Source organism: Hyperolius riggenbachi, chromosome 8 (genome assembly GCF_040937935.1).
Source record: "Hyperolius riggenbachi isolate aHypRig1 chromosome 8, aHypRig1.pri, whole genome shotgun sequence".
NCBI lineage: Eukaryota > Metazoa > Chordata > Amphibia > Anura > Hyperoliidae > Hyperolius > Hyperolius riggenbachi.
The window spans coordinates 30,218,529-30,290,617 of record NC_090653.1 but is presented as its reverse complement, the minus strand read 5'-3'; the positions used below and the strand labels follow the sequence as shown (position 1 = coordinate 30,290,617).

Genomic DNA, 72,089 nt, shown 5'->3' with positions numbered 1-72,089 from the left:
CCCCCCCCCCTGATATGGACAAAACGGACAAAACAGGTAGAGGCAGAGCTAGAGGCAGACCCAGAGGAAGGCCACCCGGCAGGTCTGTGCGAGGTCGTGCTGATGTGATTTCATGCGGCCCTGGACCAAAGTACAGTGCTCAGAAGTAGACACATCCCATCAACTCCCAAGATTGTCAGGACGTGGTTGACTATTTAACACAGAACACCTCATCTTCCGCAGCCACCAGCGCTACACCAAGTACCACATCCACTACATTTGACAGTTCGCAGGAGTTATTTGGTCGAGGAAATCACTGATGCACACCCATTATTGTTACAACCAGATGAAGGCGCTAAGTTAGTTACACCACCTCATATGTCTGAGTTAGGCGACACTATAGACGTAACGTGTGAGGAGGAGGAGGATGAAGTACCTGCTGTTGGTGCAGTTTTGGAGGTGTCTGAGGCAAGCGAAGCTGGGCAGGATGATTATGATGATGACTATGATACGGATGCCACGTGGGTTCCCAATAGAGGAGATGAACCATGGGCCAGTTCAGAGGGGGAGTCAGAGACGAGTTCCTGAAAGAAGCAGGGGGAGCTCGTCATCAGAAACAGCTGGTGGCAGTGTCCGGTGCCATGTATCGCCACCAATGGACAGCCAGCCAACATGCCCTTCAACGTCAGCTGCTGATGACACCATAGTGCCATCACCCAAGGGGGGCTCAGCAGTTTGGAAATTTTTTAGTGTGTCTGCCTTAGATCAGAGCAATGCCATCTGTTCACTCTGCCTCCAAAAATTGAGCCGTGGAAAGGCCAACACCCGCATAGGGACAACTGCCTTACGAAGGCACATGCAGAAAAGGCACAAACTGCAATGGGAAGAGCACTAGAGGAAAAGCAGCACACAAAAGAAAAGCCACCCTCCTTCTCCTCTTCCTCCTTCAGGTGCATCATCTTCAGCCGCTTTCTCCCTTGCACCTTCACAGCCACCCTCCTCCACTCTGCCTCTCACCTTGAGCGGTTCCTGCTCCTCTGCCCACAGCAGCAGTCAGGTGTTCGTGAGGGAAAACTTTGAGCAGAAGAAGCCAATTTCTGCCAGTCACCCCCTTGCCTGGCGTCTGACAGCTGGCATGGCGGAACTGTTAGCTCGCCAGCTGTTACCATACCAGCTGGTGGACTCTGAGGCCTTCCATAAATTTGTGGCCATTGGGACAACGCAGTGGAAGATACCAGGCCACAATTATTTCTCTAAAAAGGCAATACCCAAACTGTACCATGTAGTTGAGAGGCAAGTGCTGTCATCTCTGGCACACAGTGTTGGGTCAAGGGTCCATCTGACCACGGATGTCTGGTCTGCCAAGCATGGTCAGGGCAGGTACATTACTTACACAGCCCATTGGGTCAACCTGGTGACCACTGACAAGCAAGGAATACGTGGCTGTGCAGCTGACCTACTTGTGACACCTCCATGGCTTGCACTCAGGCCTGCTGCCACCTCCTCTCCTCCTGCTACATCCTCTTCGCTGTCGTCGTCCTCCTCCTCCTAGGCTGAGTAGCAGCGCAACTCTACTGGTGCTGCAATCTCCTCTCCAGCTACACAGCCCCAGCTCCCCAGGGCCTGTGCTGCATGCCAGGTACGACGGTGTCACGCCATCTTAGACATGTCTTGCCTCAAAGTGGAGAGTCACACTGGAGCAGCTCTCCTGGCTGCTCTGAACAAACAGGTGGATCAGTGGCTGACCCCGCACCAACTGGAGATCGGCAACGTGGTGTGTGACATCAGCAGCAAACTCATTTTGGCTTTGAATTTGGGAAAGTTGACACATGTACCCTGCATGGCACATGTGCTCAATCTCGTAATTCAGAGATTTGTGTCTAAGTACCCAGGCTTACAGGACGCCCTAAAGCAGTCCAGGAAGGTGTGTTGGCATTTCAGGCAGTCTTACACAGCCATGGCAGGCTTTGCCAATATTCAGTGGAGAAACAACTTGCCGGTGAGACGCTTAATTTGCGATAGCCCGACTCGCTGGAATTCGACTCTCCTGATGTTCGACCGCCTGCTACAACAGCAGAAAGCCGTCAAACAGTATCTCTACAACTACAGTCAAAGGACACAGTCTGGGGAGATGGGGATGTTCTCGCCTCTGGGGAGGTGGGGATGTTCTGGCCGAAGTACTGGACACTGATGCGAAATGCCTGCAGGCTCATGCGGCCATTTGAGGAGGTGATAAACCTGGTGAGTCGCAGTGAAGGCGCCATTAGCGACTTGATCCCATATGCCTTCTTTCTGGAGCGTGCTGTGCATAGAGTGGTGGTTCAAGCTGTGGAGGAGCGCGAACAGGAACAGGAACGGGAGGAATAGTTGTGGGATCAATTCTCAGCAGAAACAGATGATTCCTCAACACCTGCGGCAGCACAGAGGGGGGAGGAGGAGGAGGAGGAGGTAGAGTCATTTTGGGAAGAGGAGTCAGATGATGAGGAAGGTGTTGTTTTGGAGGAGGAGGATGTGGAGGTGGAAGAACAACCGCAGCAGGTGTCTTAGGGGGCTTGTGCTGCACAACTTTCCCGTAAGAATTGTTCGTGGCTGGGGGGAGGATGAGAACTTAGCTGACATCACCGAGGAAGAGCAAGAGGAGATGGATAGTACGTCTGCATCCAACTTTGTGCAGATGGTGTTTTTCATGCTGTCCAGCCTGTTGAGGGACCCCTGTATAAAAAACTCAAGGGGAATGAGCTGTACTGGGTGGCCATGCTACTAGACCCTCGGTATAGGCACAAAGTGGCGGACATGTTACCAACTCACCAGAAGGCAGAAAGGATGCAGCACATGCAGAACAAGCTGTCAACTATGCCTCACCTTAGCTTCCGGATCCACCCTCCACCAACGCCTCGACCGGCAGGTAGCTGACTACCTGGCCTTAAAGAGGAGCTGTTAGGTATAGGGTCTCAGAGAAAATAAACACATATATCAGTAGCTAAAGATTGGCTGTACTTACATTACATATGCATTTCACTGTCCACGTTTGGATTTCACAGAATTTGTATATAGTATATGCAGAGATAGATGCTCCTGACAGCTCATGGCAGGCTCCATGTTTGTGAAGCCAAATGTGTCGTCATGTCCTGCCTGCTTCTGATCACAGATACACTCGTTCTTGAACAACACGGTGTGCAGTGAATATTAATGAGCCATGTGGCTAGGAACAATAGCTGACTCCTGCAGAGTAGTCTGCCCGAGATTTATCAGTGCTTTGCGCGCTGGACTGATTAGAAGCTCCTGTACCGTCTCATTAGCAGCCGAGGGGAGGGCCCCAGAATGCTTTGCAGTTTAGCTGCGGCTTGCGGCTTTATGGGTCTATAACAGAGGTTAAGATAAGCACACATCAAAGGTAACTGAAATGTTTATCTTCACTAATGGCTTTTGAGCTTCCTTCTAAACTGTTTAACACAGGAGAATAGAGGTTTAAATTAGCTTCTGCAGCCTGACAGTTACTCTTTAAGTGTGGATGTAGACACTGTAAACAGTGATGAACCCTTGGACCAGTGGCGTCCCTACCATGGGGCGGCCAGGAGCGCTCCGCTCCGGGTGTCAGCTCCAGGGGGGGTGTCATCAAGGCCTCCCCAGAAGCCTTGATGACACAGGAGAGGAAGCAGCGCTGAAGGAGGGGTGGCAGCGTCGGCGGGGAGGGGGGAAATACCCCCCCACATCTCCCTCACCTGGGTCCCCTCCTTCGGCGCTTCCCCTCCAAGGGCAGAACGGGCACTCTCAGTTTACCCGAGCAGGGCTACGGGAAGATGGCCGCCGAAGCCCGCACTGGAGACAAAAATAGACGGCAAGATGGCCGCCGACGCCATCTTGCCGTCTATTTTTGTCTCCAGTGCGGGCTTCGGTGGCCATCTTCCCGTAGCCCTGCACTGATGACGCAGCAGGAGACGGCGCGGGACATTCAAGAGGAGCTGCGGAGGCTGCCTGGGATTCGGAAGAGAGGTTTCATCTGCAGGTAAGTGAATGGATTTTTTTTCTTTTACAGGTGCACCGGCCCGGCCACCCACCGCTGCTGCCCACCTACCCACCGCTGCTGCCCACCACCTACCCACCACTGCTGCCCACCTACCCACCAGGCTACCCACCGCTGCTGCCCACCTACCCACCGCTGCTGCCCACCTACCCACCACTGCTGCCCACCTACCCACCAGGCTACCCACCGCTGCTGCCCACCTACCCACCAGGCTACCCAGCAGGCTACCCACCGCTGCTGCCCACCTACCCACCACTGCTGCCCACCTACCCACCACTGCTGCCCACCTACCCACCAGGCTACCCAGCAGGCTACCCACCACTGCTGCCCACCTACCCACCACTGCTGCCCACCTACCCACCACTGCTGCCCACCTACCCACCAGGCTACCCAGCAGGCTGCCCATCTACCCACCACTGCTGCCTACCTACCCACCAGGCTACCCAGCAGGCTACCCACCACTGCTGCCCACCTACCCACCACTGCTGCCCACCTACCCACCACTGCTGCCCACCTATCCACCACTGCTGCCCACCTACCCACCACTGCTGCCCACCTACCCACCAGGCTACCCACCACTGCTGCCCACCTACCCACCACTGCTGCCCACCTACTCGTGGCTGGATGGTGTACTGGTTAAGGGTTCTGCCTCTGACACAGGAGACCTGGGTTCGAATCTCGGCTCTGCCTGTTCAGTAAGCCAGTAATTCAGTAAGGAGTTCTTTGGGCAAGACTCCCTAACACTGCTACTGCCTACTGAGTGCGCTATAGTGGCTGCCTCGCAAGCGCTTTGAGTCGGACAGGAGAAAGGCGCTATACAAATACTGCCATTATTACCCACCAGGCTACCCAGCAGGCTGCCCACCTACCCACCAGGCTACCCACCGCTGCTGCCCACCTACCCACCGCTGCTGCCCACCTACCCACCGCTGCAGCCCACCTACCCACCACTGCTGCCCTCCTACCCACCAGGCTACCCAGCAGGCTGCCCATCTACCCACCAGGCTACCCACCACTGCTGCCCACCTACCCACCACTGCTGCCCACCTACGCACCACTGCTGCCCACCTACCCACCACTGCTGCCCACCTACCCACCACTGCTGCCCACCTACCCACCAGGCTACCCACCTACCCACCAGGCTACCCAGCAGGCTGCCCACCTACCCACCACTGCTGCCCACCTACCCACCACTGCTACCCAGCAGGCTGCCCACCTACCCACCAGGCTACCCAGCAGGCTGCCCACCTACCCACCACTGCTGCCCACCTACCCACCACTGCTACCCAGCAGGCTGCCCACCTACCCACCACTGCTACCCAGCAGGCTGCCCACCTACCCACCACTGCTGCCCCCCTACCCACCAGGCTACCCACCATGCTACCCACCTACCCACCACTGCTGCCCACCTACCCACCAGGCTACTCAGCAGGCTGCCCACCTACCCACCACTGCTGCCGCCCTACCCACCACTGCTACCCAGCAGGCTGCCAGGGCCGGATTTCTGGCAAGCCCACCTAGGCCGTGGCCTAGGGCGCCATATAACTGACCCTTGTTTAGGGCGGCTGGGGGGCATTTTATTACTTGATTTAAAAGCAAACATACTTTCAAAGCGCCCGCCACCCGCCCGCGCTATCATTCGTTCTGGCCGCCGGATCCACTCTCCTCCACCATTACACATGCAGCCAGCACTGTAACATGACATGAGGCAGCCAGACCCAGTCCGTCCGCAGCCGCCCTCTGCAAACTCTGATGCAGGGCGGCTGGCCGCGGACAGAGCGGGTCTGACTGCCTCATGTCATGCTGGCTGCTTGTGTAATGGTGGAGGTGAGAGTAACCGGCGAGCTGAATGAATGAAGGATAGGGCGGGCAGCGGGTGCTTTGAAAGTACGTTTGAACAGTGCAGCAAGGCTGGATGGTCGGGGCTGAAGTCTGCAGACACACGTGGAGGAAGATCCTGTGTGCAGAAGCAGCAAACATACAGCTGCAGGCAACTTAAGTGAGCCTGCAGTTCAGCCTGGCCTGCCCGGGAGAAGAACGTCCACTTCCTGCAGAAATGAAGAGACGCAGGGCAGCTGTTTGTTCCTCTCCCCTCCCGTACGCGTACATTTGAAATCGGCGCCGGTAGACTTGGGCGCAGGATACAGCGGTATATAGCTGATCCTGCTTCTGCACAAGTCCGGGCCGATTTAATTACTATTCCCCCTCCAGGCCGACATGGATAGTGGGGGAATGAAATAATTCGGCTTCCAGCGATTGCTGGAGGCCGAATTATTATGTTTTTAAGCAACTTCGGCTCTGTCTTCTGACGGAGCCGATGTTACTCACTGAGCGCTTCAATAGGAATGATTCCTATTGAAGTCTATGGAGGCGCCGGCTGCGCCCAAATATAGCAGCGCTGAAAAGCACTGCTCCGTCCCGTACAGTCAGACACATCAAAGCACGGGGGAAGGTGAGACTGCTCAGCTGAACGGAATTCAGCTCACATGGGAGAAGCAGGATTCTTGTGCAGCCTTCACTGGCTGCAGGAAGCTGAAAGATCCTGATGTGTCTGTGTCCCTGATGCTGTTTCTGGCCTGCATGCATGTGAGTACCTGTCCTACTCCTGAGTCCTGACACCTTCTTCCCCACCCCACAGCGTTAGGTGGCCTATTTGACCCCTTGCTCTCTATTGAGGTACCACTTCTCCCAGCAAATCCACCCCATTTATATAGGTACTACAGCTATCAGCCTGTCCCTCCTCCTCAGAGCTCCCAGCAAGCACTCCAACCCCCCCTCCTTTGTAGAGGCACTACAGCTGCCAGCATGCTCCATGGAGGCACCAAAGATCCCAGCATTCTCCACCCCCCTTCCATAGAGGCACCACAGATCCCAGCATGCACCTCCTCCATATACAGTAGTACTGTATTGTGATTTCCCTCAGGGCCCCAGTGCTATCTGGTGACCCTCCCTCTTGTCTCTCCCAAAGTGAAATATGGTCCCCTGGAGCTTCTGTGTATTTGCACAAAAGCACACAGACACCCGGCCAGCATGCTCCTCTGCATGTTTTTCCGTCTTGAGTATGCACATGTCCACTGGAGTATGTACACGCCATTAGGTTACAGAGATGAGGTGCCCACAAGGATAAAGCACACAGAAGAGCAAGCGGGCCAGACAGGTGAGTGTGATCCACTAAAAATGTTCTGCATGGGCTTCGGGGGCCCAGCAGCCGTCTTTGAGGCCCTAGGGGACAATCCAATACTATATGGGAGCTGTGGTTCCTCTATAGAAGAGTAGGTGCATGCTGGGAGCTGTGGTGCCTCTATGGAGGGAAGGAGCATGCTTGGAGCTGTGGTACTTCTATAAAGCGGGTGTAGGGCTTGCTGGCAGCTGTAGTGCCTCTATAGAGGGGGAAGGGGTAGTCCAGGGGCTTCCTGTATCTTCCTATACCTCAACCTTTCCAGTGGTGAGTAGGTTCCTTCAGTATGCAACTGCAACTGTGGGCGAGTGTATCTGTACTGGGCATGGCTGCACAAGTAAGGTCCGCACATGCCCAGTAATGTGCACAAAAAGTAAAGTAAAAAATAGCCTTGCACAAGTGCGTTAGTTCTATTGGTCATGCACAGACCTTACTTGTGCATGATCTGTATGGACACGCTCACCACGCCTGCAGAATTAAGAAACCTATTCAAGCAGAGAGTGACCCAGTGCTGGAACAGTGGGGTGTATGACGTCTCCTTTAGTAGTTTCAGGTACTGTTAGTTTTAGGTACTGTTCTTTTTTTATGTTTGGGAGGGGGGGCGGTGGTGAAATTTGTTGTGTACTGATATATATTAGGGGGGGGGGGGGGCTGGTGACAGACGGCCTAGGGCGGTAGAAAGTACAAATCCGGCCCTGCAGGCTGCCCACCTACCCACTAGGCAATCAGGCTGCTCACCCTTAACCACCTACCCACCAGGCTATCAGCTTGCCAACACTCAAATCTGCTACCGATATTGTGTATTTTGTGGTCAGATCTGCTACCAACATTGTGTATTTTGTGGTCAGATTAACTGCCGACATTGTGTATTTTGTGGTCAGTTTAACTACCGTCATTGTGTATTTTGTGGTCAGTTTAACTACCGTCATTGTGTATTTTGTGGTCAGTTTAACTACCATCGTGTATTTTGTGGTCAGTTTAACTACCGTCATTGTGTATTTTGTGGTCAGTTTAACTACCGATATTGTGTATTTTGTGGTGAAATCTGGTGCTGACATTGTGTATGTTCTGGTCAAATCTACCGCAAGATTGAATGATTTTTTTCTGGTCAAATCTGCCGACATGATTGAATGTATTTTCTTGTGAAATCTGCTCACATAACGTGTAATGTCTGGTGAAATGTTCTCGCATTACGTGTATTTTATGTTGAAAGCTTCTGACATTTTGTGTATTTTCTGGAGAAAAGCTGCGCAATGATGTGAATTTTCTGGAGAAAGGTTGACTAAAACTTGGGTGCACTTTTAAATTAGCTCCGCCCCATCCGGTCATAGCCACGCCCATTTTTTCGCCGCGGCGCGCTTCGCGCGCCGCAGGTGGTGGACCGTGGGTGGGGGGGTGTCTTTCAATACCTAGCACCGGGTGTCAAATGCCCTAGGTACGCCACTGCCTTGGACTACTGGGTGTGCAGGCTTGACCTGTGGCCAGAGCTGTCACAATTTGCCATCCAACTTCCGTCTTGCCCTGCCTCAAGCATCCTGTCAGAAAGGACCTTCAGCGCAGTGGAGGCATTGTCACAGAGAAGAGAAGTCGCCTAAGTCAAAAAAGAGTTCAGTACTTCACCTTTATCAAAATGAATGAGGCATGGATCCAGGAGGGCTACTGCCCGCCAGAAGACTAAGTCAGTCCCCGTACACAGCATCTCTGCCTGCACCCCATGTGACTGCCTGCCCCATGACTAAGTCGCTCCCCACACAGCATCTCTGCCTGCAGGCCGCTTGCCTGCCTTCTCTGCCACCACCAACAGGGTCCAGGACTCCAGACGGATTCCTGAATTTTTAAGGCCACTGCTATCAGCGGCCGCTATAACAATTTTTCTGGTGCGTGTACATGCCTGTCTAATTTTTCTGGCTGTACTGCGGTTTCAACAACAAAACAAAAGGCATGTACATGTGCCAATTCCCCTTCGTGATCGTTACCTTGCTGCGGTGAAGGGGCTTGCGTATCACAATGAAGCAATGACTGACAGCTATATTAGTGTCTCGGGGGGTGGCACACCAAAGATAATAAGGTTGTTGCTTCATTGTGGACAGACCAAATTCGATCAGCTGGACAATCACTGTTGTTCTGTCATTGAGCAACCTCAGCCTGGTGACCATATGGGCTTGAAAACCGCTATCGTCTGCACTCTCGCCATGGTGCGCACCAGTCCAGCATGGCCGTCACTACGCAAACAGCTGTTTGCGGTGCGTTACACAGTGAGTTTGGCGTGTCAGTGTGAAGCAGTACACTAATTGCACTACCTGATTGATGTATACACATGCAAGATGTTTTAAAGCACTTTAGGCCTCCAATTTAGCATTCAATGCGATTTCTGCCCTTAGAACGCTGCTTTGCGTCAAATCCAGATTTTTCCCTGGGACTTTTGGCGTCCATCCCACTCATCCATGCAAAAACACAGATGTTAGACCCCTTGAAACATCTTTTTCATCACTTTTGTGGCCAGCATAAATGTGTCTAGTTTTCAAAGTTCGCCTCCCCATTGAAGTCTATTGCAGTTTGCGAAAGTTCGCAAGTTCGTAGACGTTTGCGGAGGTTCGCGAACCCGGTTTGTGAACCTAAAATCGGAGGTTCGGGCCATCTCTAGAGAGGATGAGACATAGGACAGAGCAGATGATATCTGTGCCCCACCAGGCTTACAGTCTGCAGGAAACACAAAATACTGCTAGAGAGGAAGAGGATTTGACCCACCAGGCTTACAGTCTGCAGGAAACTAGAGAGGAATAGGTCTGCCCCACCTGGCTTAAGGTAGGCAAACGCTCTACACTATAGTTACATACGTATATACCCCTGGTGCACACCCCCTGTGAAGGTGAGTATATACCGTCTTTTTGGATGAGGGTGGGATTTCATACCAATAAAACCCAGGGCACTGCAGTCACAGTTGTATTTCAGCTGACAGTGATAGGACAGGCAGTGGATTTGTATGTTGGTGGAGAACAGAGAAGGTAAGTACCCCGAGCAGGGCCGGTTTAAGCAACAATGGGGCCCCAGGGCAAAATAAACCTGCCCCCCCCCCCCCCCCCAACATATACCCCGGAACAAAAATCGGCATTAGGGGACCTTTTTTGCAGCTGGTGTAACAGGGTGTGAAGTCCCAATCGGTCGGAGCTCCACATTCTGGCTATCCCAGCCTGCATGGGGGACAAGGGATTAAAAAGTTTCAGGAGGGGGGACCCCACATAATTTAAAAAAAAAAAAAAAATTCTCACACTCTAAACATAAAAAAAAATTGGGGAAAATAGGGAAAAATTCTAGGGGTCTTCATACAGCCATATTGCGGCTGTATAGCGATCCCTGGCCAAAGCGCTGCAGCTGCGTATAGACTACCTGGAAACCCCGTCAGGAAATTTATTGCGCTTTCGTTTGATACATGTAAAATTACACTACCGTTAGGTTTGCTACTAAAAGTGACATTTACCGCATTTAAAAGTATACTTTTTTCCTTCAAAACTTTAAAATCGATTTTCTCAAAAACTATAAGGTTTTTTTGAAAAATAGTTTTTTCCTCTTATTCATAATGATCTCCTTAACATATCCTGCAAATTTAGCGTTTCTAGCATTTAAGGTGGATTTGCTATTAACCATTAAAGTCAGCAGGTTTTTAAATGTGTATTTTATTTTTTTCCTTTGAAACTTTAAAATCGATTTTCTCAAAAACTATAAGGCCGATTTTAATTTTTTTTCCTCTTGTAGCCACTGGGGGCCCCTACAAGCTCTGGGGCCCTGGGGCAGCTGCCTCCTTTGCCTTAATGGTAGCGCCGGCCCTGACCCCGAGGTACCATCAATCCACAGAAGATAAGAAGAAATTTTAATTTTTTGTCCATAATACAAGACAAATACTTGACTCCAAAGGGAACTGAGCCAACCTGTCACTACCTGACTTGTGGACGAACCAAGATTAGGCTGCCAGACCCAGGAGAGGAGGAAAGAGTGAGTGAAAGTACAGACAGGAAGAAGGATGTGTACAGAAAGGATCTGGTTACTATTGGTTTGCTTTAAAGGAGAACTGTAGGGAGAGGTACGTGGAGACTGCAATATTTATTTCCTTTTAAGCAATACCGGTTGCCTGGCTGATCATCTCCTGATCATCTGCCTCTAATACTTTTAGCCATAGCCCCTGAACAAGCATGCAGCAGATCAGGTGTTTCTGACGTTATTGTCAGATCTGACAAGATTAGCTGCATGCTTGTTTCTAGTGTGATTCAGACACTACTGCAGCCAGCAGCAGGGCTGCCAGGCAACTGGTGTTTTAAAGGAAATAAATATGGCAGCCTCGTTATTCTTCTCGCTTCAGATGTCCTTCAAGTAAACTGCCATTATCTGCACTTTATTATTACTCTATTTATAATGCAAGATTAAAGTGCACCTGAACTCAGAACTCCTCTTAACTCTAAAAGATACTCAACAGCATAATAACATTTAAACAAAAAACATTTCTTTGTTACAGCTGATACACATCCTAAAATCAATCTGCACTGTTTCTACTTCCTGATTCAAGGAAGCAGACATATTGTTTACAGCCCGTGCTTTCAAATGGGCTTATCTGCTTACCTGCCATAAGCAGTCATATGTGACTCAGGGGGAGATCAAATTACAACTTGTGATTAGACACAAATGAGGGGGAATTACACAGGCTAAACTCTTTAAATACTCTTTAAATGGTTTACAAAAGTATTCACCCCCCTTTGAAGTTTGTGAACAGCAGTTTTCAGATCTTGCCACATATTCTTCTTGATTGGATTTAGATCTGGACTTTGACTGGGCCATCCTAACACATGGATATGTTTTGTTTTAAAGCATTCCATTGTTGCCTTGACTTTATGTTTAGGGCCCGTTTCCACTAGAGCGAATCCGCATGCGTTGTCTGCATGCGGATTCGCATAACCAATACAAGTGGATGGGACTGTTTCCACTTGTCAGTTTTTTGGTGCGTTTTTCTGTGCAGGATTTTTCTGCACGGTAGGGCCTGCAGAATTCGCCTGCGTGAGGAATGCAGGCGATTCGCAGGCTATGTATTTAATAGGGAAAACGCACATGCGTTTTTTGCCGCGATTTCGTGTGCGAATTCGCACGAAAACTAATGCAAATTGAACCAGGCAGTGACATGGTTAAAATCGCTCATAGCCTGCCTATGCGAAATCGCATGCGAAATCGCGGCAAAAATCGCATGCGGAATCGCATCCGCATGCGATTTTGTCAGCGGTGGAATCCCAGCGATTCGCCCCGCACTAGTGGAAACGGGCCCTTAGGGTCGTTGTCCTGCTGGAAGGTGAACCTCCGCCCCAGTCTCAAGTCTTTTGCAGACTCCAAGAGGTTTCCTTCCAACATTGCCGTGTATTTGCCTCCATCCATCTTCCCATCAACTCTCTGACCGTCTTCCCTATCTCTGCTGAAGAGATGCACCCCCAGTCCAGAGTGTGATGCTGCCACCACCATATTTGAAAGTGGGGATGGTGTGTTCAGACTGATGTGCAGTGTTGATATAGCGTTTTGCATTTTGGCCAAAAGGTTCTATTTTGGTCTCATCTGACCAGAGCACCTTCTTCCACATGGTTGCTGTGTCCCCCACATGGCTTGTGGCAAACTGCAAACGGGACTTCTTATGCTTTTCTGTTGATAATGGCTTTCTTCTTGCCACTCTTCCATAAAGGCCAACTTTGTGCAGTGCATGACTAATAGTTGTCCTATGGACAGATTCCCCCACCTGAGCTGTAGATCTCTGCAGCTCGTCCAGAGTCACCATGGGCCTCTTGACTGCATTTCTGATCAGCGCTCTCCTTGTTCGGCCTGTGAGTTTAGGTGGACGGCCTTGTCTTGGTAGGTTTACAGTTGTGCCATACTCCTTCCATTTCTGAATGATCGCTTGAACAGTGCTCCGAGGGATGTTCAAGGCTTTTTCGTAGCCTAAACCTGCTATAAATTTCTCAATAACTTTATCCCTGACCTGTCTGGTTTGTTCTTTGGACTTCACGGTGTTGTTGCTCCCAATATGCTCTTAGACAACCTCTGAAGCTATCACAGAGCAGCTGTACTTGTACTGACATTAGATTACACACAGGCGCACTCTATTTAGTCATTAGCACTCATCAGGCAATGTCTATGAGCAACTGATTGCACTCAGACCAAAGGGTGCCGAATAATTATGCGCACACCACTTTGCAGATATTTATTTGTAAAAAATGTTTGGAATTATGTATGATTTTCGTTCCACTTCTCACGTGTACACAACTTTGTGTTGGTCTTTCATGTGGAATTCCAATAAAATTGATTCATGTTTGTGGCAGTAATGTGACAGAATGTGGAAAACTTCAAGGGGGCTGAATACATTTGCAAACCACTGTACAGGGTGCATTTATCTTACGTTTTCCTTGTATCCTGTGCAAGAGCTCAGGTCGACTTTAAGAAAAAGTGAGAAGTGTTGAAACTACAATTCATGGAGCCCCCCAAAAAAACTTTGATGCCCCCCCAATGGTCACACCTCTTCCCTTGCCTTCCCTTGGTGCCCTTCACGGCCTTGGAGCCCATCTCACAAATGTCATAAAACAAGTGTGGCCATCATTCTCTTCACACCCATAACATGTGTACCCACAAAACACCTGATCTGAAGTATAGTCCCCTGTATCGGAGAAGGGAAGGTTAGTAGTTGGGGGCCACACAGCTCTGGCCCCTCTGTGATTGCAGGTGCTGCTCCCCTCTAGTTATGCCTCAGCAAGAGTGTAGTGATGGAGCGTAAACAAGAGGTTTAACCACTTCAGGACCACAGTCTTTTCGCCCCTTAAGGACCAGAGCCTTTTTCTCCATTCAGACCACTGCAGCTTTCACGGTTTATTGCTCGGTCATACAACCTACCACCTAAATGAATTTTACCTCCTTTTCTTGTCACTAATACAGCTTTCTTTTGCTGCTATTTGATTGCTCCTGCGAGTTTTACTTTTTATTATATTCATCAAAAAAGACATGAATTTTGGCAAAAAAATTATTTTTTTAACTTTCTGTGCTGACATTTTTCAAATAAAGTAAAATTTCTGTATACATGCAGCGCGAAAAATGTGGACAAACATGTTTTTGATAAAAAAAAACCCATTCAGTGTATATTTATTGGTTTGGGTAAAAGTTATAGCGTTTACAAACTATGGTGCCAAAAGTGAATTTTCCCATTTTCAAGCATCTCTGACTTTTCTGCGCACCTGTCAGGTTTCATGAGGGGCTAAAATTCCAGGATAGTACAAATACCCCCCAAATGACCCCATTTTGGAAAGAAGACATCCCAAAGTATTCAGTGAGAGGCATGGTGAGTTCATAGAAGATTTTATTTTTTGTCACAAGTTAGCGGAAAATGACACTTTCTGACAAAAAAAAGAAAAAATAAAAGTTTCAATTTCTTCTAACTTGCAACAAAAAAAAATGAAATCTGCCACGGACTCACTATGCTACTCTCTGAATACCTTGAAGTGTCTACTTTCCAAAATGGGGTCATTTGTGGGGTGTGTTCACTGTCCTGGCATTTTGGGGGGTGCCTAATTGTAAGCACCCCTGTAAAGCCTAAAGATGCTCATTGGACTTTTGGCCCCTTAGCGCAGTTAGGCTGCAAAAAAGTGCCACACATGTGGTATTGCCGTACTCAGGAGAAGTAGTATAATGTGTTTTGGGGTGTATTTTTACACATACCCATGCTGGGTGGGAGAAATATCTCCATAAATGACAATTGTTTTATTTTTTTTACACACAATTGTCTATTTATAGAGATATTTCTGCCACTCAGCATGGGTATGTGGAAAAATACACCCCAAAACACATTATACTACTTCTCCTGAGTACGGCAATACCACATGTGTGGCACTTTTTTGCACCCTAACTGCGCTAAGGGGCCCAAAGTTCAATGAGTACCTTTAGGATTTCACAGGTCATTTTGAGAAATTTCGTTTCAAGACTACTCCTCGCGGTTTAGGGCCCCTAAAATGCCAGGACAGTATAGGAACCCCACAAATTACCCCATTTTAGAAAGAAGACACCCCAAGGTATTCCGTTAGGAGGATGGTGAGTTCATAGAAGATTTTTTTTTTTTGTCACAAGTTAGTGGAAATTGATTTTAATTGTTTTTTTTCACAAAGTGTCATTTTCCGCTAACTTATGACAAAAAATAAAATCTTCTATGAACTCACCATACTCCTAACGGAATACCTTGGGGTGTCTTCTTTCTAAAATGGGGTCATTTGTGGGGTTCCTATACTGCCCTGGCATTTTAGGGGCCCTAAACCGTGAGGAGTAGTCTTGAAACCAAATGTCGCAAAATGACCTGTGAAATCCTAAAGGTACTCATTGGACTTTGGGCCTCTTAGCGCACTTAGGGTGCAAAAAAAGTGCCACACATGTGGTACCGTCGTACTCAGGAGAAGTAGTATAATGTGTTTTGGGGTGTATTTTTATACATACCCATGCTGGGTGGGAGAAATATCTCTGTAAATGACAATTGTTTGATTTTTTTTTACACACAATTGTCCTTTTACAGAGAGATTTCTCCCACCCAGCATGGGTATGTGTAAAAATACACCCCAAAACACAATATACTACTTCTTCTGAGTACGGCGATACCACATGTGTGACACTTTTTTGCAACCTAGGTGCGCTAAGGGGCCTAACGTCCTATTCACAGGTCATTTTGAGGCCTTTGGATTCTAGACTACTGCTCACGGTTTAGGGCCCCTTAAATGCCAGGGCAGTATAGGAACCCCACAAGTGACCCCATTTTAGAAAGAAGACACCCCAAGGTATTCTGTTAGGAGTATGGTGAGTTCATAGAAGATTTTTTTTTTGTCACAAGTTAGCGGAAAATGACACTTTGTGAAAAAAAAACCAATACATATCAATTTCCGCTAACTTGTGACAAAAAATAAAATCTTCTATGAACTCATCATACACCTAACAGAATACCTTGGGGTGTCTTCTTTCTAAAATGGGGTCACTTGTGGGGTTCCTATACTGCCCTGGCATTTTACAGGCCCAAAACTGTGAGTAGTCTGGAAACCAAATTTCTCAAAATGACTGATCAGGGGTATAAGCATCTGCAAATTTTGATGACAGGTGGTCTATGAGGGGGCAAATTTTGTGGAACCGGTCATAAGCAGGGTGGCCTCTTAGATGACAGGATGTTTTGGGCCTGATCTGATGGATAGGAGTGCTAGGGGGTGACAGGAGGTGACTGATGGGTGTCTCAGGGGGCGGTTAGAGGGGAAAATAGATGCAATCAATGCACTGGGGAGGTGATCGGAAGGGGGTCTGAGGGGGACCTGAGGGTTTGGCCGAGTGATCAGGAGCCCACACGGGGCAAATTAGGGCCTGATCTGATGGGTAGGTGTGCTAGGGGGTGACAGGAGGTGATTGATGGGTGTCTCAAGGTGTGATTAGAGGGGGGAAATAGATGCAAGCAATGCACTAGCGAGGTGATCAGGGCTGGGGTCTGAGGACGTTCTGAGGTGTGGGCGGGTGATTGGGTGCCCGCAAGGGGCAGATTAGGGTCTAATCTGATGGGTAACCGTGACAGGTGGTGATAGGGGGTGATTGATGGGTAATTAGTGGGTGTTTAGAGGAGAGAAGAGATGTAAACACTGCACTTGGGAGGTGATCTGATGTCGGATCTGCGGGCGATCTATTGGTGTGGGTGGGTGATCAGATTGCCCGCAAGGGGCAGGTTAGGGGCTGATTGATGGGTGGCAGTGACAGGGGGTGATTGATGGGTGGCAGTGACAGGGGGTGATTGATAGGTGATTGACAGGTGATCAGTGGGTTATTACAGGGAATAACAGATGTAAATATTGCACTGGCGAATTGATAAAGGGGGGTCTGAGGGCAATCTGAGCGTGTGGGCGGGTGATTGGGTGCCCGCAAGGGGTAGATTAGGGTCTAATCTGATGGGTAACAGTGACAGGTGGTGATAGGGGGTAATTGATAGGTGATTGATGGGTAATTAGTGGGTGTTTAGAGGAGAGAATAGATGTAAACAATGGATTTGGGAGGTGATCTGATGTCGGATCTGCGGGCGATCTATTGGTGTGGGTGGGTGATCAGATTGCCCGCAAGGGGCAGGTTAGGGGCTGATTGATGGGTGGCAGTGACAGGGGGTGATTGATGGGTGGCAGTGACAGGGGGTGATTGATAGGTGATTGACAGGAGATCAGTGGGTTATTACAGGGAATAACAGATGTAAATATTGCACTGGCGAATTGATAAAGGGGGGTCTGAGGGCAATCTGAGCGTGTGGGCGGGTGATTGGGTGCCCGCAAGGGGTAGATTAGGGTCTAATCTGATGGGTAACAGTGACAGGTGGTGATTGATAGGTGATTGATGGGTAATTAGTGGGTGTTTAGAGGAGAGAATAGATGTAAACAATGGATTTGGGAGGTGATCTGATGTCGGATCTGCGGGCGATCTATTGGTGTGGGTGGGTGATCAGATTGCCCGCAAGGGGCAGGTTAGGGGCTGATTGATGGGTGGCAGTGACAGGGGGTGATTGATGGGTGGCAGTGACAGGGGGTGATTGATAGGTGATTGACAGGTGATCAGTGGGTTATTACAGGGAATAACAGATGTAAATATTGCACTGGCGAATTGATAAAGGGGGGTCTGAGGGCAATCTGAGCGTGTGGGCGGGTGATTGGGTGCCCGCAAGGGGTAGATTAGGGTCTAATCTGATGGGTAACAGTGACAGGTGGTGATAGGGGGTAATTGATAGGTGATTGATGGGTAATTAGTGGGTGTTTAGAGGAGAGAATAGATGTAAACAATGGATTTGGGAGGTGATCTGATGTCAGATCTGCGGGCGATCTATTGGTGTGGGTGGGTGATCAGATTGCCCGCAAGGGGCAGGTTAGGGGCTGATTGATGGGTAGCAGAGACAGGGGGTGATTGACTGGTGATTGACGGGTGATTGACAGGTGATTGACAGGTGATCAGGGGGGATAGATGCATACAGTACACGGGGGGAGGGGTCTGGGGGGGAGTCTGGGGAGAATCTGAGGGGTGGGGGGGTGATCAGGAGGGGGCAGTGGGCAGGGGGGGGGATAAAAAAAAAATAGCGTTGACAGATAGTGACAGGGAGTGATTGATGGGTGATTAGGGGGGTGACTGGGTGCAAACAGTGGTCTGGGGGGTGGGCAGGGGGGGTCTGAGGGGTGCTGTGGGCGATCAGGGGGCAGGGGGGGGGAAATCAGTGTGCTTGGGTGCAGACTAGGGTGGCTGCAGCCTGCCCTGGTGGTCCCTCGGACACTGGGACCACCAGGGCAGGAGGCAGCCAGTATAATAGGCTTTGTATACATTACAAAGCCTATTATACTATTTCCATGCGGCGATCCGGGTGCTAGTAACCCGCCGGCGCTTCCGAACGGCCGGCGGGTTACTACGAGCGGTGGGCGGAGCCAGTCCCCGGCGGCTGATCGCGTCACGAATGACGCAATCGCCGCATAGCCACCCACGCAGCCGCCCCCGCCGATGGGCGTATTGCGGTCGTTTGGGCCCGGACTTTGCCGCCGCCCATCGGCTGGGGGCGGTCCTCAAGTGGTTAAATAATTTTTTTCCAATTTCTAAAAGTTTTTTTATTTTCTTCAGTTTAGAAGTCCATTGGACACATACGTGTAAAAAAGTTGCCACTGTAATTTGAGCACTGGGGATAGTGATAGGATAATAACATATTGGCAAATTGTTGATCAGTGGACAATTCCGATGGTAGAACATTGCAAGTGGAATACAGAAAGAGACACCGAGAGCCCAATATAGTGTAGTATTGTTAGGCTTGGTGGTGTATTCTCCACAGTCAGCATGCAACGCATGAGCTGACGTGAAGGAGGTACACACACTAGCACAAGGAAACAGGCTATCCCTAGTATAGTGGAGGGGAGGACTGACTCCAATAGGAGATTGTGGCGCACAGAGCCGGTGCAGATCCGACAGCCACAAACAATACTTTTGCTATAACGTCTCAGCGCAAAGTAGCGCTGAGCGCATAAACCAGGACTGAGGAGACCAGGACAGGTAGACAGAATGAACGCTTGCTAGCTAGCCGCTACTTAGTGACAGCAATCATCCACAACAAGACAGACTGGAATGAGGCAGCAATGCGTTGCAGCGATGGCGTGCCTCACAAAGACAGGACAGGATAGTCAGGAAATAGCAGGATCAAGATAGATGAACGTAACACAGACAAATATACAATAAGTATGTTTCCTAGCGTATTACAATTACAGCTATCAATGAAACTATTTGTAACGTCTGACTAACATATGTATATATCGGCAATGAACCGATATATGACATAAGCAGGAACACTGACTAGGACTGGAGCAATACAGGGAACAGGACTCAGAAGGATTCGCTATCTCTTCGCAGAGATGAACGCAATCCACAAACGGTAACAGAACAGGATTCAGAAGGATTCGTTATCTCTTCGCAGAGATGAACGCAATCCACAAACAGAACCAGGAGCAGGATAACTAACTCAGCACGGGTGATCCCGATACGCGCAAACTACCAAAACGTGCTGGAAAGCTGACTAACTGAACACAGGATATAAACAGTTCGTGTACGTATACATCAGCGACACTGATGTATCAACGTAACAGGAATACAAGGAAAATAATAAACGTGCTGGTATGCATGTATATTGGCAATGAACCAATATATGATGCAAGACCAGCCAAGTATCTTTAGAACAAGAAACACGATCTGGGGCCGAAGCAACAGCAAGACAGGCTTAACTGAAGCTATGATAACCCGAGGAGTCCTGCAGGAAGCAGATCTTTATACTGAGGTCATCCAATGGGAGCAGACATGCAGATTCCCACACAGGTGAATGATAATCAGTCACAAGCTGACAGCAGGGAAAGGCAGACAAAGCTATGCAGCTTGCATGTAGAGTTGAGCCGAAATTTTCGTAATTTCGCATTACTAAAATTACGCATGCGAAATTTGCGATTACGATGCGAAATTACGGTAGCGTAATTGCCATTAAAATCGTAAATGAAAATACCGTAAGCGTAATTTTCAACGCGTAATTTCGCGTTTCGTTCATGACGTAATTTCGCATTAAACGCTACCGTAATTTCGCGTTAAACCGTAATGCTCCGTATAATATAAAAAAGCCGCCGACTTTAAGGGTTAATAGCAAAGCCCCCTTAAATGCTAAGAGCCTCAAATTTGGAGAATATATTAAGGAGATCAGGAGGAATAAGAGGAAAAATTTTTTTTTCAAAAGGACCTTATAGTTTTTGAGAAAATCGATGTTAAAGTTTCAAAGGAAAAATGTAAACATTTAAAAACCCGCCGACTTTAACGGTTAATAGCAAAGCCTGCTTAAAGTTTAGGAACACCAAATTCCCAGGGTATATTAAGGGGATCAGTGGGAATAAGAGGAAAATTTTTTTTTTCAAAAAGACCTTATAGTTTTTGAGAAAATCGATTTTTAAGTTTCAAGGGCGAAAATGTCTTTTAAATGCAGAAAATGTCAGTTTTTTTTGCACAGGTAACAATAGTGTATTATTTTCATAGATTCCCCCAAGTGGGAAGAGTTTTACTTACTTCGTTCTGAGTGTGGGAAATATAAAAAAAAAACGACGTGGGGTCCCCCCTCCCAGACCTCTTTAACCCCTTGTCCCCCATGCAGGCTGGGATAGCCAGAATGCGGAGCACCGGCCGCGTGGGGCTCCGCACCCTGACTATACCAGCCCGCATGGTCCATGGATTGGGGGGTCTCGGAAGGGGAGGGGCAGTCAAGCTTTCCCCTCCCCCTCCGAGCCCTTGTCCAATCCAAGGACAAGGGGCTCTTCTCCACCTCCGATGGGCGGTGGAGGTGGAGGCCGCGATTTCCTGGGGGGGAGGTTCATGGTGGAATCTGGGAGTCCCCTTTAAAAAGGGCTCCCCCAGATGCCCACCCCCCCTCCCAGGAGAAATGAGTATAGAGGTACTTGTACCCCTTACCCATTTCCTTTAGGAGTTAAAAGTAAATAAACACACAAACACTTAGAAAAAGTATTTTAATTGAACAAAAAACATAACCACGAAAAAAGTCCTTTAATATTCTTAATTAACCATTAATACTTACCTGTCCCTTTAAATAAATGATCCCTCGCAATATCCTCGGAAATGTTCTATCAGTTACAATGTAACAAAGTTATTACAATGTAACAACTTTGTTACATTGTAACTACGCCGCACCCGACGTCACTCACCGCCGCCGCCGCCACCGCGTCTGTGCTGCAGGACCCGACAGAGCTCTGAGCTATAGCTCAGAGCTCTCTAAGCATCTTTGTATTTGGGATCCAAGGAGCCCCATTGGTCCTTGGCAGACCAATGGGGTTCCTTCTGATTTAAAGGAACCCCATTGGTCTGCTAAGGACCAATGGGGCTCCTTGGAGCCCAAATACAAAGATGCTTAGAGAGCTCTGAGCTATAGCTCAGAGCTCTGTCGGGTCCTGCAGCACAGACGTGGCGGCGGCGGCGGTGAGTGACGTGGGGTGCGGCGTAGTTACAATGTAACAAAGTTGTTACATTGTAATAACTTTGTTACATTGTAACTGATAGAACATTTCCGAGGATATTGCGAGGGATCATTTATTTAAAGGGACAGGTAAGTATTAATGGTTAATTAAGAATATTAAAGGACTTTTTTCGTGGTTATGTTTTTTGTTCAATTAAAATACTTTTTCTAAGTGTCTGTGTGTTTATTTACTTTAACTCTTAAAGGAAATAGGTAAGGGGTACAAGTACCTCTATACTCATTTCTCCTGGGAGGGGGGGTGGGCATCTGGGGGACCCCTTTTTAAAGGGGACTCCCAGATTCCACCATGAACCATCCCCCCAGGAAATCGCGGCCTCCACCTCCACCGCCCATCGGAGGTGGAGAAGAGCCCCTTGTCCTTGGATTGGACAAGGGCTCGGAGGGGGAGGGGAAAGCTTGGCTGCCCCTCCCCTTCCGAGACCCCCCAATCCATGGACCATGCGGGCTGGTATAGTCAGGGTGCGGAGCCCCACGCGGCCGGTGCTCCGCATTCTGGCTATCCCAGCCTGCATGGGGGACAAGGGGTTAAAGAGGTCTGGGAGGGGGGACCCCACGTCGTTTTTTTTTTATATTTCCCACACTCAGAACGAAGTAAGTAAAACTCTTCCCACTTGGGGGAATCTATGAAAATAATACACTATTGTTATCTGTGCAAAAAAAACTGACATTTTCCGCATTTAAAAGACATTTTCGCCCTTGAAATTTAAAAATCGATTTTCTCAAAAACTATAAGGTCTTTTTGAAATTTTTTTCCCTCTTATTCCCACTGATCCCCTTAATATACCCTGGGAATTTGGTGTTCCTAAACTTTAAGCAGGCTTTGCTATTAACCGTTAAAGTCGGCGGGTTTTTAAATGTTTACATTTTTGCTTTGAAACTTTAACATCGATTTTCTCAAAAACTATAAGGTCTTTTTGAAAAAAAAAATGTTCCTCTTATTCCTCCTGATCTCCTTAATATATTCTCCAAATTTGAGGCTCTTAGCATTTAAGGGGGCTTTGCTATTAACCCTTAAAGTCGGCGGCTTTTTTATACTATACGGAGCGTTACGGTTTAACGCAAAATTACGGTAGCGTTTAATGCGAAATTACAGCATGATACGACTGTAATGCGAAAATTACGCGAAAAATTACGCTTACGCGAAATTTCGCGAAATCCTTCTTCATTACGATTATGTACTTACGGCCATAATCGTAATTACACTAATTACGCGAAATTTCGCGAAATCGTAATGAGGTCATTACGCTCATCTCTACTTGCATGGAAAGAGATCAGAACTGCCTGAGCTGCAGCACTACTACTGCCAGCAGCACCTGCTGCAGCAGCGATCATGACAGTACCTCCCCCTTTAAAGGCGGATACCAGACGCCTCTCAAAACTGACATTCCCAAGGAGACAACCTAACTGATAATTCATGATGACCGGGACAGCCCGGCAAGACCAAATTCCAGAATCAGTCATCACAAGACTGGACCCATCAGAACCAGAACCTACAAAACCATGCCCATCAGTACTACAAGTCTCAGTGTGACACCCATCAGAACCATGATTTCCAGAAGAAAGCCCCCCAAAGCTCTCTGAGCGATACCCACTGCCTTCCAGGGACCGTCCAAAAATGCCAAAGCCTTTGCAATGCCCACCGGAACTGTCTTTACCAACACAAAACCCACTGTTGAACCAGTCCAAGGTACCAGGACAAGCTTCCTCAGAGATCTCCCAGAACACTTTGAAGCTCCAAAGAGATCCCAAAAGGTCAGAACGCCCTTTAGGCTCACATGGAGATCTATCAAGAACCCCCATGGAACCTATGGTAATTCCCGAGTCAGGGTTACAAGGACAAACATCAAGATCAGGGCTTTCAGGGACCAGAACCATCTCTGGGCATGCAGGCAGACTGGCAACATCAGAACATGTCTCCCCTAAGGAAGCATCTGAGTACGCTAACACCTTAGACACACTTGGGCATTCTGGCACACAAAGCACATCTGGGCACACTAGCACAAGAGAAACCTCTGGGCATGTCAAGGAACTGTGAACCTCAGGGTCAGCCAAGATAGGACCAAAACCAGGACTGGACAAAAATTCATCATGACTAGACTTCACAAGCACTGGACTCTCACTAAAAAATGCAGGAACAGACTTGGATGTCGCTGATTCTAGCAAGGTTAGTAACAAATCAGGTTCAGGGGCATAAACAAGACAGGACAAGTCTTCTGATGTATGAACTGAGCTAGATAGGGATTCCACAACTTCTTCTGGACTGGACAGAGACTCATCTAGTACCTGGGATTGGGGCTCCAAAGTAGCTGCAAAACAAGTCAATATTACAGCATCCCCCACTGAACTGGGCAAATCTGAGGAATTCCCTGCACAGGAAGGGAACTCCGGAATCTCTGCCACACCGGCCAGAGAATCAGAATTTTCCAAGATACCAGGCAGGTTTTTAGGAACACTTACTAAATCAGACTGAAATTCTGAGACTTCTGTTATTTTGACCAGAGAATCAGAATTATCCATGTTACAGGGCAAGACTTCTGAAACATTCAGAGGACAGGGCTGGAGTTCCTCGACTGTTACAACACTGGAGAGGGACTCAAAAACATTGGTTAAATCAGACTGTGTACAGGGCAAGGTATCTAAGACACTTGCTGACGAGGACAATATTTCAATGACTTCTGCTTCATCAGACAAAGATTCATCAAGTTTATTTAGAGTGGACTTTAATTCTAAGACAGCTGCTAAACAAGTGAATATTGCTGCAACACCCACTGAGGTAAGCAGTGCCTCAGAGTCTTTTGCTAGAGGGTTTGAAGTATCCAAAGTACTGGGTGAAGCATAGGACTCTGCGACTCCAGCTTTACTGGACAGGATCACTGAACAGTCCATATTGCAGGGCAAAACCATGGAAGCAGCTGCTGGACAGCACAATAATTCTGTGACCTGAGCTTCATAGGAGAGATCTACTGCACAATTCATGGTACAGGGCAAATTTACTGGAACATTTTCTGAACAAGGTAATAATTCTGCGATTTCAGGTTCACATAGCAGATGCTCTGAGCTATTCACGATACAGGGCAAATTTACTGGAACATTTTCTGAACAAGGTAATAATTCTGCGATTTCAGGTTCACATAGCAGATGCTCTGAGCTATTCACGATACAGGGCAAATTTACTGGAACATTTTCTGAACAAGGTAATAATTCTGCGATTTCAGGTTCACATAGCAGATGCTCTGAGCTATTCACAAAACTAGAGCGAGGTGTAGGAACAGGAAGATCAAGACACAATGTTTGCGCATCTGAATCACCATTCATTTGTAAAATTGGGAAATTCAGATGCTGGGGTTCTGAGGTTTCTAGGCAGGATTGCTGGGACTCAGAAGATAATGTAATGCATCTATTGGCATCTGCTGGATCAGACAGGAGTTGAACTTTATTAACACAGGTAATTTCTGCAGAAGTGTTTGCAGAGGCAGGCAAGATTTTTCTGATGTCTGTTTCACTGAACAAAGAGTCATGAGTACTGGCTAGGCTGGACTCAGAAGTCAGCAGGACCTCTGGATTCTCTGCTGAGAAATTTGCGCAGGGCAAGGTTAAGAAAGTATCAGTGGCTTCTGTTTTACTGGGAAGTAACACTGAGTTATCCATGGTACAGGGTGGAATTGCAGGAACTTCAATTTCACACAAAAAGAGCTCAGAATCACCTGCTGAATCAGCCAAAGGTGCTGAAGCAGGCGGGTCAGAACGCCAAATTTGCGAATTCGGAGTCACATAAAAATCATCCAAAATCAGTTCCCACACATCAATCAATGGAGCCACAAAGTCATACCTACACACACCAATCTCTATTAGGTTATAGGCCGACTTAATGCATGCATTCAATACTAATTCACTTTTTGCACTGTAAAATTGACAAAATGAACTTGAATCATTCTTCCATTCACAGACCAGGGCTTCCATCTCTCCCTTCTCGAATGGAGGATCCCATGCATACTTAACAGCTGAACATTCAGGCTGATCACAGTTTGCAGATATGATTGTGGCAGGGACATGTATTGGGTTAATTAGCAGGTGATTGGCAGATTCCTTATTCTTAAGAATCTCCAATACCTGTAGCAAGTGTTGAACTGTAGTGTATGCAAACTTCCCTTGCTTTACAAATAAGTTGATTTGTTCAATACTCTGTAATATCTCCTCATAATCATACTCAGATAATTCTTTTAAACAAAAATCTTTATTTTCCCTAGCCAGGGATGAAAGTTTATTAGTAGTTTCATAAGTCCATTTAACTCCCCTGAAAGACAATTGCATTTCATTATCCGTTAATGGCAGAATCTCATTACAGGTCTGATGCGCAGTCGCTACAGATAACGATTCTGCAGATCGGACACGTTTCTTATAACGTTTGCGTTTGGCCTTAGATCCTGCTGCCTTTGGTGATTTATTCAAAGCTTCAGGAAAATTATCAGTAATACTCTCTGCTTGCTGATCATTTTTGCAAGCAATTGAAGGAGCAGCTGATTGGCCTGCTGCCAGGAGTTCATTAAAAGGGTAAGGCAAATCAGTTTTGCGCAGCCAGTTATGGATCACAAACGCTAGAAATTCCAGCGGTCTCTCTTTCAAATTGGTATGATCGAGGACATCAAAAGCCCACTGAAACAATTCCCCTTTAAACAAAATATAACTTAGCTGGAGTGCCCAGGTTGAAACAGGAGTCACTTGAAGATCGGGATTGGCCAGGAACCTGGCACATTCAGAGAAAAACTCATTTTCTGTTTCAGAGTTAAGTTCTTCAAATTTCTTAAAGTAACAGGAACCATAATTAACAGTGTCATACTTTCTGGGAATCCCCCCCACAATGGGGATTGGTAATGGGGTTACCCTAATGTTAGGCTTGGTGGTGTATTCTCCACAGTCAGCATGCAACGCATGAGCTGACGTGAAGGAGGTACGCACACTAGCACAAGGAAACAAGCTATCCCTAGTATAGTGGAGGGGAGGACTGACTCCAATAGGAGATTGTGGCGCACAGAGCCGGTGCAGATCCGACAGCCACAAACAATACTTTTGCTATAACGTCTCAGCGCAAAGTAGCGCTTAGCGCATAAACCAGAACTGAGGAGATCAGGACAGGTAGACAGAATGAACGCTTGCTAGCTAGCCGCTACTTAGTGACAGCAAGCGTCCACAACAAGACAGACTGGAATGAGGCAGCAATGCGTTGCAGCGATGGCGTGCCTCACAAAGACAGGACAGGATAGTCAGGAAATAGCAGGATCAAGATAGATAAACGTAACACAGACAAATATACAATAAGTATGTTTCCTAGCGTATTACAATTACAGCTATCAATGAAACTATTTGTAACGTCTGACTAACATATGTATATATCGGCAATGAACCGATATATGACATAAACAGGAACACTGACTAGGACTGGAGCAATACAGGGAACAGGACTCAGAAGGATTCGCTATCTCTTCGCAGAGATGAACGCAATCCACAAACGGTAACAGAACAGGATTCAGAAGGATTCGTTATCTCTTCGCAGAGATGAACGCAATCCACAAACAGAACCAGGAGCAGGATAACTAACTCAGCACGGGTGATCACAATACACGCAAACTACCAAAATGTGCTGAAAAGCTGACTAACTGAACACAGGATATAAACAGTTCGTGTACGTATACATCAGCGACACTGATGTATCAACGTAACACGAATACAAGGAAAATAATAAACGTGCTGGTATGCATATGTATTGGCAATGAACCAATATATGATGCAAGACCAGCAAAGTATTTTTAGAACAAGAAACACGATCTGGGGCTGAAGCAACAGCAAGACAGGCTTAAACTGAAACTATGATAGCCCAAGGAGCCCTGCAGGAAGCAGATCTTTATACTGAGGTCATCCAATGGGAGCAGACATGCAGATTCCCACACAGGTGAATGATAATCAGTCACAAGCTGACAGCAGGGAAAGGCAGACAAAGCTATGCAGCTTGCATGGAAAGAGATCAGAACTGCCTGAGCTGCAGCACTACTACTGCCAGCAGCACCTGCTGCAGCAGCGATCATGACAAGTATGTACTGGTAATATAGGTGTGACAAAGTAAGTGTATGATATATTAATACTCACAAACCAGGGTTACCATCAAGGCAACCACTGTAAAGGCAGGTGGGTAGATTAGACTTGTCCCCACTCAGGATTAAGAAGTCGCTCTCTGTAGATCGAAAAAAAAGGGGAAACACCCCTCCACCAAGGGTGGACTTAGATCATGTACCGATAAACAGAGGCGCCAAAAGGATAAAAGTCAATAAAAGTAAAAAAATCGGGGGAGGTCGAGGTGGATTCCCCTCCTCCAGATAGACACAACAAAGTGGGATATGCCTGCAAAACGCATTGCACTTTTTGGAGTATGTAAATAAATATTTGGTTGAACTATGTCAACAGTTTGTTGTGTTTATCTGGAGGAGGGGAATCCACCTTGGCCTCCCCCAATTTTTAAACTTTTATTGACTTTTATCCTCTTGGCGCCTATACATGATGGTAGAGCATTGGTAATTTTTACTAATATTTTACTATTGCCTAACCCGGCCTTTCTCAACCTTTTTACCCTGGAGGAACCCTGCAAATACGTTTTGGATCTCAAGGAACCCCTGCAAGTAATTTTTGGATCTCAAGGAACCTCTGCATGGAGGACCAAATAATGGGGGTCTGAAATACCAAAAACTAATCACAAATAGGAGAGAGCTGGGAGTCCCTTATGGTGTAGTATGTAAAGTAATACAGATAGGAAAGAAAATGAACAGGGTACTCACAAAACCAGGTTTCAGAACGAAGGGATTCTCACTTGTAGGTGGGGTATCCAACCAAAAGGTATAGTTCGGTTGCACTCCAAAAAAAAAAAAAAAGGAATAGTAGATAGCATAAAGTAAAACAAACAATCCCAAAATGGGGGTTTGGAGTCGTAACATTGGAAGGTAGGATGTGGAAAATGATTAAAAACTGTTTAAAAGGCAAGAAAAACTTTTTCCAAGATAAGGACTAATACAAGATATAAAAATAGTGTATTCGGTTTCAAAAACGCTGAAAAACGATTTTTACGGGCATTCTGCAGGTCAAGCAAACAGTGCCTCAAGGTAAAAGCGAACTGGCTCAGAGTGCCAGTTCAGATGGAGGACTGCATACTCATGAGGGACGAGGAAGCAGCCCTCTAAAGATATCTAAATCCCCCCACCCAATTGTACAAGTCCCTATTGGGATTTTAGAGAGTTTTTGAAGGTAGAAAAAAACAAAGTCTTGTAAAAATAATACCTTTTAATGGCTAACTGATAGAGTTAAATGATGCAAGCTTTTTGGGATCTAGTCCCCTTCTTCAGGCATATTTCCAGATGTTAGCTGTAGTAAAACACTGATGCAGGTAAATAGTAAACACGTAGATGGCAGTTGTGCTGGTTACTGTTTATCCGTTAGGTGTCAGGTGATCAGCAGGCTGGAGCCAGTGAGTTAGTGCAACCATACATGAAATCTAGCAGGTTTCTGAAGATCATGAAGCCAAGTCAATCATGTTACATAAGGTGCCATGAATCCCATTCCACATTTTAAACCTTCTGTTAATGTCTTAAACATTTTTATAAATTTGTACTCAGAAATCTTTCTTGTTTGTTCATTTTTGAAGTTACCCTTAAGAATAAGTACTTTTAGATCTTGCATGCTGTGTCCTGGTTCACAGAAGTGTTGGCCCACTGGTGTGTCCATTTTACTCTCATTCATTTTAAAGCGGTGATGGTTCATTCTTGTGCGCAGTTTCGGTCCTGTTTCTCCTATATAGGCTCCTCTTGAGGAGCATTTCACACAGCGTATCAACAGGGCTGGTTTAAGGGGCCCTGTGGCCCTGGGACAAACTATAGCGTCCGGGCCCCCAGCGCAAAGCTTCCCCCCGCTATTACCCCTCTACTCCCTGGGGCCCTGCAAGCAGCCATAAATACCTATTAGTCCAAGCGGGTGAGCGGACGGACAGCGGCTGCACTCTGAGACACGCTGTCTCCCTCCCGGTCATAGAGTGAGAGAGAGACACAGATCCGGATTATCCACCAGGCAACAGAGGCAGTTGCTTTGATCTAGTGAAAGGTCAGGGGCCCCGCCAGCCCCAGTAAAGATTTATTGCCCCTGTTCATGTAACTGTTTACGGTCCGTTAACAGTCCCCCCCCCCCCCCCCCCAGTCTTCTAAGCTTGTAAAGCTGTCAGACACAGGCTGGGGGCTGGAAAGACTAATGTTATCTGTGTGATCTCTGTCCAGTTCAATCCAAACAGCAGAAGTAGAAGCCGGTACATCTGTAGTTAACTTTTCTTCCATAATAGCATCATCATTTACAAACTGCTCTGCTAAAAAGCCTTTGGCCGGTAGCACACTTGTCTGTCAGCTTTCTGTGCGCGCTTTTCTGCATGCGTTTTTTGCCATGTGTGTCTGAATGTGGGAAAACGCAGGCATTTTTTTTACAGAAGCTACTTTAATTGATATAGAAAATCCAGACTTTGCTTCACTGCTGTCAGGTTTTTTTTTTCCTAGCTAGAAAAAACACCTAACAGTGTGCACTGGCCCGCCATTGATTTACATTGGTTCTCAGTTTTCCGGGGCCAAAAACAGACAAGTGTGCTCCCAGCCTAGAGTTCTGTTTGTGATGTTTACAATTGGTTCCTGTCATTGCTGAGCTAATTAGCCTTAGTTTTATCTCCCGAGTAAGACCCGGTTCACATTAGCGTTCCCTGTCCGGATCCGCCTGATCGGATCCGGAACGTATACTGTACAAACGGAACGTACGTTCTGCATAGCAATGCAAAGGCTATGCGGACGTTCACATGCATACGTTCCGTACAGAACGGAGCCGGATCGGATCCGGACTCCGGAGGCTTTTCCAACATGCGCTATTTTTGGGGTCCGGATCATCAGGTCCACGCACCCGGACCGGAGCCTGACTGCACCATCCGGATATAGAAACCTATGGGGAACGGAAAGCACAGAACACACAGGATACAAACACCTGACGTTCTACCCAGGGCCGGGCCGAGGCATAGGCTGGAGAGGCTCCAGCCTCAGGGCGCAGAGTAGGAGGGGGCGCACAATTCATTCAGCTGTCATTCCTAATTGTGTTTGAAGCAGAAATAAATAAGAAAAGGAGATACATGGAAGTGACTACAAGCCAGATAACTAGATATTAAGGTGTTGGGGAGGTTGTGGGCCCTGTGGCCCTCTTAGTCTAATAACAATCAGTGTGTGACAGCTGGAGTGGGAGGGATGGAGGGGCGCACTTTGGTGTCTCAGCCTTGGGTGCTGGAGGACCTTGTCCCAGCTCTGGTTCTACCCCACTTCCTATGCGTATCATAGCGGCCATTTCGGATGGGGACACATGGGCCAAGCATATCTGGAGTGGAGCAGCAGTGACACACGTGCTGGAGCTGTTTGGCAGTATGTCGGGAGGTGGAGGTGATGCCTACAGTGGAGGACCTGATTGTACAGGTGCACCAGGTGCACCTTCTGCTGACCCCAACAACTTTAAAGGCATTTTGTTATTTTTTTACGATCCGGATCCGGATGGCAGCCTGATTCAGTCCCGATGCAAACGGACCGGATTCGGTTCCAATCCGGATCAGGTCCTGATACGATCCAGATCCGGTCCGTTTGCATGCCAAAACGCAAGTGTGAACGGGGCCTTATACCTGAACGTGGCCACAGCTATGCTCAGATGTGAATCTTGTTAGTGTTACATGCTCTGGCATTACCCGGCAGCAAAAAGGATGCATTTTGCAGAGTGTGAGCAGAGAGGAGCAAAGTGTCTAGCTATCCATACCAAGGGAGTACCTGGCTACTTATACTGTGGAAATAGCGGGCTGCCTGGGTGGGAAGACATCTGGCTACCTATACTAGGGGGTGACAGCTGGCTAAATATACTGGAGGGGTCATCTGGCTACATATAGTGGGGGGTGTCCCCTGGCTACCTGTACTGGGGGAGCATCTGGCTACCTTTAGTGGGGGGTTGTCTTGCTATCTATTCTGGGGTGACATCTGGCTACTACCTATAGTAGGGGGACATCCGGCCACCTATACTGGGGGGGACATCCTTTCAACAGGGTGACTGAAGGGGGCCCTAAATTTGTCGCTCTGCTTGGGGCCCTGTGTGGTCTTAATCCGGCTCTGGGGAGACAGCGTGTCTCCGAGTACAGCCGCTGCCCGCCCCCTCACCCGCCGATACTTATAGTTAATTATGGCTGACATTATAGCTGCAGGGCCCCGGGAGCAGGGGGAGCAGGCATGATGGAGCAGGGTAAGCCCTGTGGGGGCCTCAGCATAGGTCGGGGCCCCCGGGGCACATGCCCCCTTTGCCTCTCTGGTGTCGCCTGCGTATCATGTACAGTATTCAACATTGGATGACTCACAGGAAAATTGATCTGGTATTTGATGATAATTCTGTGTGTTTCAGTGATGGGCCGAAATTCTCATTTTTGCATCATAATCATAATGCGAAATTTCAGGGAAAATCGTAAATGATTTTGTATATAATAGTAGTATTTCATCATTTCGCATAATTTTCACACAATTTTACAAAATTTTGTGCCAAATTTAGCAGTTAATAGCAAAGCCCCCATACACACTTTTGCTACCAAAATTGGTACATATGCTAAGGAGGAGGGTGAGTACAAGTCAAAAAAAGAATTTTTCAAAAAGACCTTGTAGTTTTTGAGAAAATCGATTTTAAAAATACAAAGAAAAATGATTTTTAAACTGTCATTCCAAGTTTAAAGAGGATCTGTAACATCAAAACATCCCCTGGGGGGTACTCACCTCGGGTGGGGGAAGCCTCCGGATCCTAATGAGGCTCCCCACGCTGTCCTCTGTCCCACGGGGGTCTGGCTGCAGCCCTCCGTACAAGATGACGTCATTATTACTACACGGAAATACCCGATCGCCGTCGGGTCTGCTCTACTGCGCAGGCGCAAGTTTCCGGCACCTGCGCAGTAGAGCGGACCCGACTGAGATCGGGTATTTCCGTGTAGTTCGGAGCGGAAAGCAGCCACAGCGCCCCCGCTGGAGCCAGCAAAGGTAAATATTGATTTTACAGTCGGGTCTGTCGCCGGCTGTTCGGAGGGCTGCAGCGAGACCCCCGTGGGACAGAGGACGGCATGGGAAGCCTCATTAGGATCCAGAGGCTTCCCCCACCCGAGGTGAGTACCCCCCAGGGGATGTTTTTGAGGTTACAGAGTCTCTTTAAAGGGGAAATCCAGCCTAAACAAACATTTCAACTGTCATTTAATTACATTAGTTATGTTAATTAACCTATTTTGGTTCCTGGACGTAGAAACTACGTCCAGGAACCATGCTCCCGCGGCCGATCGCGAGCGTGCACGCGCACTCCCGGCCGCGGATTCGGTAGCCACGGAATCAATGTATCGGGCTATGAGGCCCGATCACTGATTCCTCTCCCCCGCTGAAAAAACGACAGCTTCTCTCGGAAGCTTCGCTTTTTCTGGCCGTTCCCTCCCCGATGCATCACTCTAAGCGTGTGTTACACTTAGAGTGATGTCATGTAAACAAACTCATGGCCGCCATCTTGTGGCCAAAAAGTAAAACTACAACAAAAAGTAAAAAAAATTAAAATCAACACACATTTACATTAAAAAAACTTTGGTTTACATCCCACCCTCCCAAAAATACCCAAATAAAATGTTTAATATAAAAAAAAACCCATTACAATAAAAATTTACCTAGGGGTCTAAACTTTTTAAATATCAATGTAAAGATGAAATATTTCTATATTTTTTTTATTTTAAACTTGTAAATAGTGATAGATGCAAAACGGAAAAAATGCACCTTTATTTCCAAATAAAATATTGTCTCCATACATTGTGATAGGGACATAATGTTAACGGTGTAATAACCGGGACATATGGGCAAATACAATACGTGAGTTTTAATTATGGAGGCATGTATTATTTTAAAACTATAATGGCTGAAAACTGAGAAATAATGAATTTTTTCCGTTTTTTCTTATTCTTCCTGTTAAAATGCATTTACAGTAAAGTGGCTCTTAGCAAAATGTACCCCCCAAAGAAAGCCTAATTGGTGGCGGAAAAAACAGGATACAGATCAGTTCATTGTGATAAGTAGTGATAAAGTTATAGGCTAATCAATGGGAGGTGAACATTGCTCAAGTGAAAACGACGGAACGCGAATGGGTTAAAATAGATAGGTAATATAATCTCTTACCCGCCCTGTTTTAAAAGAACAGGCAAATGTTTGATTTCATGAGGGCAGCCATCTTTTTGGTTGAAAGGAGGTGACAGGGAGCATGAGACACAGTTCCAACTGTCCTGTGTCCTGATCACCCCTCCCAGTTGCTAGGCAACGTGAATAACAAAAATAGGAAATCCAATCATGCTCTGCACAGCATCAGGGAAAAAAAGCCTGGGCTTTTTTTTTTGATGGGTGGAGCTTAGCTAAAAATGCAGCTAATAATGAAGCTTTGGTAAGAAAAACAAAGTTTTGATGCTGTGAAACTGTTAAAGAAACACCAAGCCTTTTCAGTTCTGCTGAGTAGATTTTTAGTCCGGAGGTTCACTTTAAAAACCATTTTTCTTTACATTTTTTAAATCGGTTTTCTCAAAAACTGTATTGTCTTTTTGGAAAATTATTTTTCCCCTTGTACCACTATTCCCTTTAACATAAGTAGCAATTTCGATGTCAGTAACATGTATGGGGTCTTTGCTATTATCCTCCAAAGTTGGCACAAAATTACGCGAAATTTTGCGGAATTTCGGGAATTTTTATGCGAAATTACGAATGCCTATGAAATCAATTTAGTTTGCAAATCGTAATTACTTATAGGCGTAATTGAGAAAATGTACGTGAAATTTTGCGAAATCGTAATTTTTCTGATTACGATCCTCACTGGTGAGTTTGGTATTTGTATTTGGCTTGTGCACAAGATATGAGGGCAGGTCTCACACTTTGTGTTATTGCAGGGTAATGTGCCTGGAGTTTCTGGTGTAGATAATGCACTTCTGATAATCATTTGTCTCAAATTGGGAGGTTGTCTGAAAGCAAGCAGTGGTAAATCAGGAAAAACATCCTTCAGAGAGTTTTTGAGTAATTTTACTGGTTACATTTGGAAGCATGTGGACATATGCTTCAATTAATGCTCTCTACACCTGTTGGAGCTGCCTTCACTGCCGAATGATCTGTATATCGATTGTCGTGTGCTGTCCTGCAAACAATTTATTTGCGATCAACTATTGAAATTTTTATCAAAAAAATCCATCAAACTGAAAGTCCGTTGGTCTTGAATTGATTTGTTTATGTCTAACGTACACATCTTTGATGGATGTCCCCTTGGGCGAGATCGCTGGACTACTCAGATGTGAGTCAGCTGTGTAGCTGATGACGCACTGTGTTGCTATGTGGAGAGGGAGGGGGTGACAGAGCCACGCCTGCCTGATGTCAGACGGCGGACAGGGGAGTGGCTTGTACAAAGGAATCTATTGTTCCTGGGGGTGAGTTGATGCCCCAGGAGAATGGCTTGCATGTCGCGGGTCCGGGATCATGTGCCTCTGTACACATGCCTTATTATCAGTTAGGGTGGTCTTATCGGCCGCCTCAGCCAACTTTAGTCAAGTGTGTGTATGAAGCTTAAAGGGATACTGTAGGCATAGGCAAACGCAGGGGGGGATTACAGCTGCCCAGAATCCCCCCTCAGACCAGGGCCAGTGCTGTGTATGGGGACAGGCACAAGTTGAGACACCAGAATATCTGCAGGCATCCTGCAGCTCACAGCACCGCCCCCTTTCTTTCCCTGCTACAGTTGACTTTCGATGGAGCAGCAGAGTGTGTACAGAGTATGGAGTGGGGAACTTAACAGAGTCACGTATGAGCGCAGCCCAGTGCCCTGCTGCATGAATGCTTCACTTTCCCCTTCATTACCAATGTTGGCTGTCCTCATTATCTGTATCCAAACTGCTCCTGATCGATCCCGTTGTCAGTCGGATGAAAAATTGCATTGTGTACCCAGCATGATGTCCTGCCATATTATTATACTGTATTGTGTGTGGCTGAGGGAGACCTTTCAGGAATCCCCCCCTTGAAAATCCTGGGTTTGCCCCTGGTAGGGGGGGGGGGGGGGGGGGGGGGTCGGGGGAAAATGAGTTGAAGGGGCTTCTAATGGTCCCCCGCAGGCAGGCGCGGAGCTAGGGGGGGTCGGGGTAGGTCAAGTGCCCCCGGGCGCCGGGTCCCTAAGGGCGCCCAGCTGAGCTGATTTTTTTTTTTTTCCTCTGCGGAGGGGAGCAGCGCAGAGAAGAGAAGAGGGAGAGCTATGCGGACGCTGGAGAAGGGGGCCATCTCCCCCCCTTCTCTCACCTTAGGGCTCTCCCTCCCTCCATCGCTGTCCCCTCCGTTATTGTCCGGGTGCTGGCGCAGCGGGCGGGACTCACCTCCGTCTCGCTCCAGCGCCGGCCGGAAGTTCGGATCCCGCAGCCGCTGCTCTGGTCTGGACTAGACCAGAGTAGCGGCAGATCCATCCGCGCTGCGACGAGACGGAGGTAAGTTCCGCCCGCCGCTGCCAGCACCCGGACATTAATGGAGGGGACAGCGAGGGAGAGAGAGCAGCTCTCCCTCTTCTCTGCGCTGCTCCCCTCCTGCTGGGGAGGCAGGGAGGGGGACACCTGGCTACCTACTCTGGGCATATATACCCCTGGCTACATCTACTGGGCATATATACCCCCTGGCTACATCTACTGGGCATATATACCCCAGGCTACATCTACTGGGCATATATACCCCTGGCTACATCTACTGGGCACATATACCCCTGGCTACATCTACTGGGCACATATACCCCTGGCTACATCTACTGGGCATATATACCCCTGGCTACATCTACTGGGCATATATACCCCTGGCTACATCTACTGGGCATATATACCCCTGGCTACATCTACTGGGCATATATACCCCCTGGCTACATCTACTGGGCATATATACCCCTGGCTACATCTACTGGGCATATATACCCCTGGCTACATCTACTGGGCATATATACCCCTGGCTACATCTACTGGGCATATATACCCCTGGCTACATCTACTGGGCATATATACCCCTGGCTACATCTACTGGGCATATATACCCCTGGCTACATCTACTGGGCATATATACCCCTGGCTACATCTACTGGGCATATATACCCCTGGCCACATCTACTGGGCATATATACCCCTGGCTACATCTACTGGGCATATATACCCCTGGCTACATCTACTGGGCATATATACCCCTGGCTACATCTACTGGGCATATATACCCCTGGCTACATCTACTGGGCATATATACCCCCTGGCTACATCTACTGGGCATATATACCCCCTGGCTACATCTACTGGGCATATATACCCCTGGCTACATCTACTGGGCATATATACCCCTGGCTACATATACTGGGCATATATACCCCTGGCTACATCTACTGGGCATATATACCCCCTGGCTACATATACTGGGCATATATACCCCCTGGCTACATATACTGGGCATATATACCCCCTGGCTACATATACTGGGCATATATACCCCTGGCTACATCTACTGGGCATATATACCCCTGGCTACATCTACTGGGCATATATACCCCTGGCTACATCTACTGGGCATATATACCCCCTGGCTACATCTACTGGGCATATATACCCCTGGCTACATCTACTGGGCATATATACCCCTGGCTACATCTACTGGGCATATATACCCCTGGCTACATCTACTGGGCATATATACCCCTGGCTACATCTACTGGGCATATATACCCCTGGCTACATCTACTGGGCATATATACCCCTGGCTACATCTACTGGGCATATATACCCCTGGCTACATCTACTGGGCATATATACCCCCTGGCTACATCTACTGGGCATATATACCCCCTTGCTACATCTACTGGGCATATATACCCCTGGCTACATCTACTGGGCATATATACCCCTGGCTACATATACTGGGCATATATACCCCTGGCTACATCTACTGGGCATATATACCCCTGGCTACATCTACTGGGCATATATACCCCTGGCTACATATACTGGGCATATATACCCCTGGCTACATCTACTGGGCATATATACCCCCTGGCTACATATACTGGGCATATATACCCCCTGGCTACATATACTGGGCATATATACCCCTGGCTACATCTACTGGGCATATATACCCCCTGGCTACATCTACTGGGCATATATACCCCCTGGCTACATCTACTGGGCATATATACCCCCTGGCTACATATACTGGGCATATATACCCCCTGGCTACATATACTGGGCATATATACCCCCTGGCTACATATACTGGGCATATATACCCCCTGGCTACATGGACTGGGCATATATACCCCCTGGCTACATGGACTGGGCATATATACCCCCTGGCTACATATACTGGGCATATATACCCCTGGCTACATATACTGGGCATATATACCCCCTGGCTACATGGACTGGGCATATATACCCCCTGGCTACATGGACTGGGCATATATACCCCCTGGCTACATATACTGGGCATATATACCCCTGGCTACCTACTCTGGGCATATATACCCCTGGCTACATATACTGGGCATATATACCCCTGGCTACATATACTGGGCATATATACCCCCTGGCTACATGGACTGGGCATATATACCCCCTGGCTACATATACTGGGCATATATACCCCTGGCTACATATACTGGGCATATATACCCCCTGGCTACATGGACTGGGCATATATACCCCCTGGCTACATATACTGGGCATATATACCCCTGGCTACATATACTGGGCATATATACCCCCTGGGTACATGGACTGGGCATATATACCCCCTGGCTACATATACTGGGCATATATACCCCTGGCTACCTACTCTGGGCATATATACCCCTGGCTACATATACTGGGCATATATACCCCCTGGCTACATATACTGGGCATATATACCCCCTGGCTACATATACTGGGCATATATACCCCCTGGCTACATGGACTGGGCATATATACCCCTGGCTACATATACTGGGCACATAAACCCCCTGGGTACATGGACTGGGCATATATACCCCCTGGCTACATATACTGGGCATATATACCCCTGGCTACCTACTCTGGGCATATATACCCCTGGCTACATATACTGGGCATATATACCCCCTGGCTACATATACTGGGCATATATACCCCCTGGCTACATATACTGGGCATATATACCCCCTGGCTACATGGACTGGGCATATATACCCCTGGCTACATATACTGGGCACATATACGCCTGACTATATATACTGGGCACATATTATTCTCCTGGCTACATATACTGGGCATATATACCCCTGGCTACATATACTGGGCACATATACCTCTGGCTACATATACTGGGCACACATATCCCTGCCTACATATACTGGGCACATATACCCCTGGCTACCTGTTCTGTGGACATCTCTACCCCTGGCTACCTGTTCTGGGGACATCTATACCGCTGGCCACCTATTCTGGGGACATCTATACCGCTGGCCACCTATTCTGGGGACATCTATACTGCTGGCCACCTATTCTGGGGACAACTATAGACCTGGGGCTACCTATTTTTGGGGAACCACGTCAGATTGAGTGTATTTTGGAGAACTGCTGCCAGGTGAGAGGTGTCTACCATATTAAGGGGGCATTCTACCTATTTATGTGAAATGCTGTCTATTTATGTGACTCATGACTGCTGAATTTGTCTTGTTGGGGGCCTCATGGTTACTGAATTTGTCTTGTTGGGGGCCTCATGATTTGTTGGGGGCCTCAAGATCGCTGAATTTGTCTTGTTGGGGGCCTCATAATTGCTGAATTTGTCTTGTTGGGGGCCTCATGATTGCTAAATTTGTCTTGTTGGGGGCCTCATGATTGCTGAGTTGGTTATGTTGGGGGTCTCATGATTGCTGAATTTGTCTTGATGGGGGGGGCTCATGATTGCTGAATTTGTCTTGGAACATGCTGGAAGGTACATACTGAGGGAGGGTGGGTGAGCGTGAGCCTGCTAACCTCCATATACATTTGGCTCCACCCATAACCACGCCCACATGTATTATGTGACCATGCCCCTTTTTGGCGCGGCGCGCATACCTTGACTTTGGGGGGCGCATTAATAGTCTTTGTCCCCGGGCGCTGAAAACCCTAGCTACGCCTCTGCCCGCAGGCATCCTGTGCCCGCGCAGCCACTCACCGATGCTCCGGCCCCACTTCCAGTTCACTTCTGGAATTTCAGACTTTAAAGTCTGAAAACCACTGCGCCTGCGTTGCCGTGTCAACGCTTCCCCTGATGACACCAGGATCACACAACGCAGACACAGACCATACTGGGGCTGCGCAGTATGCTCCTGGTGCCATCAGCGGGAGTGAGGACACATCAACGCAGGCGCAGTGGTTTTCAGACTTTAAAGTCTGAAATTCCAGAAGTGAACCAGAGAAGGGGGCAGAGCATCGGTGAGTGACTGCGCGGGCACAGGATGTCTGTGGGGGACCATTAGATGCCCCGGGTAACTTCAACTCATTTTCCCCTGACCCCCCGACAGTGTCCCTTTAAGAAGAGTCCTGATCCCCTTCTATTGCCCAAGTCCTCTTTGCCACAGTACTTATTATTTCAGCCAGGCAAATTGGTGTAACAACTTCTCAGAAATGTAGACACCTGCTGGGAAGGAAGCCTCAGCAGGATAAATCTTTGTAGGAATCAAATGAGACAGTTGCAGAGCAAGAATATCCTGTCCAGTCAGGTTTACAATTTAGGAGAGGAGGAGACACATGACAGGACAGAATAGATGATATATGTGCCTCACCAGGCTTACAGTCTGTAGGAAACACAGGATACTGATAGAGAGGAAGACCAGGCAGTCTGCAGGTAACACAGGATACTTCAAGAGAGGAAGAGGACCTGCCCCACCAGGCTTACAGTCTGTAGGAAACACAGGATACTGATAGAGAGGAAGACCAGGCAGTCTGCAGGTAACACAGGATACTTCAAGAGAGGAAGAGGATCTGCCCCACCAGGCTTACAGTCTGTAGGAAACACAGGATACTGATAGAGAGGAAGACCAGGCAGTCTGCAGGAAACACAGGATACTTCAAGAGAGGAAGAGGATCTGCCCCACCAGGCTTACAGTCTGAAGGAAACACAGGATACTTCAAGAGAGGAAGAGGATCTGCCGCACCAGGCTTACAGTCTGTAGGAAACACAGGATACTGATAGAGAGGAAGACCAGGCTTACAGTCTGCAGGAAACACAGGATACTTCAAGAGAGGAAGAGGATCTGCCGCACCAGTCTGTAGGAAACACAGGATACTGATAGAGAGGAAGACCAGGCTTACAGTCTGCCGGAAACACAGGATACTTCAAGAGAGGAAGAGGATCTGCCCCACCAGGCTTACAGTCTGTAGGAAACACAGGATACTTCAAGAAAGGAAGAGGATCTGCCCCACCAGGCTTACAGTCGGCAGGAAACTAGAGAGGAAGAGGATCTGCCCCACCAGGCTTACAATCTGAAGGAGACACAGGATACTTCAAGAGAGGAAGAGGATCTGCCCCACCAGGCTTACAGTCTGCAGGAAACTAGAGAGGAAGAGGATCTGCCCCACCAGGCTTACAGTCTGCAGGAAACTAGAGAGGAAGAAGATCTGCCCCACCAGGCTTACAGTCTGTAGGAAACATGGGATACTGATAGAGAGGAGAGGATCTGCCCCACCAGGCTTACAGTCTGTAGGAAACTAGAGAGGAAGAGGATCTGCCCCACCAGGCGCACAGTCTGCAGGAAACTAGAGAGGAAGAGGATCTGCCCCACCAGGCTTACAGTCTGCAGGAAACTAGAGAGGAAGAGGATCTGCCCCACCAGGCTTACAGTCTGCAGGAAACATGGGATACTGATAGAGAGGAAGAGGATCTGCCCCACCAGGCCTAAGGTAGGCAAACACTCTACAATATAGTTACATACGTAGATACCCCTGGTGCACACCCCCTGTGAAGTTGGGTATATACCATCTGTTTGGATGGGGGGTGGGGTTAAATACCAATAAAACCCAGGGCACTGCAGTCACAGTTGTGTCTCAGCCAGCAGTGATCGAACAAGTGGTGGATTTGTATGTTGGTGGAGAACAGACAAGGTAGGTACCCAGAAGTACCATCAATCCACAGAAGATAAGACCAGCATATGCCGCTCTCTATTGTACAGAGTTTGGATCACATAGATTCTGCCTTGGATTACAGCCAGATGTACAGATAGTAACTGTGAGAAATCTATGGATTTTTCCTTTTAAAATAATACCAGTTGCCTGACTTTCCTGCTGATCCTGTGTCTCTAATACATTTAGCCACAGCCCCTCAGCTGCATGCTTGTTTCTGGTGTGTGATTCAGCCACTACTGCAGTCAAAGAGATCAGCAGGACTGCCAGGCAACTGGTATTGTTTAAAAGGAAACATCCATATCCCTCTTGTACTTTAGTATGTAGTTTACGGTAGCATAACTGTAACGGCGTTCAGCACTAGCAGAGTGTACTGCAGTACTGGTATTACCTGGTTACATCCGAGGTACTGTATGGGGGTGGCTGTGCTGATCTGACATTTGTATTGGCAAATACTGCACAGTATAGGTTCAACCAGACAAAAAAAAACCAATGACTTACTGATCAAAGATTTCAATATTGAGTATTGATCAGAGACCACTATCGATAGCTATGTGTTGCCTGATGCTACATTAAGCTAAATGGAAGTCGGCTGTGAACTGCTTAATTTGGTATATCCTCTAAACCACGAACAGCAGGGTCCTCCCACGACCCACGATTCTGTGACAGTTGGGAAAAATGTGAAGGAATTAAAATGAATGGAGAATTATGGGCTAGAGTTTTTAAAAAAATCTGGAGTATATCGGACACCTATATTCAGCTTGCCCAATATAAATTAATAGCCAGATGGTACCTGTCGCCAGTTCGTATGTTCAGATACGGCTTAGCTGTCGATGAAACCTGCTGGAACTGCGGACGGGATTCAGGTACCTTCTTGCATATGATGTGAAGCTGCCCTGTGGTGGAGGGCTTCTGGAAAGGGGTGGAGGAATTTTGCTCCGGGTACTTAATCCCTGGGGTTACATTAAATGTAAACTGGGCAATTTTTGGGATTAAAGATACAAAAGAAGCAGAAGGTGGTCGTGAGCAAAAACTATTGGTAGATTTGGGGGTAAGATTAACTAGGAAGCTTATTATTAAAAAATGTAAAAATCTGGAACCACTCTCCCTTGGAGAATGGAAAAAGCATATTATAGCATTTCTAAATAATAGAGTTTGGATAGGAGAAGATGATGTGACTGAAAGGTCTAATGCTACTTGTTGGGTTGTTATGAAACGGATTTGGGAGAAGAGTGTTGTCTGACTTCCGTATACCTCTTTGTTTTTGTAAGGAGGAGGAGAGGACCTAGAAGTGTCCGAGTTTTTGGGGGGGAAGTATATGGAGGATGTATGAGGTATGTATGGGGTGTGGTAGGTGGGATGTCTGAGTGAACAGTAATCTGTCATTACGTTGTATTGTTTTACTATATTTCAAATATTTTTCTAATTCAAATAAGATTACTAAATAAAAGATATGGCAAACCATGATGCAACTATTTACCCAACAAGGGAAGGTGCTGATGAAGGCAATTTCTGGTTGGGATATGGCGTATTATCGCTGCTGAGAGTTTGCAAAAAAAAAAAAAAAAAATTTGGTATATCCTCTAATTTGAGATTTAACCACTTTGTCCTTTGCTACAGTATATCTACGTCAGCTGTGGCACCCTCCAAGCCACAGCCACGTAGATATACTGACCTGCTTGCAGCCCTGTTGTGCAGGAACAGGTGCGCTTCAGAGCGCACCTCCCGGCACTAACAGCTGGAATACTAATTGGTGGAAGGGAAAATGTTACCTTGTAGCCAATTAGTGAACCCCCCCCCCCCCCCCCGCGGATGAACGATCACCGATGTAGCAAACAGCGGTGATCCTTTCCACTCTCCCCTCGGTGGCCAGATCTGTTAAAAAAAAAGGATCAGAAAGCAGCCTGACTCACCTTTTCTCGTTCCAGCCATCAGCCTGCAGCCCGAGCCGCCGATCCCCGCTCTGCACACAGCCCTGTGATGCTGCATAGCTGGGTCCCGGCTTGATGACGTCATCAAGCCAGGACCCAGTAACCCGGCATCACAGGGCTGCATGCAGATCGGGGATCGGAGGTTCGGGCTGCAGGCTGATCGTTGAAATGAGAAAAGGTGAGTCAGGCTGCATTCTGATTCTTTTTTTAACAGATCTGGCCATCGAGGGAGTGCGTGGACTCCTGGTGGGGGGTGGGGAGTAAAATGTGCAGCTGGGGGGGGGGTAATAAAATAAGAGGGGACACATTTTAATTTTAAGTGTATCATTTTATACTGGGGGCAGATCTGGCTATAATGGTGGGAGGGGGACCTAATCCTGGGTGCACCCGCTAATCCTGAAGGCGCATCTGGCTATAATGGGGGACCACTATTCCTGGGGACACATTTAGTTATAATGAGGGGCAGCAATCCTGGGGATACATTTGTCTATCTATACTGGGAGGTGCCAAACACAGAGGACACAACGGGCTATACTGGGGGTGACTGATATATTATTGGGGGGACATCTGGCTATAGGGGGGGGTCTGATACTCGGGACACATTTTGCTATCTATACTGGGGGACATAATACTGGTGACATGTTTTTATCTCCTGTGGCACTTTTTATTTTTAAACTGGAAATGATACAAACTGAGAAAAAAATGAATTTTTTTCATTTCCCCCCTCTTTTCCCATTAAAATGCATAGAAAACTTTTTTGGTCTAGGGACAAAATACTCGCCGATGAAATTCTAGTTTGCCCTGAAAAAAACGATACCTAGATCATTTAGGTATCGTGAGTAGGGATAAAGTTATGGCTGATTAAAAAGGGACATAGCTAAAACGTCAAAATTGCTCTGGTCAATTAGGGGAAGACAAGGTCTGGATGCGAAGTGGTTAAATCGGTATTGTCACCATAAAAATCACATTTCAACAGCAACTGGTCTGGGTGTATTAAGTGATAAAGATTCAAAACTTTCAAAACTTTTTCTGCTATTATGATTTGGAGTTATCACATACTTAAAGGGCAACTGAAGTGAGAGAGATGTAGAGGCTGTCATATGTATTTACTTTTATGCAATACCAGTTGCCTGCCTATCCTGCTGATCCTCTGCCTCTAATACTTCTTTTTATCTATAATATATTCCTCCTCTTCCATTTATTTACCTGCCTAGCTGCTTATCTGAAACACGATCCCCTGCTCACTTGTGTTTACAAGCAAGGCTGAGGTGACTCAGCGATTGAAGGAGAAAAGAAAAAAGTAAAGGGCATAAATGACATCAGGATTTAGCCTCAGCGGTGGGCAAAAGACATGGTTCACACCAGGAACAGAATTCTCTTCACTATATAACATTCACTGAAATCAAAACGTGGACAGTATAATACATGTGTTATGCAAGTAGATAAAGTATGTATTACTTATATATGTGTTTTTTTCCCTGGCATAGTATGGCTGATCCTCCTAGTGAAAAAAAACCCAGCCCCTATGGGGTACTTACCTTGGGAGGGGGAAAGCTTCTGGATCCTAATGAGGCTTTCTCCATCCTCCTAAGCCTCATTAGGATCCAGCACTTTTTCACCCAAAAATACAGCCGACAAGGATGTTGGCTTTGGTTACGGCGCAGTAGCGCCTGCAATATTAATTTACCACAATCCTGTGCAGGCTCATAAGCGGTTTTCCGAATTGGGCTCAGGCGAAAATAGCTAAGCTCAAACGGGTCATCTCTACTGTGCAGGAGCGAGTCGCCGACGTCTGCGCAGTAGAGCAGACCCGATCAGGCTTGGATATTTGCACCTGAGCGTGATTGGAAAGCCACTACTGCACCTGCACAGGATGGCGGTGGATTCATATTTACATTGCCGCTATTCTGGGGCTGCCAGCGCTGGATCCAGGAGGGGGAAGAGGATAGGGGAAGCCTCGTTAGAATACAGAATAAACATACATATATCCAGGCACATTGCCTCTAGTTAGGACATTAAATAAATTATTAAGGAAAGGGAGGTGCTGAAGGGGGTGTGGCTAGAAATGGCAAAAATCAATTAACCCTTCGCACACTCACATGCAAATGTTCAAACAAATGCATTCACAGATTTACTCATCCAGGCACCACTGTTATCCCTACAGCTAAATTAAAAGCCGGGGTCTTAGTTCACAGCAGAATGCATTCTTATGCTTAGTCACCTATACTGCGTAGAAGTACCCAGGTAAACATAGGTGTCCTAACTCTGGCCCTGTAACATGCATAGTGCAGACATGCAAACACATTCATTGCATCAAACCTATCAATGGATTAGGAGCACACATCCCAACGTCCTCTCCTGGGACAGACGGTGCATCTTACCAATCGCACAAGGGAGCTAACGTTATGTGTCCATGTGCACCATGCACATACACCAGCATAAGCTGTGTGCATGCTGACAAACATACAGGGGAAGGGGGAGTGCACCGAATTGGTGCACTCCCCCCCACTCTTTCCCAGGAGAGGAAGTTAGGATGTCTGCTCCTAATCCATTGATAGGTTTGATGCAATGAATGTGTTTGCATGTCTGCACTATGCATGTTACAGGGCCAGAGTTAGGACACCTATGTTTACCTGGGTACTTCTACGCAGGATAGGTGACTAAGCATAAGAATGCATTCTTCTGTGAACTAAAACCCTGGCTTTTAATTTAGCTGTAGGGATAACAGTTGTGCCTGGATGAGTAAATCTGTGAATGCATTTGTTTGAACATTTGCATGTGAGTGTGCGAAGGGTTAATTGATTTTTGTTGTTTTTTTCATTAGAATACAGAGGCTCCTCCCCCCTCTCGAGGTACATACCACCCAGGGCTGTTTTTTATGCAGATTTTCTTTAAGCACACCTGAACTGAGAGGTATATGGAGGTTGTCATATTTTTTTCATTTTGAATGAATGAATAGCAGCTGCCTGAATGAATAGCAGTTGCCTGAATGAATGAATAGCAGCTGCATGAATGAATGAATGAATGAATGAATGAATGAATGAATGAATGCATGAATAACAACTGCCTGAATGAAAAAATAGCAGTTGCCTGAATGAATAAATAGCAGCTGTCTAAATGAATGAATAGCCTGAAGTGAGAGGTATATGGAGGTTGCCATACTTTTTTTAATTTGGAATGAATGAAAAGCAGCTGCCTGAATGAATAGCAGCTGTCATGAATGAATGAATGAATGAATGAATAGCAGCTGCCTAAATGAATGAATGAATGAATGAATAGCAGCTGAATGAATGAATGAATGAATGAATGAATGAATGAATGAATGAATGAGTAAATAGCAGCTGTCTGCTTGAATGAATGAATGAATGAATGAATGAATGAATGAATGAATGAATGAATGAATTAATTAATGGCAGTTGTCTGAATGAATGAATAGCAGCTGCCTGAATGAATGAATAGCAGCTGCCTGAATGAATGAATTAATGAATGAATATCAGCTGCCTGAATGAATGAATAGCAGTTGCCTGAATGAATAGCAGCTGCCTGAATGAATGAATAGCAGCTGCCTGAATGAATGAATATCAGCTGCCTGAATGAATGAATAGCAGCTTCCTGAATGAATGAATGTCAGCTGCCTGAATGAATATCAGCTGCCTGAATGAATGAATAGCAGCTGCCTGAATGAATGAATAGCAGCTGCCTGAATGAATAAATATCAGCTGCCTGAATGAATTAATAGCAGTTGCCTGAATGAATTAATAGCAGGCAGCTGTCTGAATGAATGAATGAATATCAGCTGCCTGAATGAATTAATAGCAGTTGCCTGAATGAATGAATGAATAGCAGTTGCCTGAATCAATATCAGCTGCCTGAATGAATGAATATCAGCTGCCTGAATGAATTAATAGCAGTTGCCTGAATGAATGAATAGCAGCTGCCTGAATGAATGAATAGCAGCTGCCTGAATGAATGAATAGCAGTTGCCTGAATGAATAGCAGCTGCCTGAATGAATGAATGAATGAATGAATATCAGCTGCCTGAATGAATTAATAGCAGTTGCCTGAATGAATGAATAGCAGCTGCCTGCCTGAATGAATGAATGAATGAATAGCAGTTGCCTGAATGAAGGAATAGCAGTTGCCTGAATGAATAGCAGCTGCCTGAATGAATGAATATCAGCTGCCTGAATGAATGAATAGCAGCTGCCTGAATGAATGAATGAATAGCAGCTGCCTGAATGAATGAATATCAGCTGCCTGAATGAATGAATTAATGAATGAATATCAGCTGCCTGAATGAATGAATAGCAGTTGCCTGAATTAATAGCAGCTGCCTGAATAAATGAATATCAGCTGCCTGAATGAATTAATAGCAGCTGCCTGAATGAATGAATGAATAGCAGCTACCTGAATGAATGAATAGCAGTTGCCTGAATGAATGAATAGCAGCTGCCTGAATGAATGAATATCAGCTGCCTGAATGAATGAATAGCAGTTGCCTGAATGAATGAATGAATGAATGAATGAATGAATAGCAGCTGTCTGGATGAATGAATGAATATCAGCTGCCTGAATGAATGAATGAATAGCAGTTGCCTGAATAGCAGCTGCCTGAATGAATGAACATCGGCTGCCTGAATGAATGAATGAATAGCAGTTGCCTGAATGAATGAATAGCAGCTGCCTGAATGAATGAATGAATAGCAGTTGCCTGAATGAATGAATAGCAGCTGCCTAAATGAATGAATGAATGAATGAATGAATGAATAGCAGCTGAATGAATGAATGAGTAAATAGCAGCTGTCTGAATGAATGAATAGCAGTTGCCTGAATGAATGAATAGCAGCTGCCTGAATGAATGAATATCAGCTGCCTGAATGAATGAATAGCAGTTGCCTGAATGAATGAATAGCAGCTGCCTAAATGAATGAATGAATGAATGAATGAATGAATGAATAGCAGTTGCCTGAATGAATGAATAGCAGTTGCCTGCTTGAATGAATGAATGAATAGCAGTTGCCTGAATGAATGAATAGCAGCTGCCTGCCTGAATGAATGAATATCAGCTGCCTGAATGAATGAATAGCAGTTGCCTGAATGAATTAATAGCAGCTGCCTGAATGAATGAATGAATGAATATCAGATGCCTGAATGAATGAATAGCAGCTTCCTGAATGAATGAATGTCAGCTGCCTGAATGAATATCAGCTGCCTGAATGAATGAATAGCAGCTGCCTGAATGAATGAATAGCAGCTGCCTGAATGAATGAATATCAGCTGCCTGAATGAATTAATAGCAGTTGCCTGAATGAATTAATAGCAGGCAGCTGTCTGAATGAATGAATGAATATCAGCTGCCTGAATGAATTAATAGCAGTTGCCTGAATGAATGAATGAATAGCAGTTGCCTGAATCAATATCAGCTGCCTGAATGAATGAATATCAGCTGCCTGAATGAATTAATAGCAGTTGCCTGAATGAATGAATAGCAGCTGCCTGAATGAATGAATAGCAGCTGCCTGAATGAATGAATAGCAGTTGCCTGAATGAATAGCAGCTGCCTGAATGAATGAATGAATGAATGAATGAATGAATATCAGCTGCCTGAATGAATTAATAGCAGTTGCCTGAATGAATGAATAGCAGCTGCCTGCCTGAATGAATGAATGAATGAATAGCAGTTGCCTGAATGAAGGAATAGCAGTTGCCTGAATGAATAGCAGCTGCCTGAATGAATGAATATCAGCTGCCTGAATGAATTAATAGCAGTTGCCTGAATGAATGAATGAATAGCAGCTGCCTGAATGAATGAATGAATGAATGAATAGCAGCTGCCTGAATGAATGAATATCAGCTGCCTGAATGAATGAATAGCAGCTGCCTGAATGAATGAATGAATAGCAGCTGCCTGAATGAATGAATATCAGCTGCCTGAATGAATGAATTAATGAATGAATATCAGCTGCCTGAATGAATGAATAGCAGTTGCCTGAATTAATAGCAGCTGCCTGAATGAATGAATATCAGCTGCCTGAATGAATTAATAGCAGCTGCCTGAATGAATGAATGAATAGCAGCTACCTGAATGAATGAATAGCAGTTGCCTGAATGAATGAATAGCAGCTGCCTGAATGAATGAATATCAGCTGCCTGAATGAATGAATAGCAGTTGCCTGAATGAATGAATGAATGAATGAATGAATAGCAGCTGTCTGGATGAATGAATGAATATCAGCTGCCTGAATGAATGAATGAATAGCAGTTGCCTGAATAGCAGCTGCCTGAATGAATGAACATCGGCTGCCTGAATGAATGAATAGCAGTTGCCTGAATGAATGAATAGCAGCTGCCTGAATGAATGAATGAATAGCAGTTGCCTGAATGAATGAATAGCAGCTGCCTAAATGAATGAATGAATGAATGAATGAATAGCAGCTGAATGAATGAATGAATGAGTAAATAGCAGCTGTCTGAATGAATGAATAGCAGTTGCCTGAATGAATGAATAGCAGCTGCCTGAATGAATATCAGCTGCCTGAATGAATGAATAGCAGTTGCCTGAATGAATGAATAGCAGCTGCCTAAATGAATGAATGAATGAATGAATAGCAGTTGCCTGAATGAATGAATAGCAGTTGCCTGCTTGAATGAATGAATGAATAGCAGTTGCCTGAATGAATGAATAGCAGCTGCCTGCCTGAATGAATGAATATCAGCTGCCTGAATGAATGAATAGCAGTTGCCTGAATGAATTAATAGCAGCTGCCTGAATGAATGAATGAATGAATATCAGATGCCTGAATGAATGAATAGCAGTTGCCTGAATGAATGAATATCAGCTGCCTGAATGAATGAATAGCAGTTGACTGAATGAATATCAGCTGCCTGAATGAATGAATATCAGCTGCCTGAATGAATGAATAGCAGTTGCCTGAATGAATGAATAGCAGCTGCCTGAATAAATGAATGAATGAATGAATAGCAGTTGCCTGAATGAATGAATGAATGAATAGCAGTTGACTTGCCTGCTTGAATGAATGAATGAATGAATGAATAGCAGTTGCCTGAATGAATGAATAGCAGCTGCCTGAATGAATGAATGAATGAATATCAGCTGCCTGAATGAATGAATAGCAGCTGCCTGAATGAATGAATGAATATCAGCTGCCTGAATGAATGAATATCAGCTGCCTGAATGAATGAATTAATGAATGAATATCAGCTGCCTGAATGAATGAATAGCAGTTGCCTGAATGAATGAATAGCAGCTGCCTGAATGAATGAATGAATGAATGAATGAATGAATGAATAGCAGCTGTCTGCTTGAATGAATGAATGAATGAATGAATTAATTAATTAATGAATGGCAGTTGTCTGAATGAATGAATAGCAGCTGCCTGAATGAATGAATAGCAGCTGCCTGAATGAATGAATTAATGAATGAATATCAGCTGCCTGAATGAATGAATAGCAGTTGCCTGAATGAATAGCAGCTGCCTGAATGAATGAATAGCAGCTGCCTGAATGAATGAATATCAGCTGCCTGAATGAATGAATAGCAGCTTCCTGAATGAATGAATGTCAGCTGCCTGAATGAATATCAGCTGCCTGAATGAATGAATAGCAGTTGCCTGAATGAATAGCAGCTGCCTGAATGAATGAATATCAGCTGCCTGAATGAATGAATAGCAGTTGCCTGAATGAATGAATGAATAGCAGCCAGCTGCCTGAATGAATGAATGCATGAATAGCAGTTGCCTGAATGAATGAATAGCAGTTGCCTGAATGAATAAATAGCAGTTGCCTGAATGAATGAATTAATGAATGAATATCAGCTGCCTGAATGAATGAATAGCAGTTGCCTGAATGAATATCAGCTGCCTGAATGAATGAATAGCAGCTGCCTGAATGAATGAATATCAGCTGCCTGAATGAATTAATAGCAGTTGCCTGAATGAATTAATAGCAGGCAGCTGTCTGAATGAATGAATGAATATCAGCTGCCTGAATGAATTAATAGCAGTTGCCTGAATGAATGAATTAATGAATGAATATCAGCTGCCTGAATGAATGAATAGCAGTTGCCTGAATGAATATCAGCTGCCTGAATGAATGAATAGCAGCTGCCTGAATGAATGAATATCAGCTGCCTGAATGAATTAATAGCAGTTGCCTGAATGAATTAATAGCAGGCAGCTGTCTGAATGAATGAATGAATATCAGCTGCCTGAATGAATTAATAGCAGTTGCCTGAATGAATGAATGAATAGCAGTTGCCTGAATCAATATCAGCTGCCTGAATGAATGAATATCAGCTGCCTGAATGAATTAATAGCAGTTGCCTGAATGAATGAATAGCAGCTGCCTGAATGAATGAATAGCAGCTGCCTGAATGAATGAATAGCAGTTGCCTGAATGAATAGCAGCTGCCTGAATGAATGAATGAATGAATATCAGCTGCCTGAATGAATTAATAGCAGTTGCCTGAATGAATGAATAGCAGCTGCCTGAATGAATGAATAGCAGCTGCCTGAATGAATGAATAGCAGTTGCCTGAATGAATAGCAGCTGCCTGAATGAATGAATGAATGAATAGCAGTTGCCTGAATGAAGGAATAGCAGTTGCCTGAATGAATAGCAGCTGCCTGAATGAATGAATATCAGCTGCCTGAATGAATTAATAGCAGTTGCCTGAATGAATGAATGAATGAATAGCAGCTGCCTGAATGAATGAATGAATGAATAGCAGCTGCCTGAATGAATGAATATCAGCTGCCTGAATGAATGAATTCATGAATGAATATCAGCTGCCTGAATGAATGAATAGCAGTTGCCTGAATTAATAGCAGCTGCCTGAATGAATGAATATCAGCTGCCTGAATGAATTAATAGCAGCTGCCTGAATGAATGAATGAATGAATGAATAGCAGCTACCTGAATGAATGAATAGCAGTTGCCTGAATGAATGAATAGCAGCTGCCTGAATGAATGAATGAATGAATATCAGCTGCCTGAATGAATGAATAGCAGTTGCCTGAATGAATGAATGAATGAATAGCAGCTGTCTGGATGAATGAATGAATATCAGCTGCCTGAATGAATGAATAGCAGTTGCCTGAATAGCAGCTGCCTGAATGAATGAACATCAGCTGCCTGAATGAATGAATAGCAGTTGCCTGAATGAATGAATAGCAGCTGCCTGAATGAATGAATGAATAGCAGTTGCCTGAATGAATGAATAGCAGCTGCCTAAATGAATGAATGAATGAATGAATGAATGAATAGCAGCTGAATGAATGAATGAGTAAATAGCAGCTGTCTGAATGAATGAATAGCAGTTGCCTGAATGAATGAATAGCAGCTGCCTGAATGAATGAATATCAGCTGCCTGAATGAATGAATAGCAGTTGCCTGAATGAATGAATAGCAGCTGCCTGAATGAATGAATGAATGAATGAATAGCAGTTGCCTGAATGAATGAATAGCAGCTGCCTGAATGAATGAATAGCAGTTGCCTGCTTGAATGAATGAATGAATGAATAGCAGTTGCCTGAATGAATGAATAGCAGCTGCCTGCCTGAATGAATGAATGAATATCAGCTTCCTGAATGAATGAATAGCAGTTGCCTGAATGAATTAATAGCAGCTGCCTGAATGAATGAATGAATGAATGAATGAATGAATGAATATCAGATGCCTGAATGAATGAATAGCAGTTGCCTGAATGAATGAATATCAGCTGCCTGAATGAATGAATAGCAGTTGACTGAATGAATATCAGCTGCCTGAATGAATGAATATCAGCTGCCTGAATGAATGAATAGCAGTTGCCTGAATGAATGAATAGCAGCTGCCTGAATAAATGAATGAATAGCAGTTGCCTGAATGAATGAATGAATAGCAGTTGACTTGCCTGCTTGAATGAATGAATGAATAGCAGTTGCCTGAATGAATGAATAGCAGTTACCTTAATGAATGAATGAATAGCAGTTGCCTGAATGAATGAATAGCAGCTGCCTGAATGAATGAATGAATGAATATCAGCTGCCTGAATGAATGAATAGCAGCTGCCTGAATGAATGAATGAATAGCAGCTGCCTGAATGAATGAATATCAGCTGCCTGAATGAATGAATTAATGAATGAATATCAGCTGCCTGAATGAATGAATAGCAGTTGCCTGAATGAATGAATAGCAGCTGCCTGCCTGAATGAATGAATGAATGAATGAATAGCAGCTGTCTGCTTGAATGAATGAATGAATGAATGAATTAATTAATTAATGGCAGTTGTCTGAATGAATGAATAGCAGCTGCCTGAATGAATGAATAGCAGCTGCCTGAATGAATGAATTAATGAATGAATATCAGCTGCCTGAATGAATGAATAGCAGTTGCCTGAATGAATAGCAGCTGCCTGAATGAATGAATAGCAGCTGCCTGAATGAATGAATATCAGCTGCCTGAATGAATGAATAGCAGCTTCCTGAATGAATGAATGTCAGCTGCCTGAATGAATATCAGCTGCCTGAATGAATGAATAGCAGTTGCCTGAATGAATAGCAGCTGCCTGAATGAATGAATATCAGCTGCCTGAATGAATGAATAGCAGTTGCCTGAATGAATGAATGAATAGCAGCCAGCTGCCTGAATGAATGAATGCATGAATAGCAGTTGCCTGAATGAATGAATAGCAGTTGCCTGAATGAATAAATAGCAGTTGCCTGAATGAATGAATAGCAGTTGCCTGAATGAATGAATGAATAGCAGTTGCCTGAATGAATAAATAGCAGTTGCCTGAATGAATAAATAGCAGTTGCCTGAATGAATAAATAGCAGTTGCCTGAATGAATGAATAGCAGTTGCCTGAATGAATGAATAGCCTGAAGTGAGAGGTATATGGAGGTTGCCATACTTTTTTCATTTGGAATGAATGAATAGCAGCTGCCTGAATCTAAATATTTGTAATCAATCCTGGCGAAGGGGTCGCATGGACCATGCCAACCGTGGAGTGTTTTGTCTGCCTTTCCTGTCCTCTACCGCAGCTGCCCTCAGAGCTGGTTCTGGCTACAATGGGGCCCCAGGGCAGAAGTAACCTGGGGCCCCCCTCCCGCCAGTATAGTACTCAGATGTGCCCCTAATGATTCCCCACCCCCAATTTAATAGCTACTGTAGATGTGCACCCCCCTCCTCGCAGTTTAGTAGCCAGATGTTCTCCCCACCTTCTCAGTATAATAATGAATGAATAGCAGCCTGATGTGCTCCCCCTCCCTCAGTATACGTAGATATGCCCCGCCCCCATATAGTAGTCAGACGTGTGTGCCCCCCCGTATACTGGCCAGATGCATCCAATAACGACCTCCAGATCCTCCGGGTTTCAGGCACTGCAGGTCTGTCTCCACATAATTTAGTAGGGTGGTGGTGGACACTTGTTGGGTGCCCCTATGGATGAAGGGGCCCTGGGACAATTGCCCCCTTTGCCTTTATGGCACTGGCTGCCCTCATGCACCTTCTGGCTATGACCTGGGTAGGTTATATTCTATAAATCCATACATTGAGGTCGATTTATAAAGCATTACCGCATTCGGTAATTGAGAAAACAGCTGACTTTACAGAGCACTCAGCAGAATGTCAGTTCATAGCTGTTACCGCATGCAAAGCTGAAATTCCCGAGCAGTGAGGTAAATTACCAACTTGTGCTGGACTACTATACCCCTGACTACATATACCGAGGAGGACATTTACCTCTGGCTACATAAACTGGAGACTAATATACCCCCTGGCTACATATACTGAGGACATATACCTCTGGCTAGATAAACTGGGGACTAATATACCCCTGACTACATATACTGGGCACATATACCCTCTGGCTACATATACTGGGGACAGCTATACACCCGGCTACATATACTGGGGACTACTATACATCTGGCTACTTATGGAACATACATCTAGGCTAGCCACCTATTCTGTGGACATCTATACACCTGGCTACCTTTTCTTGGGACATTATACATCTGGCTACCTATTCTGGGGACAACTATATTCATGGCTACTTATACTGGGGACACCTATAGACCTGGCATCCTATGCTGGGGGTACCTATTTTGGGGGAACTGCTGTCAGATTATCTGCATTTTCGGGGAACCACTGTTAACAGATTAAGTGTATTTTGGGGAACCGCTGCCAGATTATGTGTATGTTAGGTGAACGGCTGCTGACAGATTACCCATATTTTGGGGAACTGCTGCCAGGTAGCTAGCCAGCCTAGTGGTAGTAGCCACTAGCCAGGTGGGGGGTTGGAGGGGAGAGAGTGCAGCCAGAGCCAGCTAGCCAAGCCACACAGCCAGCCAGCCTGCAGCCAGCCCAGTAGTAGTAGCCACTAGCCAAACAACACATGGGACTGGCTGGGCCTGTCTGCTGTGCTGTGCTGTCTCTGTGTGCTTATCTCTGCTACCTCCAATTTTTCCAGTATGAGCTGTTTTCTGTACCTGCACTGATAGTAAACTAGCTGCAGTGTGTGCTGATCTATGCTACCTCCAGTATGTACAGTAAAAGCTGTTACTTTATGTTTGTACTGATAGTAAACCAACTGCAGTGTTTGCTGATCTCTGCTACCCCCAGTATGTACAGTATAAGCTGTTACTCTGTGCCTGTACTGATAGTAAACCAGCTGCAGTGTGTGCTGACCTCTGCTACCTCCAGTATGTACAGTATAAGCTGTTACTCTGTGTCTGTACTGATAGTAAACTAGCTGCAGTGTGTGCTGATCTCTGCTACCCCCAGTATGTACAGTATAAGCTGTTACTCTGTGCCTGTACTGATAGTAAACCAGCTGCAGTGTGTGCTGATCTCTGCTACCTCCAGTATAAGCTATTACTCTATGCCTGTACTGATAGTAAACCAGCTGCAGTGTGTGCTGATCTCTGCTACCTCCAGTATGTACAGAATAAGCTGTTACTCTGTGCCTGTACTGATAGTAAACCAGCTGCAGTGTGTGCTGATCTCTGCTACCTCCAGTATGTACAGTATAAGCTGTTACTCTGTGCCTGTACTGATAGTAAACTAGCTGCAGTGTGTACAGTATAAGATGTTATGCTAGGTACACAACATACACATTTCTGTTAGATTTTCTGTTAGATTTACCTGCCACATAGATAATTCCCTACATGTTGGAAATTATCTATTTAACCATCTATCTGCCTAGCAATTAGGCATTGTTCTACTCAGCAGGAGCGAGATGTGCGTATACATCTTTAATCTATGCCTATACTGATTGTAAATTATCTAAATAGAGGACAGGGGGCTCCATCCAATATTTCGATGGGCAGGCCCGTTATCTGTAGCTTACACCACTATTAAGTTCATGTACATTTGGCCCCACCCATGGCCATGCCCACTCTCAGAATGGCCACACCCATTTTTGCCTGTGCCCACAGGTGCCCCGGATCTTCAAGGACCCTAGGGACGCCCCTGCTGATAAGAATCACTTCTATAGATGCTTTGAATAGTAGTTATTATGCACAAACTGTTCCCCATTCCCTTCTTGCACCTCTGACACTGTAGTTGCCAATGGCAGGTTTTGGTGGGCCGTGTCAATTGTTATGTATAGAGTGCTTGGGGGGCCCAATGTAAAACTTGCACTGTGGCCCATAGTTACTTAGCTAAGCAGGGTTTTTCCAGGGGCACAAGGGTGACGAATCGCAGTATGTGAAGATCTGCCAGTAGAGCTTCTTTATGGACGAGGGAAATACAGGTCTTGCTTTCTACTGCTAGTTTTCAATTTTTTTTTTTACCGTCAGCGATTTTGATGCTTTATCTAGCATATACATTTACATTCTGATATTTTCATTTGCTAACGGTTTGTTTTTGTATTTTGCTTTCTTTCTACAGGTTTCAGCTTTCATTTTTTCCCCCAGTCTGTTCTTTCCATAAGTTCTGTCTGGCTCTTCTTCAAGTTATCTATCAGCTATTTATACTCTGCAGATGATGTCCCCACGTATCCGATTGCTCTCCTTGCTCTTCATAGCCTTTATGTTCTTCTGCTTGTCCCAGTTCCTTTCTAACAAATCTATCTCAATTTCCTACTTGCCTTCTTTTTCTCAGAAAAGGAACCCTGTCCACCTCCTGGTTGTGTCTTCCTGGAGATCGGGATCAACCTTCATAGGTCAGATCTTCAACCATCACAGTGATGTGTTTTACTTCTTTGAGCCTGGACATCCCATCTGGATAAAGCTTCCAAACGAGAGTTCTGAGCTGCTCCATTATCCCTTAAGAGACCTCCTACGCTCTCTATTCACTTGTGATGTATCATCTCTTCGGCACTACCTTCCCAACGGTGGAAAAAGTGTAGATGAATTGGGTTTCTTTGCTGAAACTCGTGCTCTCTGCACGCCTCCAGCTTGCTCAGCATCTGTTCCCTCTGAAGGCTACGACCGCCTCAGTTGCTACCACCGCTGTAAAGACACCTCTCTGGATACAATGGCAGAGATATGCAAAACATACAGTCACGTGGTGATGAAAACAGTTCGTATTTTTGACCTTTCCGTTCTACTTCCCCTTTTTCGAGATCCTGCTCTTGATCTCCGGATTTTGCACCTTGTGAGAGATCCACGGGGCATTGCCTCATCTAGGAAATACTTTGTTCTTGATGACGATAATAAAATTGTACTTAAGAATGAAGGAAACACAAATATCACAATAAGCAGGGTCATGCAGAAGATCTGCAAATCTCAGGTTGATATCAACAATGTGGCCAAAGCAGCTCGTGTCTTGCAGGGACGGTATATGGCCATTCGCCATGAGGACCTTTCCAACGAACCATATAAATATGTTAAAGAAATTTACAAATTTGCCAGTCTTCCCCTAACCAAAGACTTGGAACAGTGGCTTTACAATGTCACCAACAAGGAGGAGGGAGATGGAAATAACAACATGACCTTCTCACGGGAGTCCTCAAAGGTAATTCAGAAATGGAGAAGTGATCTGGACTTTAATTTTGTGGGAGAAATTCAGAAGAACTGCAAAGAGGCAATGGCTCTGTTTGGCTATTTGCCAGCAAGATCTCAGTCTGAACAGAAAGATATGAATCTGACTTTGTTCAACAGGGAGTGGTCATTGGTATAAACTGAGGGATTTGGTATAAGGAACCTCTGTGAGGTATTAGATAAATAACTATATGTTGACCTGCTAATTTAATACTGGAAAATAGATGATGAGTCTGGTAGCAAGTTATTAGTTATTCAGTCCACCCACCAGCCTTTCCTGCTATGATGTTTTCTTTCAAATAGTGTATTTTATGGAGACTAAGAGGTTGATTCACTAAACAGTGCTGATAAATAGCACACCTTATCAGAGATAGCACTTTTACATGCCTTATCAGAGTAGCATAGCGAGCACTAGCAACGTATGCCTCCTAATTGGCAATGGCACTCGTCCTGCCCTGAGCCCCTGCGGGTTCGTAGCACTCGCTACACTACTCTGATAAGGCGTGCTATCTCTGATAAGGCGTGCTATCTCTGATAAGTCGTGCTATTTGTCATAGCATGGTTTATTGAATCAACCCCTAAGTCAGTAGTCGGTGGGCCAGGAAAATGAGGAAGGACTGGTGCACACCAAGAGCGCTTCAGAGCTCTTTGAAAAGCGCTTGGCTAATTTATCTGAATGGGAGGAATCACACCACACGATGTGATTTTCTCCCAAACGCAAACGCGGGTCCTGCAGCGTGTCTGCGCTTTTTCGTGGCAATTCAGCCTCAATGTTAAAGGGATACTTAAGTCAAAAATAAAAAAAAAATTTTTACTCACCTGGGGCATCCCTCAGCCCCCTGAAGCTGTATGATGCCCTCGCAGCCTCGCTCCGATCCTCCTTTCCCCGCCGGCAGGTACTTCCGGGTTCGGCGACAGCCACTGACAGGCTGGGAACGCGAGTGATTCTCCGCGTTCCCAGCCGCTATATCACCCTCTATGCTGCTATAGCGTATTATACGCTATAGCAGCATAGAGGGTGATATAGTGGCTGGGAACGCGGAGAATCACTCGCGTTCCCAGCCTGTCAGTGGCTGTCGCCGAACCCGGAAGTAGCCGCCGGCGGGGAAAGGAGGATCGGAGCCAGGCTGCGAGGGCACCATACAGCTTCAGGGGGCTGAGGGATGCCCCAGGTGAGTAAAAATCATTTTTTATTTTTGACTAAGTATCCCTTTAAGTATAGGAAAGTGGAAAGTCGCTCTGAAAAGCGCTAGATCACAGCGATTTTCCAAAAGTTTTTGTTACAGAAGCTGCTAAGTTCCAGCTCTACTGTAACAAAAAATAAAAAAAGCTACACAAAAACACTCCAAAAAGCGATAGGCATGATTAAAAAATCGCTAGCTCTGAAAAATCACTTCAAAAATGGCCAATCGTTTGCAAATATGCTAGAGCTTTTTGGTGTGCAGTGGCCCAAACTTTGATAGACATATATCACTACTGCATTCAAATTTCACTTGTAAAATAATATTTGTCGATAGCTGTTTAACTACTTCCAAAGCAGCAGTCTCTGCTCCATTAAGGACCAGAGACTGCTGGTGCAGTAAAATGGCGCTTACTGACGAATCGCCTCAATAACCGCTGCTCCAGCTGGTAACGCCGCTCTGTCCCCACTGCAGGACCCTCTCTCTGCCATCTCTATGACAGCAGAGCTGTGTGAGCAGGTCAGAGGAGCCGCTTTTATTGGCTCCTGACGCTGTCAATCAATGTAAGCCAATGGGATTGGCTCACAGTGATGACAGGGTCAGAAGCCAATGAAATCGGCTCTCTGACCGGCTCACACTGCTCTGCCATCATATAGACGGCAGGGCGAGTGATCTGCGGCGGGGAGACAGCGGCATGAGCGGCGGGACCGCGCGGCCACCATTGTTGAAATCTACGTCCTGTCAGATCCGCACAGCCACAAGCATGACGTAGATTTCCACTGCGTTGGTCCTGAACCGGTTGCTGTTCCAGGACGTCCTCACCAGTGCTGTAGGTTTTAGGATGTAGCCAAATAATTTATTTGTATGTGTATTATAATTGTGGGGCGTGTCATGTGAAAATTAGGAAGGGCGAAAGAGGAGAAAATGGGTGTTTTCTTTATGCCTAATTTTTCCCCACAAAAATGACTATAAAATAGAAAAGAAAGCCTAGATTGTACTGAAAAAAACAAGATATTTATCACCTGGCATAAGTAATTAAAAAGTTACAGCCATATCAAAAGGACACCGCTAAAGTGTCAAAAATGTCTGGATCCTTTCTTTCACACTAGAGGCTGCAGTAGAAAAGGCTGAAAGTCAGCCTTTTGCTTAACGGCAATACATAGCTTTTTGAAAGCGTTTTGAAAGCGTTTTACAGCTCATATGAAAACGTCCTTTTTTGTTTTTCTATAAAAATAAGTGAACAAGTTAGCTGTAAAACACTTTGAAAACGCTGAAGTTGGCGGTTTCCATTGACTATTACTGAAACGCCAACAGCCAACTTCGGCTGTAAACAGCCCCGAAAAAGCTCCTGGGAGCGTTGAAACGCAACGCTCCAAAACGCTGAGTTAGATGTGAAAGGTAAAATGAAAGTCTATGGACTTTCATTTTACCTTAGAAAACGCCAACTTCGGCTGTGGTGTTAAAACGCCAAAAAAAGTCCTCTGGTGTGAAAGGGCCAGGGGTAACAACCGTGGAACACAAAATTTTTATTGACCGGTATATGGAGTCTGTCATCTTGGTTGCCATTGTTACAACAACAAAAAAATACTACGTGTCTGGCTTTCATGCTGATCCTCTGGCAGGCCCCAGCTACTAATTATTATTATTATTTATTTATAAAGCGCCAACAAATTCCGTGGCGCTGTACAATGTAAGAAAATAAAGCAAGGGATACATAATGTTACAGACAATGATATACATCAAATATGAACACTGATACAGAATACAGAACTGCTGATTACAATTGCAAATTTAACATGATGACTAAAATGTATAAATGTATAACAGAGTGCAAGCAATTAAATGAATAACATTCCATGACACAAAAGGGTGAGAGCCCTGCCCTTGCGAGCTTACAATCTAAAGCAGGTATGTCAAACCCAGGGCCGGCCCGCTCATGAGGCGGGGTGAAACATTTGCCTCAGGCGGCAGATCTGGGGGGGCGGCACCCGCCTGTCCATGCGCTGGGGGCCGCCCGCCGAGCTGGAGAGGTAGCGGGCAGAAAGGGGGTATTGGGCCTAGCGGCGGGGAGGGGGGGTCGGACCCCCTTCCTCCCTCGCCTTGATCCCCCGATCTGCGCTCCCCTCCAGCGTTAAGTACAAGCCTACATATGATGAAGAGGCAACGGGCGGGGGAATCACTCACCTTTTCCGCGTTCCATCGTGCGCTCCACTGACGTCACTTCCTGCAAGGCCATCCACTTACAATGCAGTGGGCGGCATTGCAGTAAGTGACGTCAGTGGAGCACGAGATGGAACGCGGAAGAGGTGAGTGATTCCCCCGCCCGTTACCTCTTCATCATATGTTTAATACAGGCGTGTACTTAACACTGGAGGGGAGCGCAGAGCGGGGGACCCAGGCGAGGGAGGGGGGGGCCCTCTCCGCCGCTAAGCCCAATACCCCCTTTCTACCCGCTACCCCTCCAGCTCGGCGCACCCCCCCCCCCCCCCCCCACACACACACTGCTGGGGTGGGCGATTTTTTCTAATTTTGCCTCAGGCGGCAAAAAGTCTAGGGCCGGCCCTGGTCAAACCGGTCGTACGAAGGCCGAGAGCCTCACACATTTTTGATACGGCTCAAATGAATTGATGGGTCTGAATCAGGAAAGGTGAGGTCCATCAGGTAGAACACATTCCTTTCTTTCTCAGTCCATCCTAAACACTGGCATGGATCTGGCCCTCCAGACCTGGAGTTCGACACATGTGATCTAAAGGAATGGGGTGGAAACAAGAGGTGGGGAAGTATACAGTATATGTACAGGCAGTGCGTAATTAGTTTTTTTAGTGGGTGCATGGCCTAAGCTTGAGAGTATGCTTGTCGGAAAAGGTGGGTTTTGAGGGAGCGTTTAACCTTCCTGGCGGTAAGCCCGAGCTGAGCTCGGGCTATGCCGCGCAGGAAGATATCTCAGCCCCTGGTGGGGCGATTAGCGCCATTTAAAGTGCTGTACGTGCAGCTAGCACTTTGCTAGCCCCGCGTACAGCTTGATCGCCGCCGCTCTGCGGCGATCGCCCACACGCAGCGGCGGAAGAGGGCCCCACCCACCAGAGCCCTGCGCTGCCCAGACCAATGAGTTCCAGGCAGCGGTATGGGCTGGATCTGAGCCGTCTGACGTCAGGACGTCGGCTGACGTCCATGACGTCATTCCGATCGTCGCCGTGGCGACAGGAGAAGCCAAACAGGGGAACGCGTTCCCCTGTTTGCTATTGATGCCGGCGACGATCGCACTAGAGGGACACATGCGCCCTCTAGTGGTGTTTCATGTAGCTACCACTCTGGTAGCTTTACATGAAACAAAAAAAATAAAATAAAAAGGATTTCTGCATATTTTGCAGAAAAAATCAACCGCCAGGAGGGTTAAAGATTTCAAAGGTGGGAGAGTGGCGGATGTGCTGTGGAAGGGCATTCCAGAGGAGGGGTGAGGCACGTGAGAAGTCTTGTACACGTGAATGTGAGGAGGTAATTGTAGAAGTGGATAGAAGACGCTCATGTGCAGATCTGAGATTGAGGTTGGGTTACTAATCTTCCCTTCCTCCGATACAGGGCACTACGCTTCCGATCAGGTATTTTTGTGTCTACTAGGGATGATCTGTAAGATGCAAATTCTTTCTAAATTATGCAAATTTTTAAGCAAATGTAGGCAGTTTGAAAATGGAAACAATTCATTTATACCCAGGTTTATTGGTCCATTTTCAAATGGTGTACATTTGCATATAAATTTGCATAAACTCTGAAGAATTTGCATATCTTTGATCATCCCTAGTGTCTACACTTGATATGTGTCAAAATCCTGATGGCCACACTCGTTTTATGAGATGTGAGATGGGCCCACAGGCCATGAAGGGCACCAAGGGGAGGCAAGGGAAGGGGTGTGACCATTGGGGGGGCATGAATTGTAGTAACGCCACAGACGCCTGCAGATTCAAGAAGAAAAGATCCGTGAGGCCTCGTTCACATCTAAAATCAAAATCGCTGACGTGAGCGATTTTTAATTTTGTGGGCGATTTTCTTTTTTCTTCCTGGCGCTCATGTGGGCGTTTTTTTTTCTTTTTTTTAAAGCAAAGCGATTGCGTTTTTCTTCACTCCCTGACGCAAGTCAGGAAGGGAACTCTTTGATCTGGAAAAGAAAAAATACAATGTATTTATTCTTAAAAACGCAAACGCTGCACAAAGCGATTTTGTGAGCGTTATGCGTTTTTCCTACACCTTACATTGTGGCAAAATCGCATCAAAAATGGTACAGGCAGCGCTTTGCTGAGCGGATCGGAAACGCACCGCTCAAATGTGAACTCTCTCATAGGGAATCATTGCACAAGCGTTTTGCAGACGATTTTGAAAATCGCCTGCGCTTGAAAAAAAGGGCAAAAACGCCCTTAGTGTGAACGAGTCCTTAAAAATCCACAGTCACTGAATACTGTAGGGAGGTCAGGGGAAAATGAGTTGAACTTACCCGGGGCTTCTAATGGTCCCCCGCAGACATCCTGTGCCCGCGCAGCCACTCACCGATGCTCCGGCCCCGCCTCCGGTTCACTTCTGGAATTTCAGACTTTAAAGTCTGAAAACCACTGCGCCTGGGCTGCCGTGTCCTCACTCCCGCTGATGTCACCGGGAGAGTATAGCACAAGCCCAGTATGGTCTGTGCCTGCGCATTACGCTCCTGGTGACATCAGCGGGAACAAGGAACATGGCAACGCAGGCACAGTGGTTTTCAGACTTTAAAGTCTTAAATTTCCAGAAGTGACCGGAGGCAGGGCCAGAGCATCGGTGAGTGGCTGCGTGGGCACAGGATGTCTGCGGGGGACCATTAGAAGCCCCAGGTAAGTTCAACTCATTTTCCCCCGACCCCCCTACAGTATTTCTTTAAAGAGAACCTGTAACAAAAAAAAAGTTCCCCTGGGCGGTACTCACCTCGGGAGGGGGGAGCCTCAGGGTCCCAATGAAGCTTCCCCCACCCCTGTAGCTGCAGGCAAGTCCAGCGCTGGCTCCCCCGAAGTGTCCCGCAATCCTCCCCCGACAAGCCTGACAAGCGCTGATTTATTTACCTTTCCTGGCTCCAGAGGGGGCGCTGTTGCGGCTCTCCTCACGGAGATAGGCAAAAATAGCCGATCTCCGTCAGGTCTGCTCTACTGTGCAGGCGAAGGAGACTTGCGCCTGCGCAGTAGAGCAGCCCGACAGCAATCAGCTATTTCTGACTATCTCTGAGGCGGAGAGCCAATACTGCACCTTCGCTGGAGCCGGGAAAGTAAATATTTACATCCCCGCCGTTCGGGGACCTTTATCGCCGCTGCCGTGGGACCAAGGAGGACAGGGGAAGCCTCAATAGGATCCGGAGGCTTCCCCCACCCGAGGTGAGTACCCCCAGGGGAGGTTTTTTCGTTACAGGTTTTCTTTAAGTTGTCAATCCAGTTTTGAAAAATGCAGAGAACTCCAAGCATTATTCAGCCACCGTGTTAGCTAGCAGCAAGCCAAATGAGATACTGCAGAAGCCAGTCAATTGCACAACAAAAGGAGGAGGTCAAAACACCCTAGGGAGAAAAATGACACAGAGACAATGGGAGCCCAGATAGTGTAGTAAGTTAAAGAGAACCCGAGGTGGGAATTACTTTTACTATTGGGGCACAGAGGCTGGTTGTGCGCACTAAGACCAGCCTCTGTTGCCAGATCGTGTGCCTCCATGTCCCCCCTGCTCGCCGCTATACCCCCCGCATTGCTGGCGACACGCAGCGTGTCGCCAGCTCAATGTTTTCCTTGCGCTGTCTGTCAGCGCCGCTCCCCCGCCTCCTCCGCATCGGCGCCACCCGCCGCGTCACTTCCCTCCTATCAGCGGGAGGGAAGGGACACGGGCGGGTGCGCCGATGCGGAGGAGGCAGGGGAGCAGCGCTGACTGACAGCGCAAGGTAAACATTGAGCTGGCGACACGCTGCGTGTCGCCAGCAATGCGGGGGGTATAGCGGCGAGCAGGGGGGACATGGAGACACACGATGGGGCAACAGAGGCTGGTCTTAGTGCGCACAACCAGCCTCTGTGCCCCAATAGTAAAAGTAATTCCCACCTCGGGTTCTCTTTAACAGTTCAAAGGTGTTTACCAGACTTTCTCACATTAGATGATGAGAGAAAAACATATATCTTACTGGGAGAAGAGGAATCCACAGTGACAATTGCTGCACACTATGGGCCTGATTCACAAAGCGGTGCAAACTTTTTCGCGGACTTTTTCGCGCACAAAGTGCCGTGATTCGCGCGATCGCGGACTTTTGCGCGCGCGATTTGCAGGCAAATTGCGTGCGCAAAAGTCCGCGATCGCGCGAATCGCGGCACTTTGCGCGCAAAAAAGTCCGCAAAAAAGTTTGCACCGCTTTGTGAATCAGGCCCAATGTCACAGCATTCCACAGACTGAGAGGAGCATAACAGAAATGTAAACCCAAAACATGTCCACAGACTGCTTAGCCATTGTCCCCCTACCCCACCCCCTTCCATGTCCCCCTTTCCCCCTTTGATTTGATTTTTTTTCCTTTGGTATTAACCTCCTAGGCGGTAATCCCGAGCTAGGGTCGGGGCGGAAAACTGCAGCTAAGAGCGGTAATCCCGACCTCTGCTCGGGGTAGCCGCCGGAGGCTGTGTGCAGAGCAATGTGCGCAGTGGAAGCGTTTCTACATACCTCCCGGGGATCCCGACATCGGCTGACATTCTTCTTCCTCTCCTCCGGGGCTCTGCTTCCTGCTGGTGAGATCGCTGGCTGTTGTCAGGATTACAGCCGGCAATCTCACTTTAGAGTTGCAGCGCCACCCGGAGGATGGAGGCTTAACTGCAGTGCTGGAGCCAGGGAGGTGAGTGACTGCTGGGCTGCTGCAGAACTCCCTGGCAGCAGGATTTTTTCCAGGTTTTAGGGTCTGAAAAGGTGCAAAAAAAATTAAACCGCTTTTAGACCCTAAAATCCCAAAAGAATCAGAACACCAAGGGGGTTAAAGTAAATGGGAACCGTCCTTTAAAAAAAGGAGCGGGAAGGCTCTGGGTCCTATAGAGCCTTTCCGCTCCTCTCTCAGTGTAGTGCTGTTACCGGGAGTAGTGTTGGGCGAACAGTGTTCGCCACTGTTCGGGTTCTGCAGAACATCACCCTGTTCGGGTGCTGTTCGAGTTCGACCGAACACCTCAATGCCCCCCGAACAGGGCCCCTGTTCGCCCGAATACGGCCCCCCTATGGGGTCGCAGGCATAAGGAGGGAGCATGCCCCGATCGCGGGGGGGTCGGAAATAGCGCTCCCCCCTCTGCCCGCTTCCCCATAAAAAAAGTTTGCGGAAAGTTAATAGTACCTGGTGGCTGGCTGGCAGTGACTAGGAGACGCGTTGAGGCCGGGCAGCGGGCGGTTCAGCGGTAGTACCCTTGTGGTACTTCCGCCCTTTCTCTGACCTCACGTCCTCTACGTGATGACACATACGAGGGTACGCCACACGGGGCATGCTCCCCCCTTATGCCTGCGACCCCATAGGGCCCCCAAAAGCGGCATGTTCGGGGGTCCCATTGACTTCCATTGAGTTCGGGGTTTGGGCCGAACATGCCGAACATCTGGCCCATGTTCGGCAGAACGGACCCGAACCCGAACATCCAGGTGTTCGCCCAACACTAACCGGGAGCAGTATTTGATCAAGTTGGTCAAATACCGTTTGCTCTGCTGGTGAAGGTGACTTTGGAAAGTGTTTGGAAGCCCGAGTGCTCCCGAAGACTGGGCCACATCATACCCCGCACGCACCAGCGCCCTCTCTCGTGCATTCACGCGTGCGCAGTAGTGATGCTCGGATGTCTCCATCCACGAATTCGGCAACCACAGCCGTTGTTAAAAAAAAAATCTGCCTCCGGCATGATTGGTTCCGAATTATGAAATGCGTCCATTCCACGACGCTGATTTTCAGTTGTGAATGAGGCAATCACGGCCGAATCCACAGCCGGATCCGGATTTTCTTTTAACGTTAATAGCAAAGCCCCCATACATGCTACAATTCCCCAAATTGCATGGATTATCAAGGTGATAAGGGGCTACAATTTAAACAAAAAAAAAATTGTTGTTTTTGTTTTTGAGAAAATGGAATTTAAAGTGAAATCAACACTTGAAATGGGGCTATTAATTGGTAATAAGTGGTTTAAAACAGGGAAATACACGTCAAGCAATCACAGAGGTGAAGGTGAGTCCCAATGGCACCTGGCGGTGATGGTACCACTAGAGGAGGATGAGTGGCTGACGCCAAAAAGACCCAGAGAGTATTTTTTCATGGGGGGGGGGGGGGGGGTTGCAGTGATTAGCAATGACATAACAGCAGAGTTGTCAGTGATCCTGGGCAGTGTGAACGCAGACTTTAGTAGCGACTGAGTCAGGAGGACAAAGCAGCCGGTCAGTTCAGCAGCACAGAAGGACCATGGCAACTCACTGGTAGTACCACAGTGCAATAGTGCTGCCCCAAACATTAGATGCGCCCGGTAACCTGGGCAGTGTGAACGCAGAGTGTAGTAGCGACTGAGTCTGGAGGACAAAGCGGACGGTCAGTTCGGCAGCACAGAAGGACCATGGCAACTCACTGGTAGTAGCACAGCCGGAAAATGAGCCAAGGTAGCCAGGTAGTAACTTTCTTTAGAAAGGCAGGCATGGTTAACACATTGCAGCAGCCACTTCATGTCCCTCTGTGTCCGACAATAGGGGCCAGGAACTCACCTTCCACCCAAGCCTGGTTGATTTTCAGGAAGGTGAGTTTGTCCACAGAGGCGTGGGAGAGCCGAGAGCGCTTCTCGGTGACCACGCCACTGGCCGCACTGAAGCATCTCTTGGAGAGGACAAAGGAAGGGGGGCAGGACAGGAGTTCCAGGGCATACTGGGCAAGCTCTCTCCAGATGTCCAGTCTCTTGACCCAGTACTCCAAGGGGTTCACGTAGCTGTCAGTTTCATCGAGCCCGCTGAATGACCCCATGTAGTCAGCCGCCATGCTGGTTAGTCGCTGCTGGTGCTGGTTGGAGGTGGATGCTGTGGCTGGCACCTCTGTTCTGGGCTGCTGCACTGCATACAGGCTGTTGCTTAGGCTCTTCAGATCTCTGGGGCGCCAGTTGCTGCTGCTGCTGGTGGTAGTTGTTGTGCTGCTGGTGGCGATGTCAGGCACCTGTTGCTGGGTTGGCAGAGCAGTTACAGTGGGGGTGGAAGGCTGGGGGAATGCTTCCAGTAGTCTGCGCACAAGGGCCCCCTGCAACTCCCTTGTGCGTTGCTAGGAGGTGGATGGCGTCATTAACTCTTCCAGCTTCCCCTTCAGATGTGGGTCAAGCATCAAGGTGATCCAGATGTCCTCCCTTGAACGCATCTGGGTCCCTGCGAAGGCAGCGCAACATGTGCACACCCATGGGAAACAAGTGGGCATTGGCAACAACATCTTCATCGGCGTCGTTGTCCCATATCACATGCCTGTCCTCTTCCTATGCCGTGTCATCCTCCTCAAGCCGCCATCCCCATACAACGCCTGCGGCACTCTGCTCCTCCTCCTCAGAATTCAGGTTAGGGACCTCCAACTCCTCCACCTCCTCCATTACCTGTAAGCCCTCTTGTGCTGCCATCTGCTCCTTTTCCAGCTGCCTCAGGGCTTCCTCCCCATGCTCAATTAAATTGCACATTGCCTGCTTGAAAGCTTGTTACCTTGCTCCTGGCTGATTGTTATTTCCAAAATAGCACCCCACAACAGCTCTTTTGAGAGCTAATCTTATTCTTGTCCTTTTTTTTTTTTATCCCTTCTCCCTCGTCTTGTCTTCCAGGGATTTGTAGGATGTCAAAAGCCAGCTTACATACTTTAAGCCAGGAATCGAACCCAGGCCCACTGCTTTGAAGGCAGCTATGCTCACCACTGTACCACCAACGCTACATGCTGAAGCCAGCCTAGCATGTACCATTATATACCCAAGAGAAAAATTAGCTTGCTTAGGGATTTGTAGGAGGTCAAAAGCCAGCTCACATACATTGGCCAGGAATCGAACCCAGGTCAGCTGTTGGAAGGCAGCTATGCTCACCACTATACCACCAACACTACATGCTGAAGCCAGCCTAGCATGTACCATTATATACCCAAGAGAAAAATTAGCTTGCTTAGGGATTTGTAGGAGGTCAAAAGCCAGCTCACATACATTGGCCAGGAATCGACCCCAGGTCAGCTGCTTGGAAGGCAGCTATGCTCATCACTATACCACCAACGCTACATGCTGAAACTGCTTGGAGCAGACTTACTTCCTACCTCCAGAAGACACGCATACATCCCCATAAAATAATTCCACAGCAACTGCATGCACAGTCTCTGTGGCACAATCAGTTTGCGCATTCAGCTGATAACCGAAAGGTTGGTGGTTCAAGCCCACCCAGGGACAGCCTGTAAGCAGAGTGGTGCAGCGGAAGCATGCTGGGCCCATAACCCAGAGGATGATGGATCGAAACCATCCTCTGCTAAGCATGATTTCATTTTTGCACCTCGTTTTATCGCATGGGCAAAACGGTTTCCATAGCCCTGTAAGAGAAAGTGTAATAAGGGCCCTGCCGTAACATAGATATTACGGTAGCTAAGACTACTCCTGGGCCTTTCTTGTAGTTAAAGAGATGAGTGAACTGTGACACCACACTTAAAAAAAAAAACACAGCAAACAGAGAATCTTCCCCATATTGGAGCATTGAATTTGGTAAAGTCTTAAGCCAATGTGTTGTAAGACACAAGTAAGCTTTAGGTTAGCAGGAATGGTTGCATGGCCACCTAGCTTTTCATCCTTCCCACCCTTGCCCTGGAAACTTCCAGACTTCAAATTGCTGTCCTTTGCTGTGTGTGTTACACCAGCATCATCCATGGGGGCACATGATCTTTCTGAAGTCTTGAATTGAAGCCTGTAAGCAGTATCACCATGTGTCCCACTGCTTTCATCTAGCAAATTAGGCAAATAAGCAAGCTCATTCTTCTCTTGGGTATATCACAATGGTACATGCTAGGCTGGCTTCAGCATGTAGTGTTGGTGGTGGTATAGTGGTGAGCATAGCTGCCTTCAAAGCAGTTGACATGGGTTCAATTCCTGGCCAATGTATGTAAGCTGGCTTTTGACATCCTAAAAATCCCTGGAAGACAAGACAAGGGGGAGGAGGGAGGAAGAATTACACTCCCTGATTGATGTATACACATGCAAGATGTTACAAAGTAGATTAGGCCTGCAATTTAGCATTTAATGTGATTTCTGCCCTTAAAACACTGTTGTGCCTCAAAATCAAAAACATTTCCGGGACTTTTGACGTCTATCCGACTCAACCATGTCTCCCTCCAGGTGTTAGACCCCTTGAAACATGTTTTCCATCTCTTTTCTGGCCAGCATAATTTTTTCTAATTTTCCAAGTTCGCCTCCCCATTGAAGTCTATTGAACCGAACTTTCGCGGTAGGTTCGCGAAGTGGGTTCGCGTACCTAAAATCGGAGGTTCGGGCCATCTCTAATGTACAGTACAAAACTTTGATAACAAGGATGTTTTACTTTTTTTTTGCTGCCTGAAAGAGTTAATTTCTTGGCATGGAAGTGACAGCTTCTGTCTCGTTGGTAGCTTGTCGGGAATATAGTAACCATCACTGATAAGCAAATTACAGCCATAAAAGTTTTACTGACAGAATACAACTTCTGAGAGCAGAGGGAGATAAAAAAAAAAGGTCAATAGTTTATGTATTTTAACTCTGGGACACTTAATAGACTCACTGAGCAGAGGCAAAAAAATAAATAAAATCAATCTACTTTGTAAATGTTTAAATATAAAATAAAGCCATGCGATATCTTAAAAAAAAAAGTCATTTTTAGGAGTAGGAGGAAAAATACAATTGTTTATCTCATCAGTTTATTCTTACCTCGGGTTCACATTAAAACAAAGTCATTATTATTACAAT

The 72,089-nt window shown here is 46.6% G+C and overlaps 1 protein-coding gene and 1 non-coding gene across 5 annotated transcripts; both read left to right on the top strand.

Annotated features, from left to right (window-relative positions):
• The first annotated feature begins 40,700 nt into the window (after nucleotides 1-40,700).
• On the top strand, nucleotides 40,701-59,731 carry LOC137528069 (carbohydrate sulfotransferase 6-like). Of its 4 annotated transcripts, XM_068249322.1 has the most exons (3): nucleotides 40,701-40,957; nucleotides 41,074-41,815; nucleotides 57,860-59,731. In XM_068249322.1, exon 3 carries the CDS (start codon nucleotides 57,953-57,955, stop codon nucleotides 59,090-59,092), a length of 1,140 nt encoding a protein of 379 aa, XP_068105423.1. In that variant the 5' UTR covers nucleotides 40,701-40,957; nucleotides 41,074-41,815; nucleotides 57,860-57,952; the 3' UTR covers nucleotides 59,093-59,731. The 4 variants fall into 4 exon arrangements, with proteins under 4 accessions (XP_068105423.1, XP_068105422.1, XP_068105424.1 ...); XM_068249321.1 differs by having other exon boundaries at nucleotides 40,701-41,815; XM_068249323.1 differs by lacking the exons at nucleotides 40,701-40,957; nucleotides 41,074-41,815 and adding an exon at nucleotides 41,972-42,016.
• Nucleotides 59,732-70,479: 10,748 nt separating this feature from the next.
• On the top strand, nucleotides 70,480-70,553 carry TRNAI-GAU (transfer RNA isoleucine (anticodon GAU)). The gene has a single exon. It is a non-coding gene; the product is annotated as a tRNA-Ile (tRNA).
• The last annotated feature ends 1,536 nt before the right edge of the window (nucleotides 70,554-72,089 follow it).

Bases quoted from the DNA above. Each gene is read 5' to 3' on its own strand.
- LOC137528069 (XM_068249322.1), top strand. From the start codon at position 57,953: ATGATGTCCCCACGTATCCGATTGCTCTCCTTGCTCTTCATAGCCTTT.